The 70,470-nt window shown below is 40.1% G+C and overlaps 1 protein-coding gene, 1 long non-coding RNA gene and 1 pseudogene across 2 annotated transcripts; 1 reads left to right on the forward strand and 2 right to left on the reverse strand.

Annotated features, from left to right (window-relative positions):
- Positions 1 to 203: 203 nt before the first annotated feature.
- Positions 204 to 14,178, reverse strand: LOC138923620 (uncharacterized). The gene is made up of 3 exons (XR_011437498.1): positions 13,562 to 14,178; positions 12,993 to 13,068; positions 204 to 456 (listed from the first exon to the last, which is right to left on the reverse strand). It is a non-coding gene; the product is annotated as an uncharacterized lncRNA (long non-coding RNA).
- Positions 12,164 to 51,433, forward strand: HSD17B11 (hydroxysteroid 17-beta dehydrogenase 11). The gene is made up of 7 exons (XM_001495980.5): positions 12,164 to 12,978; positions 24,282 to 24,389; positions 30,275 to 30,406; positions 31,628 to 31,734; positions 39,339 to 39,476; positions 47,699 to 47,815; positions 50,681 to 51,433. Exons 1-7 carry the CDS (start codon positions 12,769 to 12,771, stop codon positions 50,769 to 50,771), a joined length of 903 nt encoding a protein of 300 aa, XP_001496030.1. The 5' UTR covers positions 12,164 to 12,768; the 3' UTR covers positions 50,772 to 51,433.
- On the reverse strand, positions 22,194 to 26,747 carry LOC102151100 (calicin-like; annotated as a pseudogene).
- Positions 51,434 to 70,470: the final 19,037 nt, after the last annotated feature.

Below are 70,470 nucleotides of genomic sequence, written 5' to 3' on the forward strand. Positions count from 1 at the left end.
TGTACCAGGGGGCTTTGGGAGAAAAAGGATAAAATTTTTAAAAATCTAAAAAAAAAAAAAGGGAAAAGAAAAAATAAGGTTTTGGAGTGGTATTTTCCTTTTAGCCATTAATTAAGAAGAAGATAAAGAGTTTGGTTACATATACTTGATACTGAGCAATGGGCTTGCTCTGCCCTCTGTGATCTGAGCCAGTTAATCACAAATTAAGGATTGAGAACGGAAGCTTTAATTCAATTAGCCATCATAATTGGGAAGATGGCAGACTAATGTCTCAACAAAGCCATCTTCAAGGATTACAGAATCTTGAGGCAGTTATAGGGAAAATGGGCAGTGAGGAGGGGGTCCAGGGATGTTGGTCTCTGGGTGTGATTGCTCCAGGCATCACATTCTTCCATTCTTCTGTCAGCTGTGATGGATACCCTGTAGGTGTGTTTCCCGCCTGTGGTCAGCCTGTTCCTGGGGAGAAACTCATAGAACAAAGTTTTAATTCATCAAGCTATAGAGGAGTACATGAGTAAGTGGAGGCCATAAATCAGGAGAGCATGTGAATTATTTCAGAGTATGCACAGAGCAGCAAGTAGTCACACAGAGGAGGGGCTGGGGTCATTTAGCATAACAAGAGGGCCTCATTTATGCTCACTTACATACTGAGCGTGTGGTTGTGAGAGAACTTAAGGTCTAAATGTGCAACAAGCAGTTGGATAAAAAGTATGAAGTTCAGGAGAAAAGTCAGGGCCAGAGCAGTACATCTCTGCTATAGATTGAATATTTGTGTGCCCCACTAATTCAGATGTTGAAACCTATCCCCTAGCATGATGGTATTTGGAGGTGGGGACTTTGGGAGGTGATTAGATCATGAGAGCAAAACTCTCACGAATGGGATTAGTGCCCTTTTAAGAGATCCCTTGTCCTCTTCTGCCACGTGAAGACGCAGCATGGCGATGGCTGCCTATGAACCAGGAAGTGAACTCTTGCCAGATGCCAAATCTTTTGGCACCTTAATCTTAGATTTCCTAGCCCCCAAAACTGAGAAATAAATGTTTCTTGTTTAAGCCAGCCGCTCTATGGCGTTTTTGTTATAGTGACCCTAAAGGACTAAGAGAATTGGAAGCAGGAGTGGGATGCTGCTGTAACAAATACTCAAAGTGTGGAAGAGGCTTTGGAACTGGGTACAGGCTGAAAGAGTTTTGAGGTGCATGCTAGAAAAAGCCTATGCTGCCATGAACAGATCATTAAAGGTGATTCTGGCAATGACTCAGAAAGAAAAGAAGACAGCTACAGAGAAGGCCTCAGTCTTCCTAAGAATTTGTAAGTAATCCTGAACAGAATGTTGGTAGAAACATGGATGCTAAAGGCCTTTCTCATGAGTTCTCAGACAGAAATGAAGAACGTATTATTGGAAAGTGAAGGAAAGGCAATCCTTGCAAAGAACTTGGCTGAATTTTGTTCATGTTCTGGGTTTTTGTGGAAGGTAAAACTTGTAAGCAATGAAATTGGATATTTAGCTGAACCTATTCCTAAGCAAAGTGTTGAAGGAGCAGCCTCGTTCTTCCTGGCTGCTTTTAGTAAAATACTAGAAGAAAGAAATGACTTAAAGATGGAATTGTTCATTGAAAAGGAAGCAGAACACAAAGATTTGGAAAATTCTCAGCCTATCTATGTTGTGAAAAATGAGAAAACATGGCTGGAAGAGAACACTAAGGGTATGCCCAAGTGACTGTCTGATAAGGAGATTAGTATGGATCGACCGTTTCAAAAGAAGCCAGGAGCTACTTTCCAAGAAGAAGAGTCCTGAAGGGCTGCCCCACCATCACAGCAAGGGCCCCAGGACAGAGCAGTTTCAGAAGAGAGGCTTCCTGCGCCTGCACAACCTCAGCATGCACTGCCCAGCACTGCTTCGCTTTACGGGCTCCACTCCCTGCAGTCCAGTGCCACGCTCCTTGGCTAACTCAGGTGTGGCCCTTGTGGGCCTCCATGCAGTAGGGGCCATAGTGACTGCCTCTTCCAAGGGCACAGGTAGCAAAGTTCGGTGGCGTCAGTACAGCACTGTCTCCACCTGCACGCAGAATGCAAGAGCCCAGGGCATGACTGCCCTCACCTGGATTTCAAAGGGCAGTGCCACCACAGAGAGCCACCGTTCGGGCAATGTCCAGCGGAGGCAGGGGGGAAGTCTGCTGACTCCAGACCTACAGAGCAATCTGCACCCCACACCAGTGGGGAGAAATATGGAAGGAGGACTGCAGCTCCAGTGGGCCTGGAAGACAGAGCATCCAGCCAAACAGGCTTATTCTTGAGCCTTAAGGTTTAATGTTCTTTGACCCATTAGGTTTTGGACTTACTTGGGACTTGTCACTCCTTTCTTCATTCCTATTTCTCCCTTTCGGAATGGGAGTGTCTATCCTATGCCTGTCCCACCGTTGTATTTTGGAAGCACCTAGCATGTTGGTTTCACAGACTCACAGCTGGAGAGCAATTTACCTCAGGTTGAATCATACCTTGAGTGTCACCCATATGTGATTTAGATGCCATATAGATAAGACTTAGGATTTTAGATTTCAGAGTTCATGCTGGAATGAGTTAAGACTTTTGGGCGGTTGGGATATAATGAATGTGTTCTGCATGTGAGAAGGACATGAATTCCGGGGGACCAGGAGTGGAATGCTAAAGACTGAATGTTTGTGTCCTCTGAATAGTCATATGTTGCAATCCTAACCCTCAAAGATGATGGTATTAGGAGGTGGGGCCTTTGGGAAGTGATTAGGTCATAAGTGGGGAGCCCTCATAAATGATGTCCTTTAAAAGAGGTCCTAGAGAGCTCCTTCACCCCTTCTGCCATGTGAGGATACAGGAAAAGATGGCCATCTACCAACCAAGAAGCTATGCCTCACCAGACACGGAATCTGCTGGTGCCTTGATCTTAGACTTTCCAGCCTTCAGAACTGTGAGAAATAAATATCTATTGTTTATAAGCCACCCAGTTTACATACGTAGCCCCCCATTATCCATGATTTCATTTTCTACAGTTTCAGTTATCCATGGTCAATCACTGTCCAATAATATTAGATGGAAAATTCCAGAAATAAACAATTCATAAGTTTTAAATTGAATGCCATTCTGAGTAGCATGATGAAATCTCATGCCATCTCACTCCATCCCACCTAGGACGTGAATCATTTCTTCGTCCAGTGTATCCACACTGCATGCACTACCCACCCCTATTCTCTTAGTAGCCAGTTATCAGATCAGCTGTCACAATACTGCAGTGCTTATCTTGAAATCACCTTTACTTTACTTAATAATGGCTCCAAAGTGCAAAAGTAGTAATGCTGGCAATTCAGATATGCCAAAGGGGAGCCATAAAGTGCCTCCTTTAAGTGAAAAGGTGAAAGTTCTTGATTTAAGGAAAGGAAAAATATCATATGCTGAGGTTGCTAAGATCTACAGTAACTTTTATTACGGTATATTGTTATAATTACCCTATTTTATTATTAATGTTGTTAATCTCCTACTGTGCTTAATTTATAAATTAAACTTTATCATAAATGTGTGTGTATAGGAAAAAAACATAGTATAGATAGGGTTCGGTGCTATCCTCAGTTAGGCATCCACTGGGAACATGTCCTCTATGGATAAGGAGGGACTACTGTTTTCTGTCATGGTCACCTGAACAAAGAGCCACTCACAGAGAGGTGGAAATTGAAGTTATGGGCTTAGGCAAAATGTCTTGAGAAGAGTGTTTGACAGATTCTTCAGACTTCTGATTCAATGTCACCTCCTTTGGTCACCCTCGATAAAGAAGGCATCCCTCCCACCTTACCTGTTATTCTCCGTCAAAGCACCTCTTTGACTCTTTTATAGAATTTTTGTAATAGCAAATTTGTAATTATATATTCACACAGGTTATTCATTTTCTACCTTCCCCACTAGGGTGCAAGATTCACAGAGACAGATGGTGAGTGGTTTTATTCAAAATTGTAATAATAATGATAGCAGACTCTCCTAAGTATTTGTGTATATTACTAGATTTGTCCTCACAGCAATCCTAAAAGTTAGATTCTATTCTTATCTGTATTTTATAGGTGAGGAAAATGAGGTACAAAGGGTTTAAGTAAATTGTCCAAGGTCATGAGGCTAGTACCAATGGAGCCAGGATTCAAACCCTGAAAATTTGGCTCCAAAATCAGTGCTCTTAACCTCTGCTCCCATGTCACACTGACCTTCTTAGCCCAGGACCTATCACAATCATTGTCACAAGGGAAGTGTGTAGTAATTTGTCACAAGAATGGAGGATTCAATCATGTTATCCTACTATTTAAAATATATCAATAATCTTGATCACCAACTGGATAAAATCACATTCTAACCTACAACATAGGAAGCCCTTTAAGACTTAGCCTCAGTCCACCTGCTCAGTCTCATCTCCTCTCTCTCCTCCTTAGAATCTTACACAGTTCCCAGAACATTGTGACATACCTTCTTAACCTTGCATACCCTGTGCCATCTGCTATGAATGCTCTTGCTTCTCTTCCTGTACATTAATGTGATGAATTCCTACTTAGGTTTGCCTGTGAAGCAGTCCCTAACCTGCATAGGGAGAGGTAACTGCACCTTTCTTCTAGTCTTCATTGACTTTAGTCTTTATCTCTCATAGTACTTTCCACAGTGTTCAGTATTCATCATTTTGCATATGTGTTTCACCCATTGGACTGTTTGCTTCTTCCAAAGATTAATATTCTACATTTGCCAATTTGCACAGCTACTGGCACATACAGAAACTCAATAAACGCTTTGTGAATTGAATTGAAATGGAGGCAAAAGAAGATTCTGTGAAGGAGTTAAAAATGAAGAAGGAGTCTTTAGAAAGAGAATTATGTGCCTGACACAGAGAAGATGCTCAAAAATATCAGTTGCATTGATTTGAAATAGCCCACACAATATCCAAAAGGAAAGAATTAAAACACTTGGATAAAAAAAGTTTGGCAAATAGTATCAATAGATTCATGGGCAATACAATAAATGAGACTTACTTTCCTTTAAATGCTTCAGAGACAAAGAACAAAGATATTTTTTAAAGAATACCAGTAACTAGAGACTGCATAATGTAATGGGAAGAGAATTGGCCTTTGGCTTCAAAAAGACGTGTTTTTGTAGATGAAATGGAAAGATTCCAAGAAAGACACAAACTAACAAAACTAACTCAAGAAGAACTAGAAAACCTGTGAGTAGATTTATAATAAGTAAAGAGATTGAATTAGCATTCAAAAATTACCTACAAAGTGGAACCCAGACCCATATGGCTTCACTGGTGAATTCTACCAAACATTTAAAGAAGAATTAATATTAATTATTCATAAACTCTTCCAAAAAGAGGAGCAAACTCTTCCTGACATATGCTATAAGGCCAATATTATTCTGATACCAAAACCAGACAAAGACATCAGAAGAAAACTATGGACCAATATCTTTTATGCATAGAGACACAAAAGTCCTCAACAAAATACTGGTAAACAACACTGAGAAATATACAAACAGGATAATGCACCATGGGATATGCACCAAATGGGATACACTCCAGGAATGCAAGTTTGGTTTAATATATGAAAATCCATTAAAGTAATACACCATATCAATAAATAAAAAACAAAACCACACAATCATCACAATAGACATAGAAGAAGCATTTCACAAAATCAAACACCTCTTTATGGTAAAAACATTCAACAAAGTAGGAATAGAAGAGAAGCTCCTCAACCTACTAAAGAGCATCTATGAAAAACGCACAGTTAACATCCTACTTAACGATGAAAGATTGAATATTTTTCCTCTAAGATCAGGAATAAGACATCTTTGTTCTTGCTTTCATCACTCATCACTTCTAGTCACTTCTAATCAACATTGTACTGGAGGTTCTATCCACGACAATTAAGCAAAGCAAAGAAAAAAGGCAACCAGATGGGAAAGAAAATGCAAATAATATGATCTTCTATATAGGAAAATCCTAACAAATCCACTAAACATCTACTAGAATGAATTAAAAAGTTCAGCAAGGTTGCAGGATATAAGGTCAATATACAAAAATCAATTCTATTTCTATATATTCTCAGTAGCAATCTGAAAATGAAATTAAGAAAACAATTCCATTTGTAATAGCATCAAAAGGAATAAAATAATTAGTAATAATTTTAACAAAAGAAGTGTAAGACATACTCTGAAAACTAAAACATTGCTGAAAGAAATGTAAGAAGATCTAAATAAATGGAAGACATTTCATACTCATATATCAGAAGACTTAATATTGTTAAGATAGCAATACTCTCAAATTCATCTACAGATTCAACACAATCCCTATCAAAATTCCAGTTGCCTTTTTGTAGAAATGGACAAGCTAATCCTAAAATTCATATGGAAATACAAGTGACCCAGAATAGCCAAACAATCTTGAAAAATGAGAACAAAGTTGGAGGACTCACTCACACTGCCCAGTTTCAAGACTAACTACAAACCTACAGTAATAAGCACAGTGTGGTACTGGCATCAGAATAGATATTTGAAATACATCAATGAATAGAATGAGAGTCTAAATATAAACCTATACATGTATGGTCAATGATTTTTGACAAGGTTATAAAGATAATTCAATGATAAAAGTATAGTCTTTTCAATGAATGGTGCTGGGACAACTGGACATCCATATGTAAAAGAATGAATTTGAACTCCTACCTTGCATCATATGTAAAATTAATTTAGAACAGATCAACAAGCTAAATGTAAGAGCTACAATGATAGAACTGTTAGAAGAAAACATAGGCATACATCTTTGTGCCTATTTTGGATTAGGCAACTGTTTCTTGGATATGATACCATAAGCAAAAACATCAAAAGAAAAAATAGATAAATGAGACTTCATCAAAATTAAAAACTTTTGTGCATCAAAAGACACTATACACACAGTGAGAAGACAACCTACAGAATGGGAGAATATATTTACAAATCATCTATCTGATAAGGGTTAATATCCAGAATATATGAAGACCTCTGACAGCTCAAGGACTGGCATGATAGTTACAAAGGAAGTGTTTATTTCTGAAAAATGAGATTTGAAAGAATTTTTTTTCTTTGTATTTTTTGGTTGTTTCTTGTGCTTTGTTTTTTAAATAAAAGAATCATATAATTTTCATAAAACAGAGACTAAAAAGAAATATTTACTAACTAGTAGTTATTTTATGGATGATGCAGTCTGTGCTTAAGCACTGTGAAAAATACACAAGTTAACTGTGCATGGTGTCCTCCTGCGCAGTCTAGTTGGAAAGACAAAATTGGTGGTGCTGATGGTAATGGAATTATTATATGGTGATAAATAGATGATAAATAACATAGATACATCATGCACAGAAAGATAAATAGTCGGCCAAATAGATATAGAAATACCTAATGGCACAGCAATAGGTAACCAGAACACCTTTTATTTGCGTCTGAGTTTACCACAGGGCCGGCCCCCTATAAAACATTGTAAAGTCACCCGATGAAAGGTAACATATGATGCGGGGTCGGTGAGCCGAGGAGTCGAAAGAAAGATTTCTTAGACTCTCAAGATCTGGCAGTAGTCCTCTTTTATTTAGAGAATAGTATGGAATAGCATGGGGACAGGACCCATGGGCAGTCAGAGCTTCTGCTGCCGCCGCTTCTGCTGCCCCCGCTGGCATGGGGACAGAGCCCATGGGCAGGCAGAGCTGCTGCTGCTGCCCCCACTGGCATGGGGACAGGACCCATGGGCAGGCAGAGCTGGTGCGTGGGGACAGGACCCACGGGCAGTCAGAGCTCCTGCTGCTGCCCCGAGTTGAGAGTTAGGGCTAAATTTAAGGCATAGGTATATGATTCATCTCTTTACAAGACAAAGGAAAGAACATGAAAAAAAGTTAAAATGGTATCAGTGCAGGTGGGGTCTGGTCATTGGGTGATCCCATGACTTTTAGACAAGAATCAAATCGGATTAAGTAAAGGTCAGAAGCCACCACCCTAAATCAGTTACAGGAGATTGCCAGACAGCAACCAACGTAAGTTCTTGCCTCTGGCATTGATTAAGAGCTTCCAGAGATAAGACCATCCCCCCTTCTTCCTGGCACAGAGAGGGAGGCATCTTCACAGATAGGTTTCCCTTAGAAATGTAAATGTTTCCCAACAAAGGGGCAAACAAATTCCACTCCTTGGAGCCTGAATCTCATCTGTAGTTTTAAAACTAACCAGCCTAAAAATCCTCATCATAAGCCATTTTAAAATTAAGCAGCCTAAAAATCCTCGTCATAAACCATTTTAAAATTAAGCAGCCTAAAAATCCTCATCAACATATATTGAGGCTCAGGCTCTGCTATTTTTCTATTAAAAAACTGTATTTAAAAAAAAAGTGGGTAGTTTTGACTCACTATGTTGACCAGCAAGAAATTCATCCTTTTTGCTGCTTTGAGCTTTTGCTTTATTTGCTTTTACCAAGCACTCTAAACTGCTTCTGGGAGTTGTTGACTCAAATACCAGAGCAATAAAAGCAAGAACCAGGAAGGGCTCCTTTATAACAAGAAACAACAACTCAAAACCGCTCCTTCCGGCTGGCCTCAGTCAGGTCTTCCGCAATTGGCTGGGGCTGCAGCGCGGAGCGACTGCTCGCCAGCTCAGAAATCTGGGAGAGTATTTTAACTGTCGTTCCAAATTGAATTTTTTTCTTTTGTTATGTTAAGGAGATGCAATCACCAACCACCCTGAACCAGACCAAGCCTCACCACAAGAGCAAAGCCTATAAACTTTGCCTTATTTTTTGATGCGGGGTCGGTGAGCCGAGGAGTCGAAAGAAAGATTTCTTAGACTCTTAAGATCTGGCAGTAGTGCTCTTTTATTTAGAGAATAGAATAGCATGGGGACAGGACCCATGGGCAGTCAGAGCTTCTGCTGCACCAAGTTGAGGGTTAGAGCTAAATTTAAGGCATAGGTATGAGAGTTATCTCTTTATGAGACACACACACACAAAAAAAAGAGTTAAAATGGTACCAGTGCCGGTAGGGTCCAGCCATTGGGCGGTCCCACAACTTTTAGAGAAGAATCAAACCGGATTGAATAAATGGCAGAAGTCACTGCTCAAATATTATCCTCAGCTAAAGACAAAGGAGGATTTTGGGGTGGGGGGTCAGTTACATGAGGTTGCCAGACAGTAAACAACTTAAGTTCTTGCCTTCCCCATTAAGAGTTTCCAGAGATAAGGCCATCCCCCCTTCCTCCTGGCACAGAGAGGGAGGCATGGAGATTTCCTTCACAAATGCAACTGTCTCTGATCAAAGGGCAAGCAAATTCCATTCCTAAGAGCCTGCTTCTCATCTGCAGTTTTAAAATTAACCAGCCTAAAATCCTCATCATTTTTAATGCTAAGATCTCTCCAGGAAGAGTTTGTTATCTTATTAAGATAAACTGCAGTGTATGTGGAAACATACTTTCCAACTGAGCCAGCACAAGCAAATAACCACCTCTCCTTTTTGAATACTCATTCCCCATCTGAAATGTCCTTGCTTCCCTTAAAAAAAAAAAAGAAATCTGGGAGGGACAAAGTCCGGGGCAGAGCAAAGCTTCCTAGTTCTGGCGTCACAGCCAGCGTCGTCTTTCATCCGCTGCCTCCGCGTCTCCTGAGCCGGCCTTGGAGGCTTAGTTGCCTCACGTTTTCCTAAATTTGATCGATTCTTCTCCAAGTTGCAAGGATGACTGACAGTGTCTACAGTCCAGACGCTTCTTTGAAACTTGATGGTTGCCCATCACTGGTTAAAGGGAAGCCAGTGTAGGTTTCTGTCTTAAAGGAGCCTGGAGAGAAGGCCAATTGTTCTGCCCCCAGCTGAGGAATGACCGTACATCACGTTTTAGTTTGAGCTAAGCACGGTTTCTGGAGGACAGAGGAAATTTTTCCCTCTCAAGGACAGCCATAATCAAGCCCCAGGAGAAGTCCAATCATGTTAAAGGGAATTCTTTCCCTAAGGAAGAGCAGTGTAATTGGATAACCTTTTTCACTCAACTTATTAAAATTTGTGAGAAAACGTACATTACACTTTAGTAATTGTATCTTTATCCAGTTTAATAAGTCACTGTCTCCGGAATGAAGGATAGAATAGAAAATCACCTTGCCAATAGATGACCTCTGTAATTTTTGCTTTCGTAGCCTATATACGTAAGTATTCAATATATAACTGGTGATTTAAGAAAATCCCAAAGATTGGTTATTGAAAATAAAGACCCAACTCTGATCTTGTGCGCAGTAAGAGGTTAACTGTCTGTCAGTTTCAATTCAGTTTGACAAACAGAAATGGCAAGCAAGAGGATATTGGAGCATATGCGGAAGCCATTTTGTGTAAACCTAATTTGGCCTGACCTTGTCTTTCCAAAAGGGCCTGACCGAGGCCGAGGCCGTTGAGCATGCATTGTATATCTGCTTTAGATATTCACTACGGCAAGAACAAAGGTCCTTGAGATGAAGGTGCAACTTCCCTCCCCCTCCCAACGTTGGCATTTCCTTAAGGATTAAGCATCTTTCCTTAGGCTAGGAACTGAGCTCAGAATAAACTCTCCCAAATTTTCATTTATAGATTGGTTATGGGTTACTATCGTCGACAAGTTCTTGACTGTAATTGAATGAGGGCTTTTTGTGAGAAGCTACAGAGCTTAGAGAGAGACTTTTGTCATGTGGGTGACTAATGACTAATGGTCACCCTTTACTTCAGAGACAGGATGATCACAAGAAATTGAAGTTCACAAATAATCATGCTCACTTCTCCGTCTTACTTAAGCAGCCTTACACTGTTATAGGGGATGAAGGGATAGTGACAGTCCTGAGGAGGCCGAACTCTACCATGGAGTTCTTGAAAACTCTCGATATTATCTGCAACTTTTTCTCATAGCCCCCAAATAAGAGTTTACAATGGTACTAATATTTGTGTAGAGAGTTAGTTTCCAGAGCTTTTGTTTGATTTTCTTTTCTTTCTTTTTTTTTTTTTTTGAGGAAGATCAGCCCTGAACTAACTACTGCCAATCCTCCTCTTTTTGCCATGGAAGACAGGTCTTCAGCTAACATCCGTGCCCATCTTCCTCTACTTTATATGTGGGACGCCTGCCACAGCATGGCTTTTGCCAAGTGGTGCCATGTCCACACCCAGGATCCGAACCGGCAAACCCCGGGCCACCGAGAAGCAGAACATGTGCACTTAACCGCTGCACCACCGGGCTGGCCCCTTTTGTTTGATTTTCAACAAGCCTCCTAGGAAGTAGAGAAAAAAACTATTTTGTGAACAAATAAATCAGCTGGATTGACTTTTTAAGGTCCCCACAGCAAGCAGAAGCATAACTGGAGCTAGAGCAGGGTCAGTGTTTGTCAAACTTTTTTGCCCAATATCTATAGGAAGAAACATGATTAACTGGCATAAGATTCCACTTCTGGGAGAACCGAAACTGTGATTAAGTTCAGTCTCAGTTTGGTGACATGGTGCTTAGCATAAACAACTCCATTTTGAGCCTGTCGTCTTGTTTTTAACAGAAGCCAGCATGAAATTAAGATGCCCCATACATAAAACATTTTATATTATTTATTTATTTTCTAAGGAAGATTAGCCCTGACCTAACATCTGTGCCAATCTTGCTCCACTTTATATGTAGGTCGCCACCACAGCATACCTGACAAGTGATGTATGTCTGTGTCTGGGATCTGAACCCACAAACCTGGGTCACCAGAGCAAGGCATGCCTAACTTAACCACTATGCCACAGGACTGGCTCCCTATAAAACATTTTAAACTCACCCAATGAAAGGTATCTTTAAAAACCACAAATATATAAAATATATAAAAGAATAATAACCAATCTCTGGGATTTTCTTAAATCACCAGTTATATATTGAATACTTACATATATAGGCTACGAAAGCAAAAATTACAGAGGTCATCTATCGGCAAGGTGATTTTCTATTCTATCCTTCATTCCGGAGACAGTGACTTATTAAACTGGATAAAGATACAATTACTAAAGTGTAATGTACGTTTTCTCACAGATTTTAATAAGTTGAGTGAAAAAGGTTATCCAATTACACTGCTCTTCCTTAGGGAAAGAATTCCCTTTAACATGATTGGACTTCTCCTGGGGCTTGATTATGGCTGTCCTTGAGAGGGAAAAATTTCCTCTGTCCTCCAGAAACCGTGCTTAGCTCAAACTAAAACGTGATGTACGGTCATTCCTCAGCTGGGGGCAGAACAATTGGCCTTCTCTCCAGGCTCCTTTAAGACAGAAACCTACACTGGCTTCCCTTTAACCAGTGATGGGCAACCATCAAGTTTCAAAGAAGCGTCTGGACTGCGGACACCGTCAGTCATCCTTGCAACTGAGAGAAGAATCGATCAAATTTAGGAAAACGTGAGGCAACTAAGCCTCCAAGGCCGGCTCAGGAGACGCGGAGGCAGCGGATGAAAGACAGCGCTGGCTGCGACGCCAGAACTAGGAAGCTTTGCTCTGCCCCGGACTTTGTCCCTCCCAGATTTCTGAGCTGGCGAGCAGTGGCTCCGCGCTGCAGCCCCAGCCAATTGCAGACGACCTAACCGAGGCCAGCCGGAAGGTGCGGTTTCGAGTTGTTTGTTGTTATAAAGGAGCCCTTCCTCGTTCTTGCTTTTTATTCCCTCCGGTATTTGAGTCAACATCTCCCAGAGGCAGGTTAGAGTGCTTGGTAAAAAGAAACAAAGCAAAAGCTCAAGCAGCGAAAAGGATGAAATTCTTGCTGGACCAGCTCCTGCTTCTGCCCTTACTGATCTTTTTCACCTTAGAGTCTTTCCTGAAGCTTTTTATTCCCAAGAAGAGGAAATCGGTCGCCGGAGAAATCGTCCTGATTACTGGAGCTGGACATGGACTTGGGAGACTGACTGCCTATGAATTTGCCAAACTTAAATGCAAACTGGTTCTATGGGATATAAATAAGGTAATAGTGCTTACCATGTTTTTTACTTTCTGGTACCTTTAATCTGTGGACACGTCTGCATTTTACAGGCAACAACCCCTTGCAGCATCTCTGTAAATTAGGTAGAAAAAATTACTATTGCCATTTTATAGATGCGGGGAAACTGTGGATTAATTAATGTGTTTATGATCACATGAAAACGGACCTAGAGAGTATAAGATTTCCAGTTACTGCCTATCGCAAATTTGACATTATAAATTTATCCTTACTTTTGCCCTGAAAATAATTTGTAATCTCCCCCGAAACCTGATTTCACTGATTCCTCTAACTTAATCATATGGAAAAAGTAATCGTTTTAGCTAGTATATTAAAAGAGTAAGAGGTTTGTACTTATTAAAAAAAAAAAACCGTACTTGCAGTTCCTGAGATAAATGGGTTTAAAAGATTACACCCAACAGAAAGCAACATTACTCTGCCATAATAATTGCCAAGAGTAAATTTTCAAAATCATCTTTTAGTTAAAAACAATAAAAAAGAAAAAATCTTCAATGTAATGTTGTACTAGAAGGCGTAGCGTTAAGGAAGAGAGGATTTAGAATCTTACGTTTGATTTGGCCGGTGGTAGATGGACAAAGAGGTGTTCTGAGCCACCTGATGGCCTGAAACACCATCTGTACACAGGAGACAACATGCAATGCTGTAAAGAAGAGTTCAGGCTGTGCGACTCTAGATGAAGCTAACCCAGTGAGCAGGGCGATTGAAATAGCAATCAACAAATACTTATTGAGCACCTGCTGCCTAGATATTAAGAACACAGTGGCAAGCAGGAAATAGGGTCCTATTCCCTCAGTCTAGTAGGGAAAATAGACATTAAATAATTCCACATGCAATGTAAGGTACAAACTAGGCCCAGCCTCATCTGCTTGTGGTCACAGTAGTGTCCCGCATGGGTGTGGTCAAACTCGGGGGAGCTCTCCACTTCCTCACGGATAACTATTCAACTTCATGGGAAACTTCCGAGAGCTTTGGTTCCTTTTCTGCAAAATGGATAAAATAACACCACTTACCTTTGAGGACTGGGAGGATTATACCAAATAATGCACGCAAAGCAGTTAGCACAGTGTCTGGCACTTGGTAAATACACGAGTGTTAGTATTATTCCTTCACAAAGTGAAGTTTAAGCCAATGTGTAAGGGTTACTTTACACAGCTAGGTGAATGATTCCCAATGCCCAGTGCTGGTTTGTACAAAGTTTTCTCTACTCTGGAGCAAAGTGCATTTATCCAACAAATATTGAGCACTTACTCTCTGCCAGGCACTGTTCCAAAGCAGAACTGAAGACACGGCGGTGAGGAAAACACGAACCTCGTGAGCTAGGGATGATCAACAAGACATGCTGAATTACATACATAAAATATGTAATTGTTGGCTGGTGATAAGTATCAGGAAGAAATAAAACATGGAAGGGGATAGGGACTCTATGGTGGGGAGGGTGGGGATGGGAGAAGGCCTCGATGAGATGAAGACAGTTGAGTCGAGATCAGAAGAGGCTGAGGCTACAGTGAGCCCTTCGCACAGCTCTGCAGAGAGAGATCAGCCATGCAAAGCCTGGCACAAAGTGAGGGAAGGGAGAGAAGTAAAAGAAAGGTCTAGATCTGTGCTGTCCAGTACAGTAGTTGCTAGTAGCGTAGCCACTTGTGGCTGTTGAGCATTTGAAATGTAGCTCATCTACATTGAGATGTGCTGTGGGTGTAAATACCCATGGGATTTCAAAGACTGATTATGTAAAAAAGAATGTAGAGCATCTTGTTAATAACTTTTGTATGGATTACATGTTGCAATGATAATATTTCATAATAATATTTCAAAATAATATTTTGGATATATTAAGTTAAATCAAATATAATACTAAATTAATTTTTTTTAATGTGGCTACTAGAAACATTAAAATTACGTCTGTGACTTGCATTATATTTCTATGGAACAGCGCTGGTCTAGAGACTTAAGGAACAGAGACTCCAAATCGTAGTGTTCCTGTCGGCCGTGGTTTGTGCTTCAGCTTTTACTGGGGGATCCAGTGGAGGGTTTTGAGCCAGTTTCTACTGAAGAGTTTCCTCCTGCTGCTGGGTGGCGGGGAGACGAGTTAGACCATTGTGATAATCCAGGTGAGAGATGGTGCTGGTTTGTCAGACCAGGGTGGTAGTAGCGGAAGTGGTCAGAAAATGAAGGATAATGTAGTGAGTTTTCATTATGTTAAATTCGTTTAACTTAAATAATCCTTTTATTTTGAGATTATGTCCTTCCTACTTTTTTGTGGGTAAAATATGTATACTTTTAATGAAATTGCAATGATAGTTGTGTTAATTTTTTTTATTAAGATTATGATAGTTTACAACCTTGTGAGATTTCAGTTGTACATTATTGTTAGTCATGTTGTGGGTACACCACTTCACCCTTTGTGCCCTCCCCCCACTCCCCCCTTTTCCCTGGTAACCACCGATCAGTTCTCCTTGTCTATATGTTAACTTCCACCTGTGAGTAGAGTCATATAAAGTTCGTCTTTCTCTGTCTGGCTTATTTCGCTTAACATAATATCCTCAAGGTCCATCCATGTTGATGCGAAAGGGACGATTTTGTCCTTTTTTATAGATGAGTAGTATTCCATTGTGTATATATACCATATCTTCTTTATCCAATCATCAGTTGTTGGGCACTTAGGTTGGTTCCACGTCTTGGCTATTGCAAATAATGCTGCAATGAACATAGGGGTGCATGGGACTCTTGGAATTGCTGATTTCTGGTTCTTAGGATAGATACCCAGTAGTGGGATGGCTGGGTCATAAGGTATTTCTATTTTTAACTTTTTGAGAAATCTCCATACTGTTTTCCATAGTGGCTGCACCAGTTTGCATTCCCACCAACAGTGTATGAGGGTTCCTTTTTCTCCACAACCTCTCCAACATTTGTCACTCTTGGTTTTGGATATTTTTGCCAATCTAATCGGTGTAAGGTGATATCTTAGTGTAGTTTTGATTTGCATTTCCCTAATGATTAGTGATGATGAACATCTTTTCATGTGTCTATTGGCCATCCTTATATCTTCTTTGGAGAAATGTCTGTTCACATCCTCTGCCCATTTTTTGATCGGGTTGTTTGTTTTTTTGTTGTTGAGCTGTGTGAGTTCTTTGTATATTATGGAGATTAACCCTTTGTCGGATAACTAGCTTGTAAATATTTTTTCCCAACTATTGGGCTGTTTTTTTCTTTCAATCCTGTTTTCCCTTGCTTTGAAGAAGCTCTTTAGTCTGATGAAGTCCCATTTGTTTATTCTTTCTATTGTTTCCCTCATCTGAGGAGTTATGGTGTCCGAAAAGATTCTTTTGAAACTGCTGCCAAACAGTGTACTGCCTCTGTTCTCTTCTAGAAGACTTATTGTTTCAGGCCTAATGTTTAGGTCTTTGATCCATTTTGAGTTTATTTTTGTGAATGGTGAAAAAGAATGGTCAATTTTCAATCTTTTACATGTGGCTGTCCAGTTTTCCCAGCACCATTTGTTGAAGAGACTTTCTTTTCTCCATTGTAGGCCCTCAGCTCCTTTGTCGAAGATTAGCTGTCCATAGATGTGTGGTTTTATTTCTGGGCTTTCAATTCTGTTCCATTGATCTGTGCACCTGTTTTTGTACCAGTACCATGCTGTTTTGATTACTGTAGCTTTGTAGTATGTTTTGAAGTCAGGGATTGTGATGCCTCCGGCTTTGTTTTTCTTGCCCAGGATTGGTTTGGCAATTCTCGGTCTTTTGTTGCCCCATATGAATTTTAGGATTCTTTGTTCAATTTCTGTAAACAATGTCATTGGGATTCTGATTGGGATGGCGTTGAATCTGTAGATTGCTTTAGGTAGTATGGACATTTTAACTATGTTTATTCTTCCAATCCATGTGCATGAAATGTCTTTCCATCTCTTTATGTCATCGTCGATTTCTTTCAAGAAAGTCTTGTAGTTTTCATTGTATAAATCTTTCACTTCCTTGGTTAAATTTATCCCAAGGTATTTTATTCTTTTCATTGCCATAGTGAATGGGATTGCGTTCTTGAGTTCTTTTTCTGTTACTTTATTGTTAGTGTATAGAAATGCTACTGATTTATGTATGTTGATTTTATACCCTGCAACTTTACTGTAGCTGTTGATTGTTTCTAATAGTTTTCCTGTGGATTCTTTTGGGTTTTCTATATATAACATCATGTCGTCTGCAAACAGCGAGAGTTTTACTTCTTCATTGCCTATTTGAATTCCTTTTATTTCTTTTTCCTGCCGAATTGCTCTGGCCAACACCTCCAGTACTATGTTGAATAGGAGTGGTGAAAGTGGGCACCCTTGTCTTGTTCCTGTCCTCAGAGGGATGGCTTTCAGTTTTTGTCCGTTGAGTATGATGTTGGCTGTGGGTTTGTCATATATGGCCTTTATGATGTTGAGGTACTTTCCTTCTATACCCATTTTATTGAGGGTTTTTATCATAAACGGATGTTGGATCTTGTCAAATGCTTTCTCTGCATCTATTGAGATGATCATGTGGTTTTTGTTTCTCATTTTGTTAATGTAGTGTATCACATTGATTGACTTGCAGATGTTAAACCATCCCTGTGTCCCTGGCATAAATCCCACTTGATCATGGTGTATAATCTTTTTGATGTATTGCTGTATTCAGTTTGCCAGAATTTTGCATCTATGTTCATCAGTGATATTGGCCTGTAGTTTTCCTTCTTTGTGTTGTCCTTGTCAGGTTTGGGGATCAGAGTGATGTCGGCTTCATAGAATGTGTTAGGGAGTTCTCCATCTTCCTCAATATTCTGGAATAGTTTGAGAAGGATAGGTATTAAATCTTCTTTGAATGTTTGGTAGAATTCTCCAGAGAAGCCGTCTGGTCCTGGACTCTTATTTTGGGGGAGGTTTTTGATTACTGTTCCTGTTTCTTTACTTGTGATTGGTCTATTCAGATTCTCTATTTCTTCCTGATTCAGTTTGGGGTGGTTGTAAGAGTCTAGGAATTTGTCCATTTCTTCTAGGTTGTTCAATTTGTTGGCATATAGTTTTTCATAGTATTCTCTTATGATCCCTTGTATTTCTTTAGTATCCGTTGTGATTTCTCCTCTCTCATTCCTAATTTTATTTATTTGGGATTTCTCTCTTCTTTTCTTGGTGAGTCTGGCTAAGGGTTTGTTGATTTTGTTAATTTTTTCAAAGGAGCATCTCTTTGTTTCATTGATCCTTTCTACTGTCTTTTTTGTTTCAATATCGTTTATTTCTGCTCTAATTTTTATTATTTCCCTCCTTCTACTGACTTTGGGCTTTGTTTGTTCTTCTTTTTCTAATTCTGTTAGGTGTCGTTTGAGGTTGCTTATGTGAGCTTTTTCTTGTTTAGTGAGGTGAGCCTGTATTGCAATGAATTTCCCTCTTAGGGCTACTTTTGCTGCGTCCCAAATGAGTTGGTATGGCGTGTTTTCATTTTCATTTGTCTCCAGATAATATTTGATTTCTTCTTTAATTTCTTCTATAATCTAGTTGCATTAATTTTTAATGTCCTTATTTGGCCAAATAAAAGGTTGGCAGTCCTAGTTCAGTATATACACCCCAGTCTACTTTTCTTGGAATTTTACAGATTTTGAGATTATAAAAGTCCAAGAACCACTAAACCCGACTGGGGAAGTAGAGTGGAGTGGCAATTTCGAGCAGTCCAAGCAGCAGAACCTAGAGGTGTAAAACTCTTGGGCTGATGGAAGTGTGGAGAATGAGTGAGAAAGTGAAGTAGAAGTTAAGATTCTCTTAGGATCCAGCTGGAAGGGCAGGGAGGGGCCAGAACAAATTCTGTTTACCTAGGATACAAAGACAAATTGTCACCAGAGGTAGTTTCTCAGATTAACTCAAGCAGCAAGGAGAGCAGAGTCCAAATATATCCATCTGAGGACGTCAGGGACTGACATCGTCATATTCATCATGAAGTCTACAAAAATGGAACGTGCATTTAGGGAGGGATTGGTGTGGCTTTGGCTTTGTTATTCTACTGGGACTGGTGCTATGAATTATTCATTCTCTTCTATGTAGAAAATCTCATATTTCTTGACCATTCTCACCCCCATGCCTGGTTAGATAAATTTGAGAAGATAAATTTACAGTAAGTGGTGGGTGAGCACATAGTATATATGCAAAGACTGTTGATTGAATGAATAGGTGAATTAGTGAATAATTGGAAAAAAAGTAATGGAAGGAATCAGAAAAACATTTAGATGTGTAGTAATCTAGGTAATGGGCAAAAGGTTTTAGTTGTGGGGATAGAGGGCAAAGAATGATAAGTAAAGACTAAAGGGGAGTCCACGATTAAAATTTGAGAAGACCCAAAAAATCAATATAATATACTTTTTTTTAAAGATTTTTTTTATTTTTTTCCTTTTTCTCCCCAAAGCCCCCTGGTACATAGTTGTATATCCTTCATTGTGGGTCCTTCTAGTTGTGGCATGTGGGACGCTGCCTCAGCATGGTTTGATGAGCAGTGCCATGTCCGCACCCAGGATTTGAACCGACGAAACACTGGGCCTGCAGCGGAGCACACGAGCTTAACCACTTGGCCATGGGGCCAACCCCTCAATATAATAGACTTTTGAAAATCTTTTTTATGGTGATAAAATATATATAACATGAAATTTTCCATTTTAACCAATTTTAAGTGGCAGTTCAACAGTTCAACAGTTCAGTGGCAGTAGTACATTCACATTGTTATGCAATGATCTCTATTATCCATCTCCAGAAATTTTTCTTCATTCCAAGCTGAAACTCTGTACTCATTGAACAAGTACTCCCCATTCCCCTCTTCCCCAGCCCCTGACAACCACCATTCTACTTTCTGTCTCTGAATTTGACCACTCTAGGTAGCTCATATGACTGGCATTATGCAATATCTGTCCTTTTGTGTCTGGCTTATCTCACTTAGCTTCACATCCTCAAGGTTCATCCACGTTGTAGCATGTGTGAGAATTTTATTCCTTTTGAAGGCTGAATAATATTCCATCATATATACTATTAATAAAACATACTTTTAAAGGAACTGAAAGCCATCCATCTGAGAACAGGAACAAGACCAGTGTGCCCACTCTCACCACTCCTATTCAACATAGCACTGGCGGTTTTGGCCAGAGCAATTAGGCAGGAAAAAGAAATAAAAGGAATCCAAATAGGCAATGAAAAAGTGAAACTCTCACTATTTGCAGACAACATGATCTTATATATAGAAAACCCTAAAAAAATCCATCAGAAAGCTACTAGAAGTAATCAACAATTACAGCAAAGTTGCAGGGTACAAAATCATGTATGTAAATCAGTAGCATTTCTATACTCTAATAATGAACTAACAGAAAGAGAACTCGAGAACACAATCCCATTCACAACCACAACAAAAAGAATAAAATATCTTGGAATAAACTTAAGCAAGGAAGTGAAAGACCTATATAATGAAAACTACAAGGCTTTCCTGAAACATATTGATGATGACAGAAAGAGATGGAAAGACATCCCATGCACATGGATTAGAAGAATAAACATAGTTAAAATGTCCATACTACCTAAAGCAATCTACAGATTCAATGCCATCCCAATCAGAATCCCAATGATATTCTTCACATAAATAGAACAAAGAATCCTAAAATTCGTATGGGGCAACAAAAGACCCCAAATTGCTAAAGTAATCGTGAGAAAAAAGAACAAAGCTGGAGACATCACAATCCCTGACTTCAAAACATACTACAAAGCTACAGTAATCAAAACAGCATGGTACTGGTACAAAAACAGGTGCACAGATCAATGGAACAGAATTGAAAGCCCAGAAATAAAACCACACATCTATGGACAGCTAATCTTCGACAAAGGAGCTGAGGGCCTACAATGGAGAAAAGAAAGTCTCTTCAACAAATGGTGCTGGGAAAACTGGACAGCCACATGTAAAAGATTGAAAATTGACCATTCTTTTTCACCATTCACCAAAATAAACTCAGAATGGATCAAAGACCTAAAGGTAAGACCTGAAACCATAAGGCTTCTAGAAGAAAATATAGGCAAGTACACTCTTTGACATCAGTCTTAAAAGGATCTTTTCGGACACCATGTCTTCTTGGACAAGGGAAACAATAGAAAGAATAAACAAATGGGACTTCATCAGACTAAAGGGCTTCTACAAGGCAAGGGAAAACAGGATTGAAACAAAAAAACAACCCACGAACTGGGAAAAAATATTTGCAAATCATATATCTGACAAAGGGTTAATCTCCATAATATATAAAGAACTCATGCAACTCAACAACAAAAAGTCAAACAACCTGATCAAAAAATGGGCAGAGGATACAAGCAAACATTTCTCCCAAGAAGATATACGGATGGCCAATAGGCACATGTGCTCATCATCACTGATTATCAGGGAAATGCAAATCAAAACTACTCTAAGATATCACCTTACACACGTTAGAATGGCTAAACTAACCAAGATAAAAAATGACAGATGTTGGAGAGGTTGTGGAGAAAAAGGAACCCTCATACACTGCTGGTGGGAATGCAAACTTGTGCAGCCATGATGGAAAACAGTATGGAGATTTCTCAAAAAATTAAAAATAGAAATACCATATGACCCATCCATCCTACTACTGGGTATCTATCCAAACAACTTGAAATCGGCAATTCAAAGAGACCCATGCACCCCTATGTTCATTGCAGCATTATTTATAATAGCCAAGACTTGGAAGCAACCCAAGTGCCCATCGACTGATGATTGGATAAAGAAGATATGGTATATATATACAATGGAATACTACTCGGCTGTAAAAAAGGATAAAATTGTCCCATTCACAACAACATGGATGGACCTTGAGGGTATTATGTTAAGCAAAATAAGCCAGACAGAGAAAGACGAACACCATGTGATTTCACTCATATGTGGAAGATAAACACATGAACAAAGAGAACAGGTTAGTGGTTACTGGGGGAAAGAGGAGGTGGGCATGTGCACAAAGGGTGAAGTGGTACACCTATAATATGACTAAAAAATAATCTACAACTGAAATTTCACAAGCCTGTATATATATGCTTTTAAAGGAAAGTGCTAAAAGCTGCCTGTTGAGTCCAGGAGAGCAGCAAAAGGCCCCCTGAGATGTTTTCTTGTCCTTTGGGGAATAAGGGCTCCTCATCAGAGTGTGCTACAGTTTCAGTGGGAGATTCCAGTAGAGGGAAAACACCATTTCCTTTTACTGCCACAATAAGCTCATTATGCAAACTGCTAATTCTTTCCATAGCTGTTCAGGCTTGGTTTTTCTACAAACGTAATTGCTGTTTGTAGCAAATTTGCACATGAGTGTAAATGTAGTAAGTTTTTCCACTTGTGCATTAACTGACATAATTTCTTGGCTTGCAGAGTTCACATACTAAAGCTCAATCCAAGGTATCATTTGAGACATTCTTTAAAATAAAAAAGCTACAAAATTGGTCAAAAGCAAGGCAGCAAACCAGGAAAAATAGAAACAAAAACCAAAAACAGAATGCCATGGTCTGACCCTGAATTTAAGGTGACTCAAAATCAATGCCCCAGATTGGGCTCTTCATTCCTTTTCTCAAATCTGCTCTCTCCTTGTGATCTCCGTCTGATTTCTTGCAGCACCATGTTTCCAGTAACCAAAACTGAAAACCGAGGATGCCAGCTTTGGTTCCTTCCCAGCTTCCTCACGCGGTCATCGAATCCTGCTGCTTTTGCCTCCTAAAGATGGACTACAGTCATGCGTCGGAGATAGCTGAGAAATGTGTCATTAGGCCATTTTGTCGTTGTCTGAGCATCACAGAGTGTACTTACACAAACTTGGATGGTCTAGCCCACTACACACCTAGGCTATGTGGTACTACTGTTATGGGCCCACCATCGGACATGGGGTCCACTGTTGACCGAAACATCCTCATGAGGCGCATGACTATATTTTGAAGATTGCTCTCTTCTCTACATTCTTTGTGCTAGTGCCACAGTTCAAGCTGGTATTATTTCTTGCCTGAATCACTGTAACTGCCTCTTAATTTTTCTCTCTTCCTCTAGTGTTGACCCCTAAAATCTGCTCTTTGTACATTAGCAAGAGTAATGAATATAATACACAAGTCTGATCCTGTAATTCAGTCAGTAGCTCCCCACTAACTTTTTGGACAAAACTTAATATGACGTATAATGCCCTTTAATCTGTACTCCTGCTGACCTTGAACTTTGTGACTCAGCAGCACCAATCTGCTAGAGCTTCTGCACAGAACCTTTCTCCTATCCGGCCTTTTGCTTACACTCTGCCTGGTGTGCCCTTTCCCCTCTCTTTACCTGCCTGTTCTATCCACCCTCAAGACCCAATTCAGGTGCCTCTTCTCGAATTGTATTACATGCCCCTCCCCTGTGTTTCCATAACTCTCTGAATAGAGCTCTATTTTTTTTTTTTTTTTGAGGAAGATTAGCCCTGAGCTAACATCCGCTGCCAATCCTCCTCTTTTTTGCTGAGGAAGACTGGCCCTGAGCTAATATCCGTGCCCATCTTCCTCTACTTTATATGTGGGATGCTGCCACAGCATGGCTTGACAAGCAGTGCATAGCTCGGCACCCGGGACCCAAACCAGTGAACCCTAGGCCACCGAAGTGGAACATGCAAACATAACCACTGCACCACCAGGCTGGCCCCTGAATATAGCTCTATTATACTTACCATAGTGTATTAGTTTGAACCATACAAAACTGCCAATATCCAATCCTTTATTCTAAAACAATAACAATTTCATACGGTCCTCCCTAACTATTTCACTTATTTTATGTTTCTTTCTACTACAGTATGACCTTTCTGAGCTTATTCATCTCATTATTATTTATCTCTGAGCTTATTATTATTTATTTTTGCAGCCAGAAAATTGATGTCCATGATTATCTTTTGGTGACATGGAAAAAAAGCTTGATGTTATTTTTTAAAGCCTGAAAGAGAATACACACACATATATACATACATTCACAAAGTATGTAAAATTCTTGAATACAAAACAAGTATTTTAAGACTTCTGTCTTCTTTTGAAAAGCTTACTTTAGATTCAGTTCCAAATAACAGAAGCTAGTCAGAGTACTGAGGGTGGAGTGTCTAAATCCTGGTCAGAAATATGTTTCGGTTCAATTCTTGCCCAATTCTAGTTCCAAGAATCTGACTTCCTTTAATTATTTTCAGCTGTTGATGTAATGTGCTCATGTCACTTATTTTGTTCTCCTCACCCTCTTTGTTGCTTTTCCTAGCATGGAATTGAAGAAACAGCAGCTGAATGCAGGAGACTGGGCGCAAGGGCGCATGCCTTCGTGGTGGACTGCAGCAACCGAGAAGATATTTACAGCACTGCGAAGAAGGTGGGATCTTACATTTGGTTAGAATCATATTATGTCAGAGCTGGGAGGGATTCTGGACATGACCAGTCATGATGCAGAGAAAGCAACAGAAGTTTTGTGATCGCCAGCTAGGGGCAGACCCAGAACGAGAACCTAGAACTGAGGCCCAGACTTCAGTGTGTTCTTGAATCTTTTAGGGAGCTGGTTAAAAAATAAGCACCCAGTTGGGGCTGGCCCTGTGGCCAAGTGATCAAAGTTCCACGCGCACCTCTTCAGCGGCCAGGGTTCGTGAGTTCTAATCCTGGGTGTGGACATACTCCACTCATCAGCCATGCTGTGGAGGCCTCCCACATACAAAATAGAGGAAGATTGGCATGGATGTTAGCTCAAGGTGAATCTTCCTCACCAAAAATAAATAAATAAATAAGCACTGTAGAGGTTTTTCTTCAGTAGGTTGAGGGCTGGTCCCAGGAATCTGCATGTTTGTACCCTATGCACCCACACCTCACCCATCTGTTTCTTTTCTTTTTTTTTAATTCTCCCAACTAAAAAGTGATTTAATTCCTTTGAAGAATCCTGCAAGGTAGCTTGACTAGACAGCAGGCGGGACAGTCCAGTGCCTCCGGTGGGGTGGCCAGGGTCTTCCACTTGCCTGTCTTTTGGTCCAGCAAGTAGGCCTTTGGATTGAAGGTGGAGTCCTTTTTCTGACATCGCTGGCTGTGGTGACACCCCCACACCCTGCCCTCTCCAGTGGAGCATGTAGCATGGGACTCATCCAAAGGGCAGTTGTTGGGCAAGAGAGGCAGAGGGATGGTTGTCTTGTTGGCCTTTATCTTCTGCAGGTTGATTTCTGCCAATGGCTGTGCACACAGAGGATGTTGTCTTTATAAAAAGAGAGCAGGGGCCAGTGGTTGAATTTAATGGGGAAGGTGATACTCTGGAGCACTTCACCAAGCACTGCCAGGTGACAATGTACAGGTTCTGGTCCTCTTGGTAATCACAGCTGTGGCATCCATAGGGCTGCTCATCTTCCCAGGAAGGCACCAGGCCTTCTTGCACTCATCATACCCATAGATATTAGAGACATACTGCCTTGGGGCAATGCTCCCACCCACTGAGTACACTGTCCCCCGGTAAGTCACCATAGTGTGGAAGACAAGCCCAATTGGCAGGTCAGGCAACTTGCTCCAGGAGTTGTCACCCATGTCATACCACCAAGCTGTCATCAGCCCTGAAATCTGGTGAGTGGTGCCACCAGAGATGTAGATGTAGTGGCCAGCAGAGGCGGCACTAAGTGCTGCTGCCTCATGGGGCATCTCTGAGAGCTTCACCCACAGGTTCTTGGGGATGGTATAGGCCAGCACTCCATCGTTGAACTTGCCTTGAGCCTTTTGGCCACCTAGGATGACCACTGAATCAAGCAGGGCCCCTTCCTGCTGGTAGCTCAGCAGGCTGGATGGCCTCTCCTGCTTTCACTCCACAAAGACTCAATCAGGGTTGTGTGGGCTGCGTTGTGCTCCATGCCCCTCAGCTTGTTGCTGGCAAACATCAGCGTCTTGTTGGAGATGGCACTGAAATTGATATAATAGAAGAACTTCATGAAATACTTCTCCTGCTTATCCTTCCAGAAGTATACCCAATTTATGAGTGCGTTGAGAGCCTGCTCCTTGTTGAGCGCATGAAGGTTTTCATCTTTGAAGCAGGTGGCCGAAGATGACAGGTGGACAGCACATGAAGTCATCAGGCTGCGTGAAGCCCTTAGGATTGGCCCAGTGGTGGAGGTTGTCACAAATGCCAGAGCAGGCCAAGTCCAATAACTCTTTGAGCGCAAACGTCTCAGCCAAGATGAGGTAGCGCCAGCAGTTGACAGGGTTAATGGACTTAATGAGGAAGTCATTGCAGTGGATTCTAAGGTGTGTTGTGTTGAAATACTGGGCCTCACGAAGGAGCTCCTCCGCATTCTGCTCTAAGATCACCACCTTGCCACCACAGAAGTAGTCCAGGAGCTGGTCCACCGTGGCCACTCAGGTAGTTGGGGTCAACGGTGATAAAGAGCTCACCGGTGGTCTTCACATCACCACTAGAGATGAGTCCCTTCGCTACTGGAGAGACAGCAGCCAGCACATTGTGATATGCAAAGAGGATATTGTGGTCCGCAGTCAGGGTCGTGTCCCAGTACTCTCTGCATTGCCTCTGTTCGTTCAGTTTCTGCAGCATGAAGCTGTCGTAGCTTTTCTCGGTGAAGTCCCGTTTCATGGTACTTCTTGCTGGCTAAGACAGATCAGCAGCAGCTAGTGGAGAAAATACTTTCTTAGGCCACTGGGATTCAGACTGATGGTTGTTTGCAGAGCAGTTGATTGGGGAGGAGTAGAGGGTGGGAGAGAGGATGATGTCATAGAGTGGATGAGGTCATCACAATGCAGACCCTCCTGAGGCCTTTCTCAGACGCTCAGGACCTTTCTCCCCTCTGACGTCTCCAACCTGCCAAGGCCAGATACCCTAAGGGGACCTAGAGCCCAGGGCCCAGGGCTCAGGAGGCAGCTCAGAGATGGGTTGCAGCTGCCACCTGGACCTTCAAACGTCAGTTCAAGGCTGCTTCTGGAATGTCAGAGCCAGTTGGGCAGGGAGTGGTTAAGGAGGGATAAGGGCAGGCTGCTCCTGGTGCTTGGCCACAGGGGCCCCCAACCCTGCGTGGGCTGGGGCAGGGGCGGCAGCGGGGAGCGCAGGCAGCGTCGGGGCGGAGCTCGGCAGGGCCGGCCTGGGAGATGACCACTGGGGCTGGGGGTGCGCGGGGCAGCACTTCCACTCCTAGCAGGGCCGCTGGCAACTGCTCCAGCTGAGACTGGACTCTGGCCTGGCAGGCACTGGGTAGGCTTCGCCCCGCGGCAGCCCATCTGATTCTGATGCAAGTGAATCCTTGGATGACACTGCAGAATCACTGGCAGAGTTTTCTGAAGCCCAGTGAAAGAACTGAATTAGGAAGTTAGGAAAACCTGTTTATCAGGCTCTATTTATTTATTTATTTTTTAAGGAGGATTAGCCCTGAGCTAACATCTGCCGCCAATCCTCCTCTTTTTGCTGAGGAAGACTGGCCCTGAGCTAACATCTGTGCCCATCTTCCTCTACATTATACGTGGGGCACCTACCACAGCATGGCTTGCCAAGCAGTGCCATGTCCGCACCCAGGATCCAAACGAACCCCGGGCTGCCGAAGTGGAACATGCGCACTTAACCACTGCGCCAGCAGGCCAGCCCCTATCAGGCTTTAATGGTAGGTAGATCTATTTCTATGAAGCATGATTTGCCTCTTCTATATACAGATGAGATGTGCTATATATAATGGGGTTTCACTCTGAAGGCATTCATGCATGTACTTGTTACCTAAATACTATAATAGCAGGAAGGTTCTTAGACTTAGCTGGGCAAATTCTTTAAAATACACAGTCCTGGCCCTCTCTCCTGGACATTCTGATTCAGTCTGGTGTAAGGATTCCGGTTCAACCAGACTTGCTTAGGAAATTTTAGATTTGGGGATATTTTTAACTTCTATTTTTAGATTGTAATCTTCTGTTTCAAACTGATGCCTCTTTATTATTGATGAGACTTGAGCTAAGTCAAAAGAAAGTTAGAACTTACCAAGGCCACTGGTGGGAAATGGCTTTCCTGAAGGCAGTTACAGTAAGAGCAAGGCCTATAGGTCAGAAACATCTGCATTTAGCAATAAGTATTTTACTTAACTTTTACTTAACTTTACTTAAGGAGACAATGAGTCTCCCTCGTAGAGATGAGCGCTCTCTGGTTAATACGAGCTATATCACCTTGGGCAAGTTACATAACCTCTCTGTGCCTAACTTTCAATTATAAAATGGGAGTTAACGCAGTATTACCTCATAGGGTTGTTATGAGGGTTGAGTTAGTCATGTTCAGTTCTTTTTTTTTTTTTTTTTTTAAAGATTTTATTTTTTCCTTTTTCTCCCCAAAGCCCCCCGGTACATAGTTGTGTATTCTTCGTTGTGGGTTCCTCTAGTTGTGGCATGTGGGACGCTGCCTCAGCGTGGTCTGACGAGCAGTGCCATGTCCGCGCCCAGGATTCGAACCGACGAAACACTGGGCCGCCTGCAGCGGAGCGCGCGAACTTAACCACTCGGCCACGGGGCCAGCCCCTAGTCATGTTCAGTTCTTAGAACAGCACCAGGCACTCAGTAGTCACTTTCTAAGAATTAGTTATTAGTACTATAATAGAAACACCAATATTGTCTGTATAATTTTGTTATTAACCATTATTAATGGAATTTACTAGCCCAGCATCCTTAGTTACCTAGAAGGAAAACATTCATCTCCAGACTCATCCGGGAAGAGGCTTTTCTGGCAAAGATAATTTTATTATTTGGACTTACCCCATGTATTTCAACCAGTGTTTTTACTGACGTTGTTCTAAGGTAAACTATATGCTTAAACAGAGTACATGCAATAACACATGATTATCAGACATTTTGAAGTAGCTATTTTGATATGGCTATTTTGGTATCAGGACAATTTTATGCACCTAAGCAATTAAACTCTCGGATTGCTTTCGTTATTAAGAAATGTGCAAAGCAGACATTTACACCCTGGAGAGACAATAGGTGATGACGGGGAGCTCAAGGTTGAAGGAAGGGTCAATATAAAACAGTAATTTATATTTTGAGTCACATTAATTTGGAGACATTACGGCAACTTTATCAATTCAGCCATATAAAATGCCCTGTTTTTCTCAATAACTTAGGGGCATTATTCTGAACAACAGTTTTCATGTTGTACTAGACATGTGGATATAGTTACAAATAGAGTTCATCAAGGGCCAGATAACTTAGCTTGACGTTAATAATCTAAATAGAACCTGATGAAATTCAGTTCTGGCTGATGAGCCTCCAGCGGTGGCACACTGGCGTCCTGCTGGGCTGTCGCTGGACCCTGCCCTGGCGTGCTTTCTCTTTGAGGTTTGAGGTCTGTCTTGGGCTCTGACCAGAGGATCTGGGAGAGTCCCAGCTCCAGGTGATCTTTCATATTGAAGCCTTGTGACCTTAGGCAAGAGACAGCCATTCTATGTTTCACATTTCTCATCTTTAAAATGAGCATAGTAAGAGTTGCTACCTCATAGAATTGCTGGGCGAATTAAGTGAGATCAATAACGAAATTGTGTAAACTGCATAGAACAATGAAGGGCTTTAATAGGCTATTTGCCACCTTCCCCTCAGTCCCCCAACGCAGGCAACGCTATCTACATAATGGTAACTCTATTAGTAGAAGCTAGCTTTTATTTGGAACACAATGTATAACAAAATGCACTGTAACTCTAAAGTCCATCCACTGAGAAGCCTAGTTACTCGAAGAACCGTAAAAATATCAAGTGAGATGGTTCTTGCGTTACTAGGCCCTAAGTCTGCTGTCACTTGGTGGAGACAGGTTGGTGAGCAATAGATGAAGTGATCACACAAATAAAGAAATAGAAGGTATGGCCAGTTGAATTGTATAATCAGTTTCACATAGTTCCCCATAATAGTCCCTGCATTTGCCCATTAATTTTTTTTCTTGCTTACCTTTTAAAGTAGTATTTAAAAAATACTGCTGCTTTTTTGTCACCAGTTATATTTTTGTTAACCAAATGCCTCTTGAGATGTAATCAATAGAGCAAAGTCCAGAGATTAAACGAAAGAATATTTCTGCCAGTAGACTTACAAGCAGGCCTATTTTGAAATTAAGCACCTAAAATTAAAAGGTTTTTTTGTGTGTGTTGGCATATAGATTATGTAACTACTTTTTCCCCGTATCTAATAGAAAAACACATACTTTTGTAATAGTCATTGCATGCAAACCTACTCTCATACCTCTTAATAATACAGATTTTTCTTATTTTGTTTTTAAAGGTGAAGGCAGAAATAGGAGATGTTAGTATTTTAGTAAATAATGCTGGTGTCGTCTACACATCAGATCTGTTTGCTACACAAGACCCTCAGATTGAAAAGACTTTTGAAGTTAATACACTTGCACATTTCTGGGTAAGTAGGATTTCTTTTACAAAAACGTTCCCTTTTCTAAAGCCCAAAGATTAAAGTAGAGCTTTCAGCAGACATAAGGACATATCAAATCAATACTAAGTTTTGGATTGATCAATACTAAATCCATACAGAGTTTTCTCCAGGTACCAGGAATAACGTTCTACACAGAGATCATTTTTTGTACTACAACCAAATCCCACCAATCATTCTTCCTCCTCTCTCAAAAAATGTTAATAATAATAATTAATAATAATAATAATGAACTTCAGGTGTTATGTATGTTTTAATTCTCAGCTAGATCCTCACATCTCTGTGTGATCCTACTTAGAGATGAAAGAAGGGATTAGGGATCATCTGAGTCATCTTCTGTGATGCTATCCGAGGTGACCCCAGTTGACTTTTAGATTATCATGAGACTCAAGCCTTGTGTTATTTTCTGGCCCCCAAATTGCAAACTTTATTATGAGCCTCACCATTCAAAGTCTCAAATAATATATAAAGCAAGATAATGAGAGTTTTTGAATAGTCTAAGTATTGCCCAAATCGCCAGTTCCTAAGAGTCCCTCATAGTTTTCTTGGATGTGAATTCGGAATGAGTAATCTCAAAAGAATATTGAGGTTGGTGAAAATGCAGTATTGTTTTATGTTATTATTCCCAAGTTATTGACATCCATCTTTGTATATTTTTTGGCTTACAAGTTTGCCTGTCTTTCCACCTCTGTTAAAATGTAGGGTATTGTCTTATTTGTTTCTGAATCCCCAGCAAATAGTAGGTGTTCAATAAATATTTATTGCTTGAATTATTCCGTGACTACTGGAAGATTGCCATTCACTTCAGTATTTTGGTGACATAAAGAAACTGTTTTCTAACAATTTCACATTAAATGTAAATCTTTTTCATAACTTTATTATACCTACTCAATATATGAGATGATAAAAGACATCAGTGACAAAAAGTGGAGGATCTGGGGACTTGAGAAGTTAACAATTTAAATGGCATGATTTTCAGAGCTTCCAGTATCCATTGTTTTGCTTAGTTTTTTTAATCTGGGCACCCTATCCACTTGCCTTATGTTACTGCATTTGGCAAATAATTTCGGTTTTTTCGTTTATGCCAAGAGCGATGTTAACAAAATACACCTTTGGTTAGAAATATTTCCAATAGGTTTGCAAATCAGAAATAACAACATTCTTTTCTTTTTTAATAAAAACTATTTCTAGACTGCAAAGGCATTTCTTCCAGCGATGATGAATAACAATCATGGCCATATTGTCACTGTGGCTTCAGCAGCCGGGCATACTGTGGTCCCCTTCTTACTGGCTTATTGGTATGTAAACATGTGTTTCCTTCGTTGGTTCCTACGTTTAACTTATGTGTGATTTCTTACCCTGATGAGAACTCCCATTAAATGATGATAGACTTGAAGTTGCTGAGATAGGCAGAAAGAGTTGCACCAAGTCTCTTGTACAGCAGAATTAGTCATCATTGATGCCCTCTGAGGATGACCTTTCTAGAGGTGGCTGCAGGGAAATGATCCAGTTAGAAGCCAACTGCTTAAAGCATTTCGCATCCCTTGTAGCAGCAAGGAATTACGAGACAAGAGCAATATTTTTGTACCATATTAATAATTTTTAATAAAAGAATTTTGTGGAAACAAAATAATGTTGAGATAGTATAATCTGGAATTCTAAACATTAAAATCATCCAAACAATGGAATTGTTGTAAAAAAAATTTTAGTAGTTATCCACTTAAAAATCCACGTCAGGGTCCAGCCTAGTGGCACAGCGGTTAAGTTCGAATGCTCTGCTTCGGTGGCCCAGGGTTTGCTGGTTCAGATGCCAGGTGCAGACTGATGCACCGCTTGTCAAGCCATGCCGTGGCAGGCGTCCTACATCTAGAGTAGAGGAAGATGAGCACGGATGTTAGCTCAAGACCAGTCTTTCTCAGCAAAAAGAGGAGGATTGGCAGCAGATGTTAGCTCAGGGCTAATCTTCCTCAAGCAAAAAACAAGGAAGATTGGCAACAGATGTTAGCTCAGGGCTAATCTTCCTGGGGGAGTAGGGGGATGGGACCCACGGCACTGTAATGACTGAAGAACTTACTGTGGTAAGCAGGGCACAGTAATGGTGTGCTCCACTGTATGCTATAAAGAAGGGATCAGTGAGGCCACTGCAGCCAAGGCAATCCTACTGGTTGCACACGACCTAACAGTTCTTGGTCATTTCTGTATTTTAGCAAATAATAACTCTTAAAATGTTGAATTATGATTGTGCAAATAAATATGCAAATGAATAATGCTCAAATTTGTTTTCTACTATTGTGCTTTTTTGGAACTAAGCATATAAATTCTAGAAACAACATATAATTGTATATATAGCTATAGATTTGTGTATAAATATATAGACATAGGCATGGATGGGTAGCTTGTTTTCATATGAGATATGAGCATATGAGCCTGGCAGCAGCACCTGCAGCTATCTTTCATCAAGGAAGTGGAATACATGCCAAATTGTATTAGTCCATGATGGCTGGGGGCTCATGCCAAGCTTCACCTGGCTCTGAGAGAGACAGTGTGCAATCTGGACACCACAGGTCTGCTCTGTCCTGCTGTAGCAGTTATTTCATCTTTGTTTTAGAAACTCAATCCAAGTCTTTATATATTTTTTAAACTATTAGAAAATAAATATATGTTCAGTAAGAAAGAGAAAGAGAGAAAGAAGACATAGATGAACAAAAAAAGAAAATAAAAATCACGCGTCTTGCCGTTACCTAAGAACAGCCATCTGTAGGTGTGGTCGAGTTAAAATGGCGTGGTGTATATTCTTGCTAACTTGTGTGTTCTTTTCGTTCATCTCTATCTCTTTCCTTTCTTACTGAACGCTATTATTTGTTTTCTAATAGTTTTCAAAATAAATATAGAGCCAGCCCTGGTGGCCTAGTCGTTAAGATTCAGTGCTCCCGCCGCCACAGCCCAGGGTCGTTTCCCAGTCGTGGAACCACGCCACCTGCCTGTCAGTTGTCATACTGTGGCGGCACGTAGAGACCTTAACTAACAACCAGGACGCACAACTATGCACTGAAGCCTTAAAAAAAATAAATTCATTAAATATAGACTTGGATGGAGTTTCTGAAAAAAGAGGAAATACCTGCTGACATGGTCACCGAGCAAACCTATGGTGTCCAGGCTGCATATTGTCTCTCTCAGAGGCAGTTTAAGTTTGGCAGTGAGCCCTTAGTGGTCAAGGGCTAATACAGTTTGCCATTATTCCACTTCCTTGATGAAAGGTAGTTGCAGGTGTGCTCCCTGGTTGTTACATGACACTCCACTCCCTGCCAGATTCTGTCTCAGTCTCCAGGCATGGAGTTAAGCAAAGAGGACACTTCCTCCTTCTCTTGCCATAGTAAATACTGTAGCTCTTTTGATTCGGATTTGATTCCAATCCACTGAGTGGTTAGCAGTGAAAACCAAGAGAGAGCATGCTTTGTGTGAGAAACAAATTTATTTTAGTGTCTACTGATGGTGCTTTCAGCAGAAGGGTTCTCATCGAGCATTATCAAAGGAGGAATGACACACACAGATATGCAGGTTGGGCACCACACAATTCTAGAGTGCAGTGTTCACGTCCGGGACCTTTGAGATTAAAGAGATTTTCCAGCAGATGGCAGTAAAGTAGCTTAAGAAGAGGAGTGGCTTTCTCTGATTCACACAAAGGCGCCATTTGGGCTAATAGGCAGGGTTGTAACCACACGAGTGGTTTGTACACATCCAGCTTTGGGACAGATCTGTGGTTTGCTTGCCCTTGCACACCTCCTCTTTGGATCCTCAGCTCTCACTGGCCTGAGCTGCTGCAGTCTGTGACCCTGACTGACCACAATTAGCTTCAATTCAGTTCACTGGTTTTTGCTCAGCATCTCATCAATGGTAGGACTTTCGCAGAGACACACTGAAGGCTTCTCCCAGCAGAAAGCAATTTTATCAGCTGTTGTTATTAACAATTGGGCCACTAAACTGAGACACTGCTTCTTAAAACATAAACTTTTTAATTGAAGTATAGCATACATTTATAAAAATGCAGAAATTATAAGCATACAGCTCAAAGGGTTACCACAAAGTGGACACATCTATTTAACCATCGTGCAGTCAAAAAACAGAACATTAACAAGACCCCAGAAGCTCATTTTGGAATTCTTCCCAACCACCATTCCCTCTTTCCTTCCCAAAGATAACACCTATACTGACGTGTAACACCAGAGATTAATTTTGCCTCTTTTTGATCTTTATATACATGAAATCACACTGTGTTTGTGAGAGTTTTCTGTGTTTTTGTTGGTAGCTGTAGTTCAATCATTTTCATGCCTGTATAGTATTACGTCGAGTGACTAGACATTAATTTCTTTTTCCATCCTACTATTTATCAACATTTGGGTTATTTCCAAGGTAGGATTATTATAAATAATGATGTTATGAATCTTTATTCAATCACTTACTAACTTTGTATGGCCTTTGGCAAATTACTCAACTTCTCTATGCTTCATTTTCTTCATCCATAAAATAGGCTAATAATAGCAACAAACTGACTCATCAGGGTGCTGTAAAGTTTAAATGATATGATGTTAGGCACTTAGCATGGAACCTGGAATCCTGCAAATATTCAATAACAGGAGGGTGCCTGTTGGTATTACATTCCAATTCCACTTCCCTATATTACACAAAATGGGAAGGTCCCACCTCTCATTTTAGCTTCCAGAATTCTCTGCCCCAGTGGAACTAATCCTATATGCTCTGGCTCCTGAGTGTTAAAAGTTACCAGTATGGGAGGACATGGCAAAATTGAGTTGTGATCATTAACTTGTAATGAAATGTTATTTAAGAGATTAATTTGAAATAAGAAATATTAACTCAAATTATTAATAAGAAATTTGATGTAATGTTACAAAGTGCAGAAAAAAATCCACTCACTTTTAGCTTTCATATATATGTCTAAAAACAAATCCACTCTAAAGTTCAAAACTGTAAAATTTCTTTAACACACTCAAGATCATTAACTCTGAGTTTTAATATATTTCTGCACTTTTGGTTCACATAAGAAAAATCAGAAAATACAGTTTAGTTAAAGAAAAAAAGAAAATTTACTGATATTCTCTCCAAGGTGAGCATATTGTAATTTTTTAGGGCATTTTAAATGCAGATATATAATCATGCATTGAAAAAAAATCTACATACATAATCTTGCCCTTTTTTAATTTAAAATGATGTTTGTCATGTTAATAAATATATATGTACAATGTCACTTTCAATTCCTGCATGGTATGCCCCTGTACATATGTGCCACTATTTATTCAATTCATCCATTATTGTTGGGTAATTTATTTGTCAGGACGCTCCCAGTTGCAAGGAATGCAAAACTTAGACTGCCCCAGACCTAGAGAGGAAGTTTGGGGCTCTAATCAAGTCTCAGGCAGACCGTCCTCCTCTGTTGGTAGATGGCCACCAGCAGTTCTGGAATAGCCTTTGAACTCCACATCCAGCAGGTGGAGGAAAAGGCATGGCTTCCCAGTAATGCCTTTAAACGTTCCAGTTCTAGAGTTCACTCTAACTAGACCGACTTGGATCCAGCCACTGTCTGGAGAGGAGAGGGGGGCGTTACCTGACAAAGTCAGTGATGCTTCTGGAACAAGGGAATGTGAACACCAATGGGCAAAAACGATAGCCGCCCACTGCAGAGATTTAGAATTGTTTCTAGCTGTTTGCCCTCAGGATCTATAGACCCCAGGGACTGTCTTTGAATATAAATCTTTATAAACATGGTCAACTTTTTTCTTGGTATAAATACTTAAAGGAGAAATTACTAGATCTAAGAGCATGACATATTTTTAATGAATTTGATACCTTTTGCCAAATTGCCTTCCAGAAAAGGCTGCCAATTAACCTGTGCTTTGGAAAATAGAAAGCTATGGAAAGTTCTCTCTCACTTTTGTTTTCAAGCTTAGACATGTATTGAAGGCTTAGAAAGAAAAGATTGCTAGTTCAATTATATGAAATGAAAATATTCTGTACGTTGAAAAACAACTCAAACAAAAGTTTCCTCATATCCTTACCATTACTGCTAGGCAAAAATGCTGTCTTGTTTTACTTTACATTTATGTTCATTACTTTTGATATAAACATTTTATATGCATATATCTATTGGTGTTTTTATTTTATAAATTTTCTGTTAATGTTCCTTAGCCATTTATCCATTAGAGTATCGTCTTATTCATTTATAAAAGTTGTCATATACTAACCGTTATCCTTGTCTTATATGTTGCAAATGCTTTACCAGTTTGTCACTTGTCTCTTAGCTTGGTCGGGAGCTAATTAATAAAGTTTCGACTATATCATTTAGAGGCCTGGTTTGTCGCCCAGCTTTAAAGCCTGATGCTACCACTTTGTTCTGTGTCTTTGGGCCAGTTCTATAACCCTCTGTGGCCTCCGTTTCATTTTTGGTAAATCGGGATCATAACGGTATTTATTCCATAGAATTGTTGTAAGGATTAAATTAAATAATGCATCTGAATAACTGAGGACAGTCTCTGGCATATAGTAATCAATTTTAGATAGGATTATTTTTGTTTGTGTTGTTTTTCAATGTACAGAAGTTTTGTGGGTTTTTTTGAGGAAGACTAGCCCTGAGCTAACATCTGCTGCCAATCCTACTCTTTTTGCTGAGGAAGACTGGCCCTGAGCTAACATCCATGCCCATCTTCCTCTACTTTATATGTGGGACGCCTACCACAGCATGGCTTAACAAGCGGTGCCTTGTCCGCACCCAGGAGCTGAACTGGCAAACCCCGGGCTGCCGAAGTGGAACCTGCGCACCTAACCGCTGTGCCACCGGCCGGCCCCAGAAGATTTACATTTTATACAATTGAATCTAGCAATGTTTCTTTTAAGACTTCAATATATGTCTAAGCTTTAAAAAAAAATAGGTGAAAGAAAAATTTCCTCAGCCTTTTATTTTCCAAAGCACAGGTTAATTGGCAAGAACTTACAGCTGCTTTGTATAATTACTAATCCATTCAGACTTATAGAAAAAGAATCTGATAATTAATGCCACTGAATTGTACACTTAAAAATGGTTAAGGGGCTGGCCCCGTGGCCGAGTGGTTAAGTTCGCACACTCCGCTGCAGGCGGCCCAGTGTTTCGTTGGTTAGAATCCTGAGCGCGGACATGGCACTGCTCATCAAACCATGCTGGGCAGAGTCCCACATGCCACAACTAGAAGGACCCACAACGAAGAATATACAACTGTGTACTGGGGGGCTTTGGGGAGAAAAAGGAAAAAAAAAACGGTTAAAATGGCAAATTTTGTTATAAATATTTTTGCACAATTTTTAAAAATTAATAATGTAATATTCCAAAAACCATTGAATTGTACACTTTAAATGGGTGAATTATATGATGTGTGAATTTATATCTCAATAAAGCAGTTGTTTTTTTTTTTTTTGAGGAAGATTAGCCCTGAGCTAACTACTGCCAAACCTTCTCTTTTTGCTGAGGAAGACTGGCCCTGAGCTAACATCCATGCCCATCTTCCTCTACTTTATATGTGGGGCGCCTACCACAGCATGGTGTGCCAAGCAGTGCCGTGTCCGCACCCGGGATCCAAACCGCTGAACCCCGGGCCACTGAGAAGCAGAAAGTGCAAACTTAACCGCTGTGCCATCCAGCCAGCCCCTCAATAAGCAGTTTTTTTAAAAAGCTAACTGGGGAAGTAATGTCCATGTAGACGTATGATTAATTTCCCTTCTCCTTCTGAATGAAGGAGTTATGACAATAAGAATTGCTTTGCATTTTGATTCATTCATTTGACAAATATTTATTGTGCACGTATTACACATCAAACACTGGGCTAGGCTCTGGGGCTTCACTGGAGGCCAAAACAGTCATGGAGCTTAAGTGAAAGGTATGGGGGACAGACATTAAAAAATTCACCCTCATGAATATTTAATTACAAATCCGGGGCATGCTATTTTGGAAAACTGAAGATTACTATATAATGGAGGAATGATTTAAACTAGGGTTCGGGAAAGGCCTCTTGGAGGAAGTCAAGCTGAGACTTAAAGGAAGACTAGGACTTATTCAGGAGAATTTCCCAATAAATTCCGTGAACATATAGTAAATAATGAACAGCCTATAGTGACATTAAATTTTGTGGAAACGGCAACAACGGAAACAAACACCCTAACAATTTTCCTAACAAAACATTTAAACCTACTCAATTCTCACTGATGAATGATGCTGGGACTGATAAATGATGCTGGGATGCAGTAAATCTTCTATGTCTGTGCTTTTTAGGCTTCAGTATGCCTATAGAGTTACCTGAGGATGGGCTAAAATGCAGATTCTGATTCAGTAGTTACCGAAACCAAAGGGAGATGGCCTCCAGACTCTCCACAAGTAGTTGTCACACAAAGTAGGTTATATTTGCAGCAAATAGGAGACCATGAGGGATCGTTTCCAAAATCGTGGTGTCGCTGAACAAAGGGAAACAGGGACCTTTTATTTCGGATGGAGGATGAATATTCAAAAGGCAGAGGTGGGCATCCACTTGGGCAGGCTCAGTTGGAAAACTTGCTTCCACATACACAGTAGGTTACAGTAACAAGGCGCAAGCATGTGTGTGTCATGTTGCTCTGGTGGGTGGGGCTTGGTCTGGTTCAGGGTGGTTGCTGATTGCGTCTCTTAAACAGTTAAATGCTTCCGAACCCACCCTTGAGTTCCTCGGGGCAGTTAGTCGGTGACAGTAGGTCTGGACTGGGCCCTGAGATTCAGGCGCTGCCCACGCTGCTGGGCAGAGGACCACGTTTAACTAAGGAAAACAGACGTCTGAAGTCAATAGATGTAGCAGCTTTCTTGAATTATTTGGTGACCTCTGTTTATTTGCAGTTCGAGCAAGTTTGCTGCTGTTGGATTTCATAGAGGTTTGACGGAAGAACTGGCTGCCTTAAAAAGAACCGGAGTCAAAACAACGTGTCTCTGCCCTAATTTCATAAACACTGGCTTCATCAAAAACCCGAGTACCAGGTAAGCGGAGACAGAAATGGAGACAAAAGGATTGGCGTTTGCTATGAATATCAGCTATTGTGTGGGTTTTCCTAAGTATTTTAAGCCTTGAAATACCCGATATTTGATGCCCTTAGCTCATCTCAGTCTCAGCTTCTATGGATTGTGGGAAAACGGGTGGAGAGATAGAGAGGAAGAGAATTGTATATAGACATAAATATGAATGATACAGGTGAACTTTCAAATCCTCCCTTCTTTCTTCCCCTAAGCAGTGGTTCTCAGACTTCCATACACATGGATTTCACCAGGAGTGCTTGGGAACCACGGAGGGCCCCACTCCCAGAGGTGTTGATTTATTGGGTTTGGTTGGGATAGGGTAGTGGTGGAGAAGGGGGCCTGGATCTCTGTATGGTTAACAAGCATCATAGGTCATTCTGATAGAGATAACCCAGGACCACAGTGTGAAAAACACATTCCTTCAGTGATCTAGTCATTATCCTCCAAAATGAGTATCAGATCAGAGTCTTTCCTTGGTTAACAAAGAAAATTACAAAGGATCAGCTCTGAGGTTAATTTTTCATGTTTCCTATCTTTGGGAATAGCTTTAACGTCTTTGTAAATATGATGCATACTTTGTTTTAATTCCAACATGTAGAATAATACAAATAAGAAAGTTTCTTTTTAAATTTCCTTAAACCTCTCTGTCCAGTGGAAACTACTCTTAACATTTTGATGAACGTCCTTCTAGACTTCTCTCTAGGTGCAGATTAAATGTCAATTTTGTATAACTCGCATATATGGCACATAGGGTTCTGGAAGCAGTAACTAAACTGCTTACTTCCCTCAGCGTTATGATTATAGGCAACAATACTGTATTATAAACTTCAAAGTTGCTCAGAAGCTAGATCTTAATTGTTCCCACTACAAAAAAGAAATAATCATTCGATGTGATAGAGACGTTAGCCATTGCTACGGTGGGAATCATATTGCAATATATAAATGTGTCAAATCAACACATTGTACACCTTAAACCTACACAATGTGATATGGCAAACATATCTCGATAAAAATAAATTAAGTCATTTTTTTTAAAAAGAGTTCACTAGGGGCCGACCCCGTGGCCGAGTGGTTGAGATCACACACTCTGCTTCGGTGGCCCAGGGTTTCGCCAGTTTGAATCCTGGGCGCGGACATGGCACCGCTCCTCAAGCCATGCTGAGGTGGCGTCCCACATGCCACAACTAGAAGGACCCATAACTAAAAATACACAATTATGTACCTCGGGGCTTTGGAGCAAAAAAGGAAAAATAAAATCTTAAAAAAAAAAAAAAGTTCACTAAAACTGACAGGAGGTGTCGAAGGAAGAGGTGAGTACCATCCCTGAGGATAAAATTTGCCAATTTCTTCCATTATTTTCAGGATTTAGATACTAAAATGATATATTTCATTCAGACTGTCTTTCAGCAGTTAAAAATAGACACCATATTTTTTAAAATCATAATCGTATTTTTTACCCTTGGCCCCTGGACAAGAAGCCACAGACGCTAACCTTCATGTGGGCAAGGGTGCCCTCTCCTGGCAAAGCTCTACTAGTACAATCGGAAAATAATTGGGAAGCTAGCTGGCGGGGGAGGGAGGGAGGGGAGTGTAAATAGAAGTTGGCATGATTCCAGCCTAATGTCGGGAATGTAACCCAGCTAAGGAAGGGTCCGGGGCCTGGGCCTGCCAGGTGAATCCCTTTGAAGATAAGCTGATACTAGAGTGGATGCCAAAGGTAAAGTTGGTTTTAATCTAAACTCTTAGTTCTTCTAATTAGAGGACAGAGAGATCCTACTCTGATTTATATTTTGGACACTAAATAAATTCCATAATTTTCTTAAACCTCATGAGAATACTTTGCTTCACAAGACAAAGTAATTTGCCCATAAGTAGAAGAGCTGAGATTCAGACTAAACTTTTCCCGTTTTACACGGGGACAGCCTTTCTGAAAGGAGGAAGCTGAACCAACCTCTAAATGACTGACTCAAAATAATTTGTATCATATTAATGTTGGAACTTAAATTCACTTTTAAAGCACATCAGACATGTAGCTTATTGATTCTTATATTTACACATCTAACACTTTGCAAAGAAGTGAGTTTACTGTGAAGGTTATAATGCAGCATTAACCTGAGTTATTGGAATTAAGTGTAATTAGGTGTTCTGAGTAATTTTTTTTGACAGCTGAGTTATTTTTGTTAAACAAACTTGGATATCAAGAAATCGTTTTATTAAAAGCATTTATTGGTGCCGGCCCAGTGGCATAGCAGTTAAATTTGCACGCTTGACTTTGGCGGCCCAGGGTTCGCTGGTTCAGATCCTGGGTGCAGACCTACGCACCGCTTATCAAGCCATGCTGTGACAGGCGTCCCACATATAAAGTAGAGAAAAATGGACACAGATGTTAGCTCAGGGCGAATCTTCCTCAAAAAAGAAAAAAAAGCATTTATTGAAGGCCTACTAAATTACCACGTACCCCAGTAGGTCTAATACCTTGCATAAACCACCTCTAATCTCTCATCCAGGAGGGCTAGATTTGGCCCGGGGGATAGTTTACCTACCCCTGCTCTAATCCTTATAACAATTCTGCAAGATAAGTCTTGCTATGCCCATTTTACAGACAAAGAAGCTGAAACTTGGAGAAGTAAAGAAAATTGCCCAAGGTCCCACGGCCCCAAAGTGGCAGACTGGAATTCCTACCTGGGTCCTTGACTCCAAATGCCACGCTATTCCTAGCTTTATTTTTTAACACAAATTTTTAATTGAAATTTCTTTCCTGAGAATCATCATTTTAAAAATGTATATTAAATATTTCATTGGAAATATCTTTATCGCTTTTCTGATAGTATATGATGATTATAAACAAAATTTAAGTAATATAGAGAAAAGTCCCCTCAAAGATGCTACTCTTCCAGAGATAACTTTACTGAAAAATTAGATTTCCAATTACAGCTTTCCAATTTAAGAGGCTATACTTCTTAATTTAATGCATTTCTTTTTCTGCTACATGGGAACGTACATACTATTCTGGAAGTTGCCTTTTTGACTTAACAATGTGCTGTTGTCAGCTTTCTGTGTTGATATATAGAGAGCTACCTTACTTTATTCTTTTTAATGTTAGCCTAACACTCTTTGGGTAGACATCTTCTCTATTGATGGACATTTAGATATCAAATCTTTCATTATTGTAATAAGTGCATATTCTTGTTTGTGTGTGCATGTATACGTACAGACATATGTATTTATATATTCATATTATATGTACATGTATGTATATATGTATGTGTGTGTCTGTATCTTTGCTCACTTTTCTAACCATTCTGTTATGATTGTTTTTTTGAAACAGAATTGCCAAATCAAACAGTAGGAACTTAATTACTTTTGGTAGATTTATTAGATTGCCCTCCAGAAGGGCTGCCCTAATTTTTCCTCCCATCGGCAGGGGATCAAGTGCCCATTCCCCTCACCTTTGTCGGCTTTAAATATTAGCACACTTCTAATTTTTGCCAGTATGACAGGATAAAAACAGTACTTCTATGTCAGGTTCTTTTTGATCATTGGAAAGGTTGACATCATCTTTTCCTATTTAATAAGTCCTGTTATCTTCTCTATTCGACTTTGCTTATACAAATCAGACTGCATCATACAAGTGCCTATAAAAATTGGGTTAAGGAAGTTGCCTTATGTTCCCAGTTTGTTGAGTGGTTTTTTTTTTTCCCATGAAAGGGTGTTGGATTGTGTCAAATGCTTTTTCTGTGCCTATTGAGATGATCATGTGGGGCTTTTCCTTCATCCTATTAATCTGGTATATTACATTGATTGGTTTTTATATGGTCAACCATCTTGCATTCCTGGAATAAGTCTCACTTGGCCATGCTATGTAATACTTTTAATATGATGCTTAGTTTGGTTTGATAGTGTTTTGTTGAGAATATTTGCATCGACATTCATAAGCGACATTGCTATGTAGTTTTCTAGCGGTACCTTAGTCTGACTTTAGTAACTAATTCTGGCCTCACAGAATGAGTTAAGAAGAGTTTGCTCCTCTTCTGTTTTTTGAAAGACTTTGAGAAGAATTGGTATTAATTCTTTAAGTTTGGATAGAGTTCAAAATGAAGCTATCTGGTCCTGGGCTTTTCTTTGCTGGGAGTTTTTTGATTACTGATTTAATCTCTTATTAAAAGTCTACTCAGATTTTCTGTTTCCTCTTGTCAGTTTTGGTGCTTTGTGTGTTCCTAGGAATTTATACATTTCATCTAGGTTATCTAATTTTTGGCATAAAGTTGTTCATAGTATTCTCTTGTACTGGCGTACCTCATTTTATTGTGCTTCGCAGATAGTGCGTTTTTCACAAGACTCCCCTCCAGCAAAAAGATTACGACTCGCTGATGGTTAGCATTTTTTAGCAATAAAGGATTTTTTAATTAAGGTTGTGCATTGTTTTTTTAGACATAATGTTATTGCAAACTTAATAGGCTATGGTATAGTGTGAACATAATTTTTATATGCACTGGGAGACCAAAAAGTTCATGTGACTTGCTTTCTTGTGATATTTGCTTTATTGGGGTAGTCTGGGGCCAAACCTGCAGTATCTCTGAGGTATGTCTATAATCCTTTTGATTTCTGTAAGGTTGGTAATAATGTCCTCACTTTCATTCCTGATTTTAATACTTTATCTTCTCTCTTTTTTTCTTGGTCAGTCTAGCTAAAGGTTTGTCAATTTTGTTGATCTTTTCCAAGAGCCAACTTTTGATTTCATTGATTCTCTCTATTGTTATCTATTCTCTATTTCATTTATCACTGCTTTATTATTTCCTTTATTTCTGTTTGGCGTAGGTTTAGTTTGTTCTTTTTCTCCTAGTTTCTTAAGGTGGGAAGTTAGGTTATTTGAGATCTCTTTTTTTCAACGTAGGTGTTTATAGCTATAGATTTCCCTCTGAACACTGCTTTTCCTGAATCCCATAAATTTTAGTATGTTGTGTTTTTTCATTCATCTCAAAGTATTTTCTAATTTCCTCTAATTTCTTCTTTGTCCCATTGGTTAATTTCCACATATTTGTGAATTTTCCAGTTTTCCTTCTGTTATTGATTTCTAACTTCATTCCATTGTGGTTGGAGAACGTACTTTGTATGATTTCAGTCTCTTTAAATTTAATGAGGCTTGTTTTGTGGTCAAACGTATGGTCTGTCCTGGACAATGTTCCTTGTGCCCTCGAGAGGAATACATATTCTGCTGCTGTTGGGTGCAGTGTTCCATGGATGCTCTCAGGTCTGGCTGATTCATACTGTTGTTCAGGTCTTCGATTTCTTTGTTGATCTTCTGTCTAGTTCTTCAATCCATCGTTGAAAGTGGGATTAACGTCTCCAGCTCTTATTGTTAACCTGTCTATATCTCTCTTCAATTCTGTAAATTTTTGCTTCATGTATTTTGGGGCTCTCTTGTTAGGTATATGAATAATTTTTAATTAATGTTTTTCCTTCAAATAAGTCATCTCTTTCTTTCCAGTTAGTGATATAAACAATGCAGCATAATCTGAATGGATTCGATTATGTGTAATTGGATGTTCTGGTTAATTTTTTTGACAGCCAAGCATTATTTTTGTTGAACATCCTTTTAAAACGTCTACTCTCCTACATGTAATATACATATCAAAATTTATTTTCTCTCAAAATTTAGTTTTTTTTTGTGCCTCAGAAAGATATTAGTTTTTATTGTCTAGTACAATGAAAAAGAAGATGTTTAAGGAGGTGACAAGTAACATTTGTACAGTATAACTGGATAAAGTACTTACACGTACATTTCCCATTTAACCATCATGTTACCTGTGGGACACTGAAGCTGGCTGGTACTCCTTCAGTGAAGCCGTTGTTGGTAGCTTGAAATTGGCCATGGTGGGAGGATTTACACCATAGAAATTGGAAAATGCTACAAAATTGGTAATTCTGTCCCTGGAGAGCCAGTTGTTAAACATTTACCAGCACACCACTGCATTATCCCTGTTTTTCAGATTAAACACGAAAACAAAAACCTGAGCTTGAAAGAGTAGAGATGTCGTCCCCAAAATTACTCAGCTACTTAAGTAAAAAAAGTTAGATAATCAAACCAAGTCCTTCTACCTGAAAATCCTTTCCCCTAAGTATTCCTACGCCCCCACATGCATTCTCCTTCCCCACCCCAAGAGATTGGCCCAAAGTGTTTTTGGATAGTTTCTACAAAATCCTTTATGAACATTTACTGAATAGGATTTGCAACTCTTGTTAACATTAGACTGTCAAAGGAAAAATATTTTCACATACTGACATTTTAATGTTAATATTTTATTCTGCAAGAAATTGAATTTTTTCTGAAGCCTTTTCTTTTGGTCTTTTTAAAATCATGATATTAGGGGCCGGCCCGGTGGCACGGCGGTTAAGTTCACACATTCTGCTTCTCTGTGGCCCGGGGTTCATCGGTTCGGATCCTGGGTGCAGATATGGCACTGCTTGGCAAATGCCATGCTGTGGTAGGCATCCCACATATAAAGTAGAGGAAAACGGGCATGGATGTTAGCTCAGGGCCAGTCTTCCTCAGCAAAAAGAGGAAGATTGGTGGTAGTTAGCTCAGAGCCAATCTTCCTCGAAAAATAAATAAACAAATAAAAATAAAATGAAATCATGATATTGGACAGCCATTAAATTTGATAAAAATTCCTCTGACAGAGGCTAAGACCTTTAGGTAAGGAGACGGAGTCCACTAAGAAAAGTTCAGTCAATGCAGCACTACTTGGTTCGCGGGTTAGCGAGGCCTCAGTGTGAATGAGGAACTGTGCTGTACTGTTTACACAGGTGTTGGTGAGGTTTCATGGGATGTGGGAATACTGAAGTCTGGCAGCAACATGCTAGAAAGTTAATTGCCTTCTGAACACTTTTCAAGGCACAAGCATCCTCCAGTTTCTAGATTCATCTTCCTTGACACCCATTACCTGTCTGTGCCAGACGCTAAAGGACGATTAGTCTTCAAGCCTCCATTGCCTTTCATTTTTGCCTCCATTGGGCCAAAAGCCAGCACTGTTATTATTATACTTCCTCTCCTGTCACATCGCCAAGCTTTTCATATGTAATACTGTTACCTCGGGGTCCTGGGGTGAACACGGTATTCTAATAAATGACTGACCTATGCTGAGAATGAAGGATTATTCATATATACTTTAAGCTCTGCTCTCCTTCGCGTATTCAATTATCATGCTCACTTTTAAGTACAATACTGCACTCCTCCCAATTGTCCCAATTTTACTTTACTGCATATTCCTTTCTTTCCCAATTAACTATTCCGTATTTGTTCCTAAAGACTCTCATCTGGTTCTTTTTGTCTCACTTCCCTAAACTAGTCATACGCATTTAGAGTCTGCCTCCCGAAAATGTTCGTCACCCAAACAGTTTGGTGACGTTGGCAAATTTCATGAGTATAGTTAATTATGTATCTTTTTTTCTATGTCATTAATAAAATGTTGAAAACTTAGGAGCAACTCCTGTGCAACTCTGTCCTCAGTGCACGTATTCTAACACCCAAGTAACAAAGGCCACTTGTTAGGGGCTGCCTGCTACTCAGTAGTGCATGTGCCAGAGTGATTACACAGTGAAGATGCAACATGGACCTAAGTGACAAAGCTGAAAATTAAATGAAGACCTAATGAATATAAGCATTCCATGTGGAGATCAGACCTAGAGCCGGGCACATTCCTATATATTTTAATTCCGCTGACACTTTAGAAATTTTTCACTAAACAGTCCTAGTATATAATAAAACTTATATAATGATATCTGACTTCTTTCCCAAGACTTCTAAAGATTTAAAAGTGAGTCTGTCAGTCCTAATCTAGCTAAAGTATTTTTTTGGTCCTAGTTACTTCCGTAATTCTCACTTGCCAAATAGGGACGATAGTATCTCCTTCATAGGGTTGAGTACAACTTCAGTGAGATAACCTGTGTGGAATGCTCAGCACGGTGTGCAGTCCATGATAAGCACTAAATAAATGGTTGTTGTTGTTGTTGTTGTTCGTGTTAATGCTAAAGCAGCTGCCGTTTTTGAGCACCGACGGTGGGCTGGACGCTGCAAGGCAGTTATGTTTTGGTTCCTATAGTAATTTAACTCATTTGTTTAGCGCCAAACTAAAGCTGAAGCCTCAGGGAAATGTTTTGTTTCTGAAAACTGCTTCTGATTTCAGTTTGGGACCCACACTGGAACCTGAGGAAGTGGTAGTCAAGCTGATAAATGGGATCCTGACTGAGCAGAAAATGATTTTTGTTCCATCTTCCATACGCTTTTTAACACTGCTGGAAAGGTAAGCGACAGCTATGTTTGACAGCATTATAAGTAAAGCTTTTTCTATTACGTGTGTTCAGTCAGACTTAAAACCAGACATTTGATAAAGTACAATTAAATGGAATTAAGTTAATAAAAATAATAGGCTTAAAGAATCCATCAATTTTTAAAGCCATATTTGTTAATCATTGAAGCAAGATTGATATAGCAGGTGGGTAAATGAACTGAATAATTTCCACAAGTTTTAAAGTGTTTTTTTTTAAAAGAAAGAAATGTGTATATTTCTGGAAGTTTTGTCTTATAAAAGAATGAATATGAATAAGGATAATTCTTAAGCATTACTACATAAAGGAATCATAGGACAACGATATTGGAGCAGACTATTGTTAGGTTTTAGATGTTCATTTAAATATACAACAGATAACCACTGGGTTCTTATTTTGTGCAAAATCACATGGAAGCAAAGAAATTGCTAAATAATCTATCATAATTTTAGAGATCCTTGAGCCTTGCTACCTCAGATGTGGTCCACGGACCAGCAGCGTCAGCATCACCTGGGAGTTTGTTGGAAATACAGACTCTCTCGAACTCCTGAATCAGAATTTGCATTTTGATAAGATCTGCAGGCGATTTGTGTGCATATGCAAATTTGAGAAGCATTTCTTTAGAACAGCAGCTCTCAACTTTGGTGCACGTTGGAATTCACCTGGGAGTTTTAAAAAGGCTAATACCTGAGACCTACTCCCCAAGATTCTGATGTAATTGGTCTGCGATGTAGCCTGGTCTCTGAGAGATGCAACAACTTTCCTGGTGATTCTAATGTCCAACCAAGATTGGAAACCATTGGTTTAAAGGGTGCCTCTTCACAGCTCATTGCCTCATTGCTCATCTGAGAAAGCTGCGTGGCATGAGGCCGGTCAGGTAATAAGGGGAAAGAGAAGAGGTGCCTTAGACGGAAAAAGAAAGCCTCTTGCTGCCTGTCCCTTGAGTCAGGCTTCTCCCACATGGCAGGTGTCAGGATCACTTGTCAGGTCAATTTAAAAAATAGATCCCAACAACTAGAAGGACCTTCAACTAAGATGTACAATTATGTACCAGGAGGGTTTGGGGAGATAAAGCAGAAAAATAAATAAATAAATAAATTAAAAAAAATAAAAAATAGATCCCTGGATCTCACCTCCAGAGATTTTAATTTAGGATGTTTAAGTTGGAACCCAGAAGTCTATATTTTAACAGGCAACAACCACAGGCAGTTGGTTCAAAGATCATACTTTGTGGGGCCAGCCTGGTGGCATAGTGATTAAGTTCGCACACTCCACTTTGGCGGCCCAGGATTTGTGGGTTCAGATCCCAGGCACGGACCTACACACTGCTTATCAAGCCATGCTGTGGCAGGATTCCACATAAAATAGAGGAGGATTGGCACAGATGTTAGCTCAGGGCCAATCTTCCTGACCAGAAAAAAAAAAAAATCATACTTTGAGAATTATTGACCCAGAGACTGAAAAACTTTAAGAGATCAAAGGCCTAAGTGACATGTGTCAGGCTTTTTAGCCCCTTCTGCTAGAAACTATGGTTGAGCATACCTTAGAGGTTTAGGTAGTGAAGCTCAAGGGTCTCCGTGGTGAATAACTGAGTTAAAACCTGTGAATACTTGTCACATCACATCAGCAAGCCTCAGTGCTTACAGCCCTTTAGAATGCGACTCTGTGAGAGAAGGAATTCTGCCTGGTTTTTAGCAATATATCTCCTGCATTTTGAAGAGTTGATGGACACATAGGAGTCACCAAAATGTTTGTCGATTGAATAAATTGATCCTCTTTCCTAGGCCTTTAACATAGAGACTCAAAGTTTGAGCTCTAGTGTTAGATGGAGCTGTGTTTGTGTGACTCGCATGCAACATGAACTTGGATAAGTTATTTCACTTCTTGGAAGCTCAGTTTCTTCATCTGTCAAAGGGAGACAACAATAAGACTTTATAGGGCTATGAGGAATAAATAAAATAATGCATTTAAAGTATTCAGTATACTATAAAGACTCAATAAATACTATAGGCCACTGTTATTAATATAATTGCCACTATTGTTATCATTACACTAATTTTCCTCTGATTATGAATGTTTGGTGTTCAATTTCCAAACCTTATTTTAATGGCGTCAAGGCAGATATCCATGTATAGTTACACTGACTTACATATTCTGTTTAGTTTCCTTCAGACTCATTGATATGTGACGAGTTCCTCAATATTCTTAAGTATAGGTGGGGAGAAAAAAATAGACCTACTCTGTGTCTATCACTGTTTAAGGCATTTTATATTAATATATTGATTCTTCACAAGAACACTGTGGGGTGGGTGTTAATTTTTCTGTTTACATGCGAGGCATTTTAAAGGAATTAAATATGTTCCGCATTGTGCTCAAAATGAAGAGCATCTCCTGCATTTTCATGTAGCAATTCTGCTTCCCCAGTCTCTTAGTGGAATATTTTAATAATATTCTGGATTATGAAGTATAAAATTAGTTCCTAGTCTCACTTCCTTTCCTATCTCAGGTTTCTTTTTTCGGAAGCCTTTAGCATCTCAACTATTCAGTTCTATATATATATCTCCTCCCTTAGATCTTCTGAAAAATGTAGGAGATATTTATTTCAAAATCTAAATATTTCAAGTCACTCTTACCCTGAAGCAGGTTAAATCCCCTTCCTTTTCCTTTTGAAAAGGAAATGGATTTAATTGGAAGAACATATAGTAGTGACTCCGAGTTAAAGTTCTTAATCTTGTTTAAGATGAACATGGACATGATAAATGTAAGTATTTTAAAAGAAGATATTTTACAAATGCTCTTAATATTAATTTCCTGATTATTTTCATGCATCTTTCTTTTAGGATCTTTCCTGAGCGTTTCTTGGCAATTTTAAAACGAAAGATGGATATAAAGTTTGATGCAGTGATTGGATATAAAACTAAAGGAGAATAAATTCCTGGTTTTTTGGAAACTGATTTACCAGGTTTAAGTTGATTTCATCTAACATTAATCAGAATTTTAATGTTTGGACTTCCGCTTTTCCTAACTATCTTGTTTTCTTCAATATCCCCTTTTGAGGCTCTGGCAGTCCTCGTTTCTTACCACTTGCTCTTTAGCTGAAAGCTAACTTCATATGATGCAAAGAGAGAAATATCTTAGGAATTGGCCTTATGGAAAATGGAGAAGAACAACACGAACAGTTTTACAGTAATTTCCAAGATTTTGTGGTTCATCTGAAGGCTTTGCAAAATTTGTACTATCAATATTTAAGACATTTTTATGTTTAATTACACTTAAATTTTATGTAATTTACATGTTTCCTTTTCTATTCTACATGAAACAGAAACTTCAAGCTCTCTAAATATAATGAAGGACTGAATCTAGTGGCATTACCATGCATTTCATGAGATGTAAGAAATGTCGCTTAAACATTTCATCCTACACATTACATGTGTTTTCTGAGACATACCTCACATTTCAATGCCAAATGTTTCAGCACAAGGAAACTAGAGATGGACATGTGTTGCAAATATAAAAGAATCATTGGGATTTGAGGCAGAGAATTGGGAAATGTACCCATAAATGGCAACAATAATAAATGGATTGAACTTAAACTTTTGGTGTTTCCATCTTTTTTTTTTTTAAACAGAACATGACTTAACCTTCGAATTAAAGGAAAATGGATTATGTAATCAAAGGTCTTTATCCTTTTTTTTTTTAGTGTCTAGAAGTTTCTTGGATGTGAGTCAGACTCAGTGAGATGAGACTATAAGAGCAGACCTACAAATTGATAAAATAAGTAGTTTGGTGGATTTCAATTAAAGAAAACTATTTTCAAGACTTTGTTAGATACGTAGATGCGAAGTAAAAAACTTTGGTCTTTATATCAGAAAGTTCACACTCAGAAAACATACTAATCAGAATCACTGACCACTGTGCATTGTAGTGAATGAGCCACATTTAGGTTCAGAAACTTTCTGGTAAAAGATTTTGATCCAGTTTCTAAGCAGAAACTGACATTTATTCAACACATGTCAGATACTGTCATAAACACCTGACTTAGTGAATAAGTTAAGTAGGCTTCTGAGGACCACTATAGATTATAAACACCGTATGATCCGTTGAAGGAAGGTTATGATATAGATTCTATAACATATAAGAAAATTTCACAGAAGGTGTCATTCCTACCATAAATTTCTCCCTCTTTCCCATCAACTACCTTCTTCTAATACAGAGAATCAAAATACTATTGCTGTTGGACCATATTCTACATTTAGTTGATGTAAATACATATCTGAGTCAAAAATGCCTTCTTTCCAAAACATCATTATGTTTGAGTTATGTAATTTAGATTCCTCTCCATACATTAGCCACATTCTAGTAGTCTCTACGAGAGTATCTGTGAATTGCCACAGAGTTTATAGATTGACCTAAACCCTATCCTGTTAGCCAAGGATGGCTCTAGAAGATAGAGAGTCTGTTAAAGAGAGCCTCTAACTCATTTTGAAATAGATATAATTGTTTATTCTTTCAATGAAGTCATACCGGTTCCAGCTTGCCAAGTGGAACAATGAAGTAGGCTTCGAGAAAACCGTTAGGAAAACTCCAGTGAAATAGCTGAGGCCCAAAGTGTACTGATAACTTTCCTCTTTTCACAGTAAACATGTTTCGGCTCTTAACACACTTGTCTGAAATTAATGCTTGGATGAACTTTGGCGTTAACCATTATGAGAAATAAATACTACTTCTTGGATGTTATGCTGACAGAATGGTAATCAGTCCCTTTTGTTGAATGTTAGCCGCATGCTAGACACAGTTTGCCATTGAATGCCCCAGCGATCCTGCGTAGTAGGCATTGCTGAAGGACTTGACCTAGCTGTGGACACAGCAGTAGTAAGGAGGAACCCAGAAGAACCTAGAAGCTAGAGCCCTACTCTGCTGGGAGGCAAATGAATGCTGTAGGGGTTCTGAATTTTGTTCTCTGCATTTTTTTAAAGTTGGCCCCAGTTCACCAGCATCAGGCAATTACTGCTGTGACTTTAAATCTGAAAACTTTTAACTGTTAGTTGAATGAAGTTAATCCTAACTTTGAACCCACTTCTAACAATTTAGTGAGAAAATCCATCTCAGCCATTAATAGAGCCACTTCTGAGGGTCACACCAGAATCAAAGAGGCTTACACAGTCTTGGGGTAATTGGGAAAAGACTCCTAGTTGTCAACCATCATGGTCCTCTGTGGTCCTACCCTAGGACCTTGATGACAGATAGCTCTCTATTTTGCAGGGTACAGAAATCCTGACTGTGCCAGGAAACCCGCCTTCCCTGGACACACCATAAAGCCTTCCTATGAGCGCTTGCTGTCACCCTGGGGCCCTGCCATGGGACTACTAGGACTCACTGGCCTCTCTCCTATTCCCTTTGAGAATATTCCCATGCTTACCTTCAGAAACACTTGCCCGCCCCGACCCCATGCCACCATTCTCATTTGCCAGAAATCTACTCTTTTTCATGGAACTGTGGGTTAGAAAGAGTGGGGGAACAGGCAAAGGAAAAGGGTTAAAACTGACCCTCAGTACATCTTCAATACCAATTTGGCTAGAGAGTAAATCGCTAATAAGGATTCTACTGTGGGGAATGAGAGCAATTAAGATCCTCCTCTCCCAGGCTGGGTGACAGACTTGCTCCCTTAAACAATTCTGTGTTGTCTGACATCATTATCCTCATTTAACAGATGAGATACCTAGGTCAGAGAGGTTCAACAAACACCTAAAATCACACAGCTACTTAGAAGTCCAGCTAAGGATTTGAACCCAAGTTTGCTGACCTCACTATCATACATCCTCAGTGGAACTCGTGGAGAATTGAGCCATTGCCCTAAACACCCTCCAGTTCCTTTTACCCAAGCTTTCCTTCTTATTTAAACAATATTCCCAAGTCAGCCAATGAAAATCTCTGATGGCAATCGAAGCTATTCAATCTAGGAATTATTTTAACGTAGAATAAAATGCTACGATGCAGATGCCTAATTATTCCACCTGAAAAAGGTCAAGCCTGGCCTGGTCCAACATCACCACAGTCTAAAGTTTCCTGAAATCGAGATGCTAAGCCTGAAAATATTGAGATAATCTTAATCTACACTGGACACCACATCCTTCCCCAAAACAGATAGGAATTCCCGTTTGACCTTAGAGCCAATCTGACTACTGAAGTTTTTTTGTTTTTTATCTAGGGACGACTGGGCCAACCTCAGAGTTAGGGAGAAGTGCCTTTTACTTTCATAGTCTTCCCTGCAATTACAGGTGCCCTGGTACTGCAAAAAGAGCACTGGACAATCTAATTCAAGAGAGCTCTTCTGGAGTCTGTTTCCTCGTCTATAAAAGGATCGAATCAGACTACATAATCTCCTGGATAACCTCCTGGATAACCTCCAGTTCCAGTTAAATAAATGTCTTATGATCAACACATGCAAAACCTAGCATCTTCTCTACCCCGTCTGTGTTCCCTCACAGAGAACGGCACTTCTAACAAGCGTCCAAGCCAAAACCCTGGGGTGACACCTGCCTCCTTCCTTCCCCTCACCCTCACCTCACCAAAATCCTCTGATCCCCACCACACACGGTCCAGATCAGTCACCGTTCCCTCATTTGTATTTCCTGAGTTTGTGAGGTTTTTGACCCAGTTGATTCCAGTTGCTCAAGCCAAAAAAAATTAGTGTCATCCTTGATTCCTCTCTCTCACTCCCCACGTCCGTTACAAAAAGAATTCTGTTTGCTCTACCTTGAAAGTATATCTAGAATTCTATCACCTCTTATCATCCCCGCTGCTACCACCCTGATCCAAGCCACTATCCCCTCTTGTTGCCCTTTGTGCTATTCCCAACACAGCAGCCAGAATGATTCTTTAAAATATGAGATCATGTCACGCTTCAGCTCAAAATCTTCCATTAGCTTCTCATCTAGAACTTAAAGCTGAAGTCCTTTCTGTGACCTACAAGGCCATATGTAATCCAGTCTTCTTACCCACTACCTTACTACCGGCCTTAGGGTTCTCCAGAGAAACAGAACCTGTAGGAGATTTTATATATGTACACACAGACAGACAGAGAAATGTATTTCAAGGCGTTGCGGAATTGGCTCAGGTGTTTGTGGGAAGCCAGCCAGTCTGAAATCTGTAGGGGAGGCCGGCCGGCTGGAAACGGGCAGAAGCTGATGCTGCTGTCTGGAGGCAGGTAATCTTCTTACTCAGGGTATCTTAGTTAGTTCTGGCAGCCATAACAAAATACCAAAGACGGCTGGCTTATAAACAACAGAAATTTATTCCTCACAGTTCCACAGGCTGGGAAGTCCAAGATCAAGCCACCAGCAAACTCACTATCTGGTGAGAGAGCCTGCTTTCTAGTTCACAGACCGACAGCCTGTTTTCTTGCTGTGTCCTCACATGGCAGAAGAGGCAGCGGCCCTCTCTGGGATCTCTTTTATAAGGCTGCTAATCCCATTCATGAGAGTTCTGCTCTCATGACCTAATCACCTCCCAAAGGCCCCACCTCCAAATACCATTACCGTGAGGATTAGGTTTCAACGTACGAACCTCGAATGGACACAAACATCCAGTCTAGCACAGAGAAAGCTCAGCTTTGCTTTCAAGTCCTTCCAACTGATTGGGTGAGGCCAATCCACATTGTCAAGAATAATTTTTTTTAAAGATTACTGATTATAAGTGTTAACCACATCCACAAAATATCTTCATAGCAACACCTAGATCACTTTGATTGAAGAACTGGGAACTATAGCCTCCCCATGTTGACCTATAAAACTAACCATCACACTACCCTCACCCTCTTTCAATTCACTCCAGCCACACTGCTCCCCTTGATGTTCCTCAACTCACCAGACATGTTCCCATCTCAAGACCTCTGCACCTTACTGCTCCCTCTCCAGAATGCTCTTCCTCCAGATAGCTACATGGCTAGCTCCCTCTTTCCTTGAAGTCTTTTTCCTTAAGTCTTTTCAGAACTTCTCACTCCGTACCTAAAACTTCAACCTCGCCTACACAGACATACCCTGCAAGATCCCATTTCTCCCCCGGTCTCTATTTTTCCCCTTGGCACTCATCGCTACGGTGTATGCTATGCATTTTGCTTCTTTATCTTCTTTATTGTCCCCATTGCCCCTAGGGCATAAGCTTCCCAAGGGAAGTAGTTTTTATGTATTCTGTTTACTACTGTATCCCCACTGCCTGGAACAGTCCTTCAAACATACCAAGTGTTTGATAGGTATTTATTAAACGAATGCCTATTTCTTCTATTATTCTATCTCCTAAATATCTCCTTTGCCACTACCCTCATTCAGGCCATCACCATCTCTAGCCTGGATTACTGAAAAGCCTCTTACCTCGTCTCCCTCCACCTATTCTTGTCCTTCTTCCAAGGCAGGCGCCATCCTGAAGCATTTCCAAGTCTGATGATAGCAGTCCCCTGCTCAAAACTTTCAGTAGCCCTCACTGATGCTGACTGTGAGTGATTGCGCCTCTGCTACGTTCTCTGTCTTCTCTCTGCCCCACCCTCTTCTCCAAGACAGCACTTCCTATTTCCTGAATGCACCATAATCTCTCAACTCCCAGTGCCAGCACATGTGGTTTCTTATATCTGGAACACTCTTATCCCCTTCATCGTCTGGCTAACCCTGCTCACCCTTTAGGTCTCATCTATGGCTCACCTCCCACCCCATCTTCAGGACTGGCTGATTCACCCTTCCATGAGCTCACGTAGCCCCTTACATTTGGGACTGTCATAGCACTTTGCACCAGGTGGGGAGTAAAGGGGCAAGAGATTTGTATCCTCCCAGGGAAATGGGGAGCCAGAAAGCAGAGGTAATCACTGAAGATTGACTTGACAGTAAGATATGCAAGACAAGATGGCCAACGGGGATGGGGTGGGTAAAGATTTCACTGAATATTTTTACAGTGGGAGAGATATGAAAATAGCTGAAAGCAAAAGAGACAGATCTTGTAGGCAGGAAGAGATTGGAATTAATAGGCAAAGAAGCATAATTAGAGGAACAAGGAAAGAAAGGTTGAGAAGCAGACTAAAGAGATCAGGACTCTTTCTTTCCTACTATAGGGGAAGAAATAGGGTTGACATATAGAGATGAAGAGAGGGGTTTTATAAACCAAAAATATACTACGGTTCTCTGTGGGATGTGAATTTGGGGTTGGTTTGTTTGGTTAGATTCATGAAATTTCTCAGCACCCAAATAACTAAGTAACATTGACTGATTTTCACTTCCTCAAAGTTTCTCAATTCTTGGATAATACAAATACCCCAGTAGGTAAAAGAATCTAGATCCTGCTGGAATTTTTTGTTTGCCTTTCAGAAATATATCAGTAGTATATGAATTTGGATGGTGTGAGTCCTCTGGTCTGGCCCACTCTGAGCAAGCTGAATATTGATGTTATAGACATTCAACCTAAACCTGAAAACAGATCTGAAATCAATCTGAAAACAGATTCCTGACATTGCAGCTCAGTATGAGATCTGATCTGAATTACCTATGTTGATATCTACACATCTGTATGGGTTCATATAAACATCACTGCAAACCTGCACGCACACTGATACAGTCAAGTGCGCTTTTTTTAAAACACACTCAGGGTTCAAACTTAAAGAACCGATTACACTCTCTGTATGGTATAGCCTAGGTCAGCGTGTCTCAACCTCGGTGCTACTGACATTTGGGGCTGGATAATTCTTTCCTTCAATGCACAGGGCTGTCTGGATTTTACCCACTAGATGCCAGTAGCATGCCTGAGTTGTGACAACCAAAAATGTCTCCAGACATGGCAAAATGTCCCCTATAGGGCAAAAGTACCTATGGTGGAGAACCACTTGATGGGTTGGTTTTTAACTTAGTTGGTCTAAGTTAAAAGTTGGGGCTCCGCAATCAGACTCCGTGAGTTTGAATCCTAACTCAACCTCTTACCAGCTATATGACTTGAGCAAGTTACTTAACTTTCCCATACATCAGTTTCTTCACCTGTCTGTCCAATGCAGATTTTCATAGTACCTGCCTCAAACACTCCCTGTTAGGATTAAATAAGTTGATATGTAAAGCCCTTAAATCGGTTCATGGCATATAACGAGTTCTTAATAAATTTAAACTAGTACTATTTTTTTTATTGAGGCAACATTGGTTTCTAAGATTATATAAATTTCAGGTGTACATCATTATATTTCAACTTCTGTATACACTACATTGTGTTCACCATGAAAACTCTAGTTGCCATCCATCACCATATACACGTGCCTCTTTACCCCTTTTGCCCTCCTCCCACCCCCTTCCCCTCTGGTAACCACCAATCTGTTCTCTGTATCCATGTGTTTGTTTGTTGTGGTGGTTCTTGTTATCTTCCACATATGAGTGAAATCATACAGTATTTGTCTTTCTCTATCTTACTTATTTCGCTTAGCATAAGGGTCCATCCATGTTGTCACAAATGGCAAGGTTTCATCTTTTTTATGGCTGAGTAGTATTCCATTGCATATATATACCACATCTTCTTTATCTATTCCTCCCTTGATGAGCATTTATGTTGTTTCCAAGTCATATCTAGGAGCTCTCAGTTCTCTTCCATTGATCTGTGTGTCTATTTTTCTGCCACTACCATACTGTCTTAATTACTATAGTTTTGTAGTATACTTTGAAATCAGGGAATGTGATACCTCCAGTTTTGTTCTTTTTTCTCAGGATTTCTTTGGCTATTCAGGGTCTTTTGTTGTCCCATAGAAATTTTAGGATTCTTTGCTCTAGTTCCCTGAAAAATGGCATTGAGATTCTGATTGGGATTGCATTGAATCTGTAGATTGCTTAGGGTGATATGGACTTTGTAACTATGTTAATTCTCCTAATCCATGACCATGGAATATTTTTCCATTTCTTTGTGTCTTCTTCAATTTCTTTTAACAATGTCTTATAGTTTTTAATGTTTAAGTCTTTCACTTCTCTGGTTAAATTTATTCATGGATATTTTATTCTTTTTGTTGTGAGTGTAAACGGAATTGTATCTTGAGTTCTCTTTCTGCTAGTTTGTTGTTGGTGTATAGAAATGCAACTGATTTTTGTATGTTGATTTTGTACCCTACATCTTTACTGTATCATTTATTATTTCTAACAGTTTTTGGCAGATTCTTTAGGGTTTTAAAATCATGTTATCTGCAAACAGTGACAGTTTTATTTTTTTCTTTCCAATTTGGATCACTTTTGTTTCTTTTTCTTGCTTAATTGTTCTGGCTAGGACTTCCAATACTATGTTGAATAAGAGTGGTGTTAATGAGCATCTTTGTCTTGTTCCTGATCTTAGAGGGATAGCTTTGGTTTTTTACCATTGAGTATGACGCTAGCTGTGCATTTGTCACATATGGCCTTCACTGTGTTGAGATACTTTCCTTCTATACCCATTTTATTGAGAATTTATTTCATAAATGGATGCTGAATCTTGTCAAGTGCTTTTGCTGCTTCTATTGAGATGATCATGTGATTTTTATTCTTCATTTTTTTAATATGGTGTGTCGTGTTGATTGATTTGCAGATGTTGAGTCACCCTTGCATCCCTGGAATAAATTGCACTTTGTTGTGATATATAATCCTTTTAATATATTGTTATATTCAGCTTGCTAATATTTTGTTGAGGATTTTTTTCATCTACGTTCATCAGCGATATTGGCCTGTAATTTTTCGTGTGTTGTCCTTGTATGATTTTGGTATCAGAGCAATGTAAAATGAGTTAGGAAGCGTTCCCCTCCTCTTCAATTTTTTGGAAGAGTGTGAGAAGTATAGGTGTTAAATCTTCTTTGAATGTTTAGTTGAATTCAGCAGGAAAGCCATCTGATCCTGGACTTTCATTTTTTGGAGGTTTTAGATTACTGTTTCAGTCTCCTTACTAATGATCAATCTATTCAGATTCTCTGTTTCTTCTTGATTCCATTTTAGAAGGTTATATGATTCTAAGAATTTATTCATTTCTTGTAGATTATCTAATTTATTGGCACATAGCTTTTCACAGTATTCTCTTATAATCTTTTGTATTTCTGTGGTATCTGCTGTAATTTCTCCTCCTTCATTTCTGATTTTATTTATTTGACCCTTCTCTCTTTTTTCTTAGTGAGCCTAGCCAAAGGTTTCTCAGTTTTGCTTATCTTCTCAAAGAACCAGCTCTTCATTTCATTGATCTTTTCTATTGTCTTTTTAGTCCCTATTTCATTTATTTCTGCTCTGATTTTTATTATTTCCCTCCTTCTGCTTACTTTGGGCTTTGTTTGTTCTTCTTTTTCTAGTTCCTTTAGGTGTAATGTTAGATTGTTTATTTGAGATTTTCTTGTTTCTTGAGATAGGCCTGTATTGCTATAAACTTCTCTCTTAATACCACTTTTGCTGCATCCCATAGACATTGGTATGTTGTGTTTTCATTTTCATTTGTCTACAGGTATTTTTTTATTCTTCTTTGATTTCGTCATTGATCCAATAGTTGTTCACTAGTATGTTGTTTAGTCTCCACATATTTGTGACTTTTCTAGCTTTCTTCTCATAGTTAATTTCTAGTTTCATAGCATTGTGTTCAGCAAAGATACTTGATATGATTTCAATCTTCTTAAATGTATTGAGACTTGTTTTGTTCCTCAAAATATGGTCTATCTTTGAGAATGTTCCATGTGAACTTGAGAAGAATGTGTATTCTGCCACTTTTGAATAGAATGTTCTATACATATCTATTAAGTCCATCTGGTCTAATGTTTTATTTAAGGCTGATGTTTCCTTGTTGACTCTCTGTCTGGATGATCTGTTCATTGATGTAAGTGGAGTGTTAAAGTCCCCTACTACTATTGTGTTGCTGTCAATTTCTCCCTTTAGGGGCTTTATATATTTTCTTGCTCCTATGTCAGGTGCATATATCTTAATAAATGTTATATCTTCCTGATGGTTTATCCCCGTTATCATTATATAAGGTCCATCTTTGTCTCTTAGTTATCCTTTATGGCTTGAAGTCTATTTTGCTGGATAGAGTATTCTTGGCTGACAGTTTTTATCTTTCAATATTTTGAATATATCATTCCACTCTCTCCTGGCCTGTAGATTTTCTGCTGAGAAATCTGCTGATGGCCTAACAGGGGTTCCCTTATAAGTTACTGGTTTTTTCCCCCAGCTGCCATTAATATTCTTTCTTTATCATTAACTTTTTTTTATTAAGATTATGATAGATTACAACCTTGTGAGATTTCAGCTGTACATTATTGTTAGTCATGTTGTAGGTACACCACTTCAACTTTTGCGCCCTCTCCCCACCCTCCCTTTTCCCTGGTAACCACCGATCAGTTCTCCTTGTCTATATGTTAACTTCCACCTATAAGTGGAGTCATATAGAGTTCGTCTTTCTCTGTCTGGCTTATTTTGCTTAACCTGATACCCTCAAGGACCATCCATGTTGATGCGAATGGAACAATTTGGTCCTTTTTATGGCTGAGTAGTATTCCATTGTGTATATATACCATATCTTCTTTATCCAGTCCTCAGTTTCTGGGTATTTGGGTTGGTTCCACGTCTTGGCTATTGCAAATAATGCTGCGATGAACATAGGGGTGCATGGGACTCTTGGGATTGCTGATTTCAGGTTCTTAGGATAGATACCCAGTAGTGGGATGGCTGGGTCATAGGGTATTTCTATTTTTAACTTTTTGAGAAATCTCCATACTGTTTTCCATAGTGGCTGCACCAGTTTGCATTCCCACCAACAGTGTATGAGGGTTCCTTTTTCTCCACAACCTCTCCAACATTTGTCACTCTTGGTTTTGGATATTTTTGCCAATCCAACGGGTGTAAGGTGATATCTTAGTGTAGTTTTGATTTGCATTTCCCTGATGATTAGTGATGATGAACATCTTTTCATGTGTCTATTGGCCATACTTATATCTTCTTTTGAGAAATGTCTGTTCATGTCCTCTGCCCATTTTTTGATCGGGTTGTTTGTTTTTTTGTTATTAAGCTGTGTGAGTTCTTTGTATATTATGGAGATTAATCCTTTGTCGGATAACTAGCTTGTAAATATTTTTTCCCAATTAGTGGGCTGTTTTTTTGTTTCAATCCTGTTTTCCCTTGCCTTGAAGAAACTCTTTAGTCTGATGAAGTCCCATTTGTTTATTCCTTCTATTGTTTCCCTCATCTGAGGAGTTATAGTGTCCGAAAAGATTCTTTTGAAACTGATGTCAAACAGTGTACTGCCTATATTCTCTTCTAGAATACTTATTGTTTCAGGCCTAATATTTAGGTCTTTGATCCATTTTGAGTTTACTTTTGTGAATGGTGAAAAAGAATGGTCAATTTTCATTCTTTTACATGTGGGTGTCCAGTTTTCCCAGCACCATTTGTTAAAGAGACTTTCTTTTCTCCATTGTAGGCCCTCAGCTCCTTTGTCAAAGATTAGCTGTCCATAGATGTGTGGTTTTATTTCTGGGCTTTCAATTCTGTTCCATTGATCTGTGGACCTGTTTTTGTACCAGTACCATGCTGTTTTGATCACTGTAGCTTTGCAGTATGTTTTGAAATCGGGGATTGTGATGCCTCCGGCTTTGTTTTTCTTACTCAGGATTGCTTTGGCAATTCGCGGTCTTTTGCTGCCCCATATGAATTTTAGGATTCTTTGTTCAATTTCTGTAAAGAAAGTCATTGGGATTCTGATTGGGATAGCATTGAGTCTGTAGATTGCTTTAGGTAGTATGGACATTTTAACTATGTTTATTCTTCCAATCCATGTGCATGGAATGTCTTTCCATCTCTTGATGTCGTCGTCAATTTCTTTCAAGAAAGTCTTGTAGTTTTCATTGTATAAATCTTTCACTTCCTTGGTTAAATTTATCCCAAGGTATTTTATTCTTTTCATTGCGATTGTGAATGGGATTGAGTTCTTGAGTTCTTTTTCTGTTGGTTCATTGTTAGTGTATAGAAATGCTACTGATTTATGTATGTTGATTTTATACCCTGCAACTTTACTGTAGCTGTTGATTGTTTCTAATAGTTTTCCTGTGGATTCTTTTGGGTTTTCTATATATAACATCATGTCGTCTGCAAACAGCGAGAGTTTTAATTCTTCATTGCCTATTTGAATTCCTTTTATTTCTTTTTCCTGCCGAATTGCTCTGGCCAACACCTCCAGTACTATGTTGAATAGGAGTGGTGAAAGTGGGCACCCTTGTCTTGTTCCTGTCCTCAGAGGGATGGCTTTCAGTTTTTGTCCGTTGAGTATGATGTTGGCTGTGGGTTTGTCATATATGGCCTTTATGATGTTGAGGTACTTTCCTTCTATACCCATTTTATTGAGGGTTTTTATCATAAATGAGTGTTGGATCTTGTAGAATGCTTTCTCTGCATCTATTGAGATGACCATGTGCTTTTTATTTCTCATTTTGTTAATGTAGTGTATCACATTGATTGACTTGCAGATTGAACCATCCCTGTGTCCCTGGTATAAATCCCACTTGATCATGGTGTATAATCTTTTTGATGTATTGCTGTATTCAGTTTGCCAGAATTTTGTTGAGGATTTTTGCATCTATGTTCATCAGTGATATCGGCCTGTAGTTCTCCTTCTTTGTGTTGTCCTTGTCAGGTTTGGGGATCAGAGTGATGTTGGCTTCATAGAATGTGTTAGGGAGTGCTCCATCTTCCTCAATTTTCTGGAATAGTTTGAGAAGGATAGGTATTAAATCTTCTTTGAATGTTTGGTAGAATTCTCCAGAGAAGCCGTCTGGTCCTGGACTCTTATTTTGGGGGAGGTTTTTGATTACTGTTTCTATTTCTTTACTTGTGATTGGCCTATTCAGATTCTCCATTTCTTCCTGGTTCAGTTTGGGGAGGTTGTAAGAGTCCAGGAATTTGTCCATTTCTTCTAGGTTGTTCAATTTGTTGGCATATAGTTTTTCATAGTTTTCTCTTATGATCCCTTGTATTTCTTTGGTATCTGTTGTGATTTCTCCTCTCTCATTCCTAATTTTATTTATTTGGGATTTCTCTCTTCTTTTCTTGGTGAGTCTGGCTAAGGGTTTGTCGATTTTGTTAATTTTCCCAAAGAACCAACTCTTTGTTTCATTGATCCTTTCTACTGTCTTTTGTGTTTCAATATCGTTTATTTCTGCTCTTATTTTTATTATTTCCCTCCTTCTACTGACTCTGGGCTTTGTTTGTTCTTCTTTTTCTAATTCTGTTAGGTGTCGTTTGAGGTTGCTTATGTGAGCTTTTTCTTGTTTAGTGAGGTGAGCCTGTATTGCAATGAATTTCCCTCTTAGGACTGCTTTTGCTGCATCCCAAATGAGTTGGTATGGCCTGTTTTCATTTTCATTTGTCTCCAGATAATGTTTGATTTCTTCCTTAATTTCTTCAATAATCCATTGTTTGTTCGGTAGTCTGTTGTTTAGTCTCCTCATTTTTGCACCTTTCTCTGCTTTATTCTTGTAGTTGATTTCTAGTTTCATAGCATTATGATCAGAAAAGATGCTTGATATTATTTCAACTCTCTTGTATTTATTGATGCTTGCTTTGTTTCCCAAAATATGGTCTATTCTTGAGAATGTTCCATGCGCACTTGAGAAGAATGTGTAACCTGCTGTTTTTGGATGAAGTGTTCTAAATATATCTATTAAGTCCATCTGGTCTAATTTTTCATTTAATTCTATAATTTCCTTGTTGATTTTCTGTCTGGATGTTCTATCCATTGGTGTTAATGGGGTGTTGAGGTCCCCTACTATTATTGTATTGTTGTTGATGTCTTCCTTTAGTTCTGTTAAGAGTTGCTTTACAAATTTTGGTGCTCCTGTGTTGGGTGCATATATATTTATAAGTGTTATGTCTTCTTGGTGGAGAGTCCCTTTTATCATTATATACTGTCCCCCTTTGTCTTTCTTTATCTGTTTTGCTTTGAAGTCTACTTTGTCTGATATTAGTATAGCAACACCTGCTTTCTTTTGTTCATTATTAGCTTGGAGCATTGTCTTCCATCCCTTCACTCTGAGTCTGTGTTTGTCTTTGGGGCTGAGGTGTGTTTCCTGGAGGCAGCATATTGTTGGGTCTTGTTCTTTGATCCATCCTGCCACTGTGTGTCTTTTCATTGGAGAGTTCAATCCAGTTAAATTTAGAGTGATTATTGAAATGTGGGGGCCTACCGCTGCCATTTTATGTCTTGTTTTCCGGTTCCCTTCAATTTCCTTTGTTTCTCGTCCCATGGTTTAGTCTGTTCTGATGGAGAGCTGCTACTCTCTGTTGTTGTCCTTCTACTTATCTCCTCTGCTCTTGGTTTTGTAGCCCCTTTCCTTTTTTTTATTTTTCAGGAATGAGTGTTTTCCTGAGCATTTCTTGAAGAGGAGGTTTTGTGGCAATGAACTCCCTTAATTTTTGTTTATCTGGGAAAGTTTTTATTTCTCCATCGTATTTGAAGGATATTTTCGCTGGGTAGAGAATTCTTGGCTGCAGGTTTTTGTCCTTCAGATTTTTGAATATATCATTCCACTCTCTTCTAGCCTGTAAAGTTTCTGCTGAGAAATCTGCTGATAGCCTGATGGGGGTTCCTTTGTAGGTTAATTTCTTCTGCCTGGCTGCCCTTAGTATTCTCTCCTTGTCATTGACTTTTGCTAGCTTCACTACTATATGCCTTGGGGTTGGTCTACTTGCATTGATAAAGTTTGGAGATCTATTGGCTTCTGTCACATGAAGTTCCATCTCTCTCCCCAGGTTTGGGAAGTTCTCAGCCATTATTTCTTTGAATAGGCTTTCTGCCCCCTTCTCCCTCTCTCTTCCTCTGGTATACCTATAATCCTTAGGTTGCATCTCCTAAGTGCGTCAGATAATTCTCGGAGAGTTTCTTCATTTCTTTTTAGTCTTAGTTCTCTCTCCTCCTCTGCCTGCAGCATTTCTATATTCCTATCTTCCAAATTGCTAAATTTTTCCTCCTTATTATCAGCCCTACTGTTCAGTGCATCTAGATTTTTCTTAATCTCCTCTATTGTGTTCTTCATTTCCAGTATTTCTGTTTGGTTCTTCTTTATAGTATCGAACTCTTTTGTGACATAGCTCCTGAACTCGTTGAGTTGTCTATCTGAATTCTCTTTTAACTCATTGAGTTTTTAATTATGGCTGTTTTGAAGTCATCATCGTTTAGGTTATATATTTCATTGTCTTTGGGATTGTTTTCTGTGTGTTTGTCATTTTCCTTCTGTTCTGGAGATTTAATATATTTTTTTATATTGCTTGATGGTGTAGATTTGTGCCTCCACATAGAGATAGAGTTTAGTTACTGCTTCCACTTGTTTCTACTGGTGTGGTTGGGGGACAGCTGTTTATACTGCACCAACCAGGAACCCTATCAGCTGTTGCTAACTGGGCCTGGGCCCCTCCTCGCAGTCACAGTGATCCTGTGGGTTCCCTCTTCAGCTGTGGGGGCCGTCACAAGGCGGCTTCAGGCTGCTGGTGCCTACTGTTGCAGACCACCTAGACGTGCTCCCTCCTTAGGGTCTGCAGCGGTGTTATGGGCTTTCACAGCAGCCAGGGGCAGGATCACTTATATTTGCAGCTCTGTCACTGTCGGTGCCCACAAAATCTCACTTGTCCACTATGGGTCACAGCAGAGCTATGGGCATCTTCTGCAGTCTGTGGTTAGCTCACCTAGCTATGCTACTTTTGTCCCAGGGTCTTCCAGCCTTGTGGTTGCTGGGTGAGTGCTCTCTACTAGTGCTGTGCAAAGGCTATTGCTGAGGCTGCTGTGAGACTGTAGAGTTTCCCCCTGGGCCACAGAGCCGGGTCGCTGGAACTCCACCCAGCCCCAGTCCTCTCCCCTAGGATTTCTGGGAGACCCTTGCCCTGTCTGGGGGATAGCCGGAGACTTTGAGTTCAGTGGCATCTGGCTGGCTGCTGCCCTGCCTGGGATTCTCCTCTTTGGGACCCTCCCAGAGTTGTGGATGCTGGGCGGGGCCTCTCCGCTAATGGCAGGCAGAGACTTTGCCTGCTGCCTGGACAGAACTCCAGAGTTTCCCCCCCAGGCCGTGGAGCCAGCCGCTGGAGCTCCACCCAGCCCCAGACCTCTCTCAGGAGATCTCTGGTAGTCCCGAGCCCCTCCTGGGCAAAAGCCTGGTCAGTGGAGCCGGCGGCGGCAGCTGGCGGGCCGCCACGCCATTTGCGGTTCCCTCCGGGACCCTCCCAGCGTTGTGGATGCTGGGCGGGGCCTCTCCGCTAATGGCAGGCAGAGACTTTGCCTGCTGCCCAGATGGAACTCTAGAGTTTCCCCCCCGGGCCGCGGAGCCGGCCGCTGGAGCTCCACCCAGCCCCAGTCCTCTCCCAGGAGATCTCCGGTAGTCCCGAGCCCCTCCCAGGCAAAAGCCTGGTCAGTGGAGCCAGCAGCGGCAGCTGGCGGGCTGCCGCACTGTTTGGAATTCTCTCCAGGAGCCTCCTGGCGTTGTGGATGCTAGGCGGGGCCTCTCCGCTAATGGCGGGTAGGGGTTTTCCACACCGCCTCCGGTGTGTAACTCTGGAGCTTCCCTCCGGGCTTAGGTGTAATTGCAGGGGGCTTAGGTAGGGCTCTGGTCACCTGTTTCCACCGTCGCTCCTCTGGTGTGTGCTCCCTCCTGCCCTTGGTGTGTGGCGATGTTCTGGGGGCATCCGCTGGAAGAAAGCCACTTGCAGGTACTAGGCTGTTCGGGGGTCGGGGTCGGAGAGTTTTCACCTATCTCCACCTCCTCCCGGAGGGAAGTCCATCTGCCTTCCGATGTATAGCAGCGTGGGTCTCTCAGGCATCCTGAGATGCTATATGGATATCCTTTGTTAAGCGATGAATGTCCAATTAGTTGTAGATTCGAAGGAGGAGAGACAAAGAAGACTACTCACGCCGCCATCTTGGATCTTCTCCTCTTTATCGTTAACTTTTAACAGTTTTATTATCATGTGTCTTGGAGAAGGTCTTTCTGCATTGAGATAATTGGGTGTTCTGTTAGCTTCACGGATTCGTACATCCAGTTCCTTCCCCAGGTTTGGAAAGTTCTCAGCTACTATTTCTTTAAATAAGCTCTCTGCTCTCATCTCTCTCTCTTTTCCTCCTGGGATATCCCTTATCCTTATATTGCCCTTTCTGATGGAGTTGGACAATTCTTGGAGAACTTTTACTCTTTTTTTTTAACCTTCACTCCCTCTCCTCTTCTTGCTGCATCATTTCTAGGTTTCAATCTTTGAGCTCACTAATTCTCTCTTCTATATGGTCTGTTATGTTTACAGTGCTTTCTAATGCATTCTTCACCTCATTTATTGAGTTTTTCAGCTCCAGAATTTTTCTGTTTGGTTCCTTATTAGAGTTTTGATCTCTTTCGTAAAGCATTCCTTCTGTTCATTGATTTTATTCCTGAGCTCACTGAACTACCTTTCTGAGTTTTCTTGTAGCTCACTGAGTTTCTTCATGACAGTTATTTTCAATTCTTCATCAGTTAGATCACAATCTCCCATGACTATATGTTTGGTTCTGGAGAACTGTTTTATTTTCTTGTGGTGATTTTGTGCTACTGTGGCTTTTTTGTGGTGCTTTCTGAGTCATTCCTCTGTTGGCACATTTATTGTAATAAGCACTTGTTGTATTTAGATATAGTTTTATTTTGATTCAAATTTTTCAAACAATTGCAGATTGAAGGCCTTTCTTCAGTCTTTCTGTAGGTAGCACTAAAGCACTAGCTTTTGTTTTCTTTTAACCTGAGCTGCCTCTGGCTTTATTTGAGGATCTGCACATTCCACCCTCCACCCCTTCTATTCTGCATGCTTCCAGTACTCTAGTCTGCTGTCTGTACCTCTGAGGGTCACTGCTATCTTGCTGTTGCTGGTGTTACTGTGGTCACTGGCTTTGCCACCAGGGCTACATGGGGGCTGACACCTCCACTACGTCAGAATCAACTGAGTTGGAAACTCCAGCACCATGGCAGGATTTGGGAGAGGGTGGGGAGGGAGCTGGGTTCACCAGGCACTGCCTCTGTTGTTGTTTCTTATCTTGTGACCACAGGCACTCTCTGATTGGGATGTCAAAGTCGTGTGTGCACTTCTGCTGCTGCTACCAGGCTCTGAGCTGCAGCTGGGGGGCCCCAGGATCCTGGGGCTCAGCCTCCACCACTGTTCCATTCCCTGTGGCCACAGGTGTCACTGCAGCTGGCTAGCTGGAGTCGCACATGCACCTCTGCTGCTGCCCAGCAGGTTCTCTGGGGCTAGAGGCAGCTAGCTCAGCCACGACAGCCAGGGGTCCAGGGTCTTGGGCTCTGCCTGTGCTGTTGTCCTGTTTCACCTCCTCTGTGTGCTTCAGTCCACCCACATTTGTATGTACCATGTGTGGATCTCTCCTGTGTCCTGATTGTTGGGCAATTAGCCTTTGTTGGGTTATGGATGTTTTACTCACTATAGACTGAAGGGAAGAGACAAAGAGATCCTCTCATGTCACATGATGATGACGTCCTAAAGCTATTACTATTATTATTATTTGAGTTATATAACCGCTTACTACTTGCAAAGCCATTTCATATACATGCTATCTCATTTGATCCTTATAACCACTTTGTGTGCAGGTATGCAAGGGAAGGTTGAGCTTGTGATGTGTGCTGAAGGTCTGTGTTGGGTAAAAGCATTTTACCCAAAAGCATTTGTTTTTATCTTTATTTACTAGATTAGGAAACTGAGGCATAGAAAAAATAAATACGATTGCCTGAAGTCACATTACGTCTTTTTATTGTGGTAAAATATACATAATATAAAATTTGCTATTTTAACCATTTTTAATTGTACCATGCAGTGGCATTAAGTGCATTCACATTGTGCAACCATCACCACCATCTATCTCCATAACTTTTTCATCACCCCAAACTGAAACTCTGTACCCCTTAAACAATAATTCCTCATTCCCCCTACATCCCTCATCCCTGATAACCACCATTCTACTTTCTGTCGCTGTGTATTTGACTATCCCAGGTCATATAAGTGGAATTATACACTATTTGTCCTTTTGTGTCTTGCTTATTTCACTTAGCATAATGTTTTCAAGGTTCATCCATATTGTGGTATCTATCAGAATTGCATTCTTTTTAAGGAAGAATAATATTGCATTGTATGTATATATCACATTTTGTTTATCCATTCACCCATTAATGGACATTTGGGTTGTTTCCACTTTTTTTTTTAAGATTTTATTTTTTATTTTTCCTTCTTCTCCCAAAGCCCCCGGTACGTAGTAGTGTATTTTAGTTGTGGGTCCTTCTAGTTGTGGCATGTGGGACACCACCTCAGCATGGCTTGATGAGTGATGCTAGGTCTGCACCCAGGATCTGAACTGGCAAAACCCTGGGCCACCAAAGCAGAGTGCGTGAAATTAACCACTTGGCCATGGGGCCAGCCCCATGGGTTGTTTCCACTTTTGAGGTACTAGAAATCACACCACTTTTAAGTGGAGATTTCTGGCTCCTGGTCTAATGCTTTGTTCCATATTAGCACAAAGGGAACTGATTGCTTTATATAACCTACAATCTCTCCCAAAACTCAAGAGATTTTCAGGGAAATGGACATCTCACATAAAATGATTAGCTAACTAAAATATTGAAGCTGAGCTT

Source organism: Equus caballus, chromosome 3, assembly GCF_041296265.1.
Source record: "Equus caballus isolate H_3958 breed thoroughbred chromosome 3, TB-T2T, whole genome shotgun sequence".
NCBI classification, from domain to species: Eukaryota; Metazoa; Chordata; class Mammalia; order Perissodactyla; family Equidae; genus Equus; species Equus caballus.

What these genes read in the sequence shown, in the direction of transcription:
- HSD17B11 (XM_001495980.5), top strand. Translation starts at nt 12,769, where the DNA reads ATGAAATTCTTGCTGGACCAGCTCCTGCTTCTGCCCTTACTGATCTTT. An exon ending in CCCTTCTTACTGGCTTATTG is followed by an intron (nt 31,735 to 39,338) that starts GTATGTAAACAT and finishes GTTTATTTGCAG; the next exon opens with TTCGAGCAAGTTTGCTGCTG. An exon ending in ATCAAAAACCCGAGTACCAG is followed by an intron (nt 39,477 to 47,698) that starts GTAAGCGGAGAC and finishes TTCTGATTTCAG; the next exon opens with TTTGGGACCCACACTGGAAC.